General features: G+C 41.6%; 1 protein-coding gene across 1 annotated transcript; it reads right to left on the reverse strand.

Moving 5' to 3' along the window:
• Positions 1–9,323: 9,323 nt before the first annotated feature.
• LEMD2 (LEM domain nuclear envelope protein 2) lies at positions 9,324–34,522 on the reverse strand. The gene is made up of 9 exons (XM_075195729.1): positions 33,655–34,522; positions 26,057–26,097; positions 25,380–25,455; positions 24,507–24,583; positions 20,189–20,268; positions 19,651–19,796; positions 15,152–15,253; positions 14,885–14,987; positions 9,324–10,438 (listed from the first exon to the last, which is right to left on the reverse strand). The coding sequence occupies exons 1-9, from the start codon at positions 34,490–34,492 to the stop codon at positions 10,249–10,251; spliced, it is 1,653 nt and encodes a 550-aa protein (XP_075051830.1). The 5' UTR covers positions 34,493–34,522; the 3' UTR covers positions 9,324–10,248.
• Between the last annotated feature and the right edge of the window lie 37,567 nt (positions 34,523–72,089).

Consider the following 72,089-nt stretch of genomic DNA (forward strand, 5'->3'; position numbering starts at 1 on the left):
TAGTATTTGTTTTGCCCCTCAAAACACTGCGATGCAGCTTCCTTTGCCCCTCAAAACAGTGCGATGCAGCTTCCTTTGCCCTTCAAAACACTGCGATATGTAAAAAGGTGCTTTGGGCAATAGCGAATGCACTATTTTAACCATAAGGGGGAACACTAAAATCTAATTTTTAATAACTACAATGTGCCTTTAGCTATTTAGTTCTAACAATCTTTAGAACTGGCACTTGTATGAAATGTAGAAGATAATGCTCAGACCATTTAATAAATATTCATATCAGTTCTACCTAAACAAGGGGCTAGATTTACTAAGCTGCGGGTTTGAAAAAGTGGGGATGTTGCCTATAGCAACCAATCAGATTCTACCTGTCATTTTGTAGAAGGTACTAAATAAATGAAAGCTAGAATCTGATTGGTTGCTATAGGCAACATCCCCACTTTTTCAAACCCGCAGCTTAGTAAATCTAGCCCAAGGTGTTTGTTCTTTTGTCATTAATTTACAGAGGGGAGGAGGGCAATATTAGATCTCTCATAGCTATAAATATTGGATATGGGGAGAGAGGGAGAGAAAAAGAGAGAGGGAGAGGGGAAGAGGGATCAGCCTTTTACTTCCACAGTGAACGCATGTGCATTCCACTGACAGGAAGTTCGGCATTTGGAATACAAGTTTGCGTTCCAAATGCGGAACTTCCTCTTAGTGGAATGCACATGCGTTCACTGTGGAAGTAAAAGCCTGTAGATACAGAGCCGGGTAGCGGGCGGCTGCTGCACCCCCTTGTCGCCCTGGGCAACGGCACCGCCCGCACATGCCTAGTTACTGCTCTGATCATTGTATGTTATTTGTATCATGATCCCCTTGTTCTACAGCTCAAAGTAGTACGTTGAACCTTTATAAAGGAAGATCATAAGTTTTCATTGCCTTATATAGATGTGATATTTGTTATAATGGTGTTGAGGGCAAAAAGGGGCATCTCATAAATAAAAACATTTTAAAAACAAAACACATTAACATGTTTGGCATGCAGACTTTTTCCTTTATATCTTTTGTGCTTTATCTGTAGATTCCGCATGTAGCCACTAGTTTGGCAGTAGACCCAATAATATTTTCCTTGAGAAGTACTAACCTAGAACGTTTAGCAAATGAATGAATCAACTAAACATGAGTTACTTGACTTTTTAAAAAAAATGTATCTGAGCAGCTCGTGGTCGCAAATTGTGACATTTTCCTTTTAAAAAGACTGAATGTACAGTCAGACTAACAACAAAACAATGCATTTGGACACCATGCTTCATTCATGAAAATATAACATTTTAGGTTGATTCATAAGCTGCCACTCTCATCGAAACAATTCTCCAATTTGACCAAAATATTAGTCCATATGGATTGATTGCAATAATAAAAAAAAAGCTTTAGGGTCATCTTGGAAAATAATCCTTCTTCGACGTTACACTACAACTTCTTTTACAATATTTAGGCTTAGACAAAAAGTTAATTCAATATACATGTAAAATCTCTCTCTATCATTGCTAGACAATTATACAGTGTACACATGAGACTGTTACGGTGCAGAGTATTTGTGCATGGCCCACCATGTACTCAAAACTGTGTCAAAATAAATGACAATTACAAAAATTAATAATGAACATACTTCTCAACATTAGTGTTGATCCATACACTACTTATTGATATAAAGGAATAAACATAATGAGAACTACATTGAAGTTTATTTGTAGCAACAATAGCTGCCATGGGTAATTTGAATTTTTGTCCCCTCTCTGACCCTCATAAATACTCAGAAAAGCACATTTGCAGTGGTTCACCAATTCTGCCTTTAGAAGATATTTGCCTGGAGGATGTATCATATGGGGGGAAATGAAGCAAGCAGAGACGTACGCAAGGCTCTGATTTTATTCAACACTAACTTTGTTGCATAGATACCTGGCTTTTTTATGCAACACAGCACATTCATTTTAAATCTTTACTCATCACCAGTATAAGAGGAAAATGTTTATTATCAGAGCATTGGTTAACAGAACTGTTCTACATTTATACTGGCCTAATATTAATATATTATATATACACAAACACACATGTACTGCGAGAAAGGGAAATCTATTCCCTTTGAGCTAGGTGGCACGCAGATGCTGATAGCTGCCCTAACTCATTATTTAATCCTCTCTTCAGTATGTTCATACAAAAAAACACTTTAGCCAGAAAGTAACTATAGATGTGTAGTTTGATTACTATGTATTAATATATAGTCATATTAATACATAGTTTGATTACTACACCTATATAGTTACTTCGTGGCTTAAGTGATTATTTGTATGAACATACCGAAGAGAGGATTATTTTTAAAGCAGTACTCCCAACACAAAAAATATATATTTTGTTCCCTTTAAAACTGCTACTTAAGTACGTTTCACACAGGCATCTAATAATCATTATTTAGCTGTCCTTCTACAAATCATTATCTTCTTTCCAAAATCTATCTGGAGGGCACAAAGTATGGCTGCCAATCACAAACAGTCTCACAGCACATCAAATGAAGGTAGGAGGGGAGAGGAGAAGAGGGAGGATTTTACAGTACACTGAGATGAGAGGGGCCTTCCAAAGCTTCTTTGTTCACTGCATGGCATGCCAGGCGACTGTGGGTGCCAGGGTAGTAACATGATATGATGCAGAATTACACATAATTCATTTACAGCCCAAAGAAACAAACCAAGGAAAAATGGTAAATACCAAGATTCTTCTTATGGTCTGCAACAGTGAACAAAAACAGAAAAAACCACCTCATTGTTCATGAGATTTGCTGCTTTAAATGATTCCATTGCTTCAACAGACATCAATTACACCAATGTTTAAAAAAAACAAAAAACAACATTTTTGCACTTACCGTAAAATGTCTCTCTCTTAACACAGGTGGGGGACACTGCTCACCATGGGATAGAGAGGGCGCTGTGTGGAGTTAGGCACTAAAAAGACCTGTTTGTCCTGCTCCCATCCCCTCTATGCCCCCTCTCAGCAGAGATATCAATTATTTATCTTACAAAGCCACAAGAGAGAGGTGCAACACAATCAACAGAGCGCTCATGAACCATTAGAAACAACAGACAAGGGTGGAATCGCAGTGTCCCCGAATTGTGTTAAGAGAAAAACATTTTACGGTAAGTACAAAAATGTTTTCTCTTGCACATACAGTTGGGGAACACTGCTCACAATGGGGACGTTCCAAAGCTGCCCCTCATGGGTGGGAACACGCAACCTGAGCTGCGTGCAAAACTTTTTGCCCAAACTGTGCCTCCAAAAACACGAAAATGATAAATTTAGTGAATATGTGGACAAACGACCATGTGGCTGCCCGACACAACTGCTCGACTGAGGCCCCGTGCCCCGCTGAACAGGAAGTACCAAGTGGGCCATGAGGCCCTCAGGAACCGGAGACCCGTGAGAAACATAGGCCTGACTAACGGTAGCCATTATCCACCTGGCTATAGTTTGCTTCGTGCCACGTTTTTGAGCATCATACAGAACCAAGAGAAACGGTCTTGTGAACTGCAGACGAACGAACCACATAGGCCCGTAAGACTCTGACCACATCCAATTCCGTCAAAGAGCCCTGACTGTTGGATGCAGGCTCTCTAGACAACGTCTGGATCACTATATCCTGGTTTATATGAAATTTGCATACAACTTTTGGTTGAAAGAAAGGCAGAGTTCTGAAGACAGCCCTGTTTTCATGAAAAACCAAGAAGGGAGCTCTGCAGGAAAGTGCTGCCTACTCTAACACACGTATTGCCGAAGAAATTGCCCAAAAAAAAATCAACTTTCCAAATGAGAAGCTTGAAGGAAATAGATTCCAGCAGTTCAAATGGCGGTTTCTGTAATGCAGTTAGGACTTAGTTTAGGTCCCAAGGAACCACCGGAGGAACAAAGGGTGGCAGAACATGCAAGACCCCCTGGAGAAAAGTCTGTACCTCTGGCAGTAGAGCCAGACACCTCTGAAAATAAGTTGACAGGGCCGGCACCTGTACCTTAAGGGATACCAGCCACAAACCCTTATCCAAATCGTCCTGAAGGAATGCGAACACTGTGGCTAAATGGAAAGGAGGAGGTTGACACACACTTCTGCTCATACCAATCTATATGTCTTCAAGACACAATGATAATTTCTCTAAAATGTTGGTTTTCTAGCCTTTATCATTGTGTGAATGACCCTATCTGAGAGACCCTTACATCGGAGTATTAAGGTTTCAACCTCCAGGCCGTCAAAGCCACCGTGCTAGGTCCTGATGAAAAAACGGACCTTGGCTGAGCAGATCTTCCAAGGTGCGCCGTTTGTCATGGTGAAAAAAATCTGTGTAGCATGGTCTTATTAGCCAATCAGATGGCAGAAGAATGACCTTGACTCCTTTGTGTCTGATCTTATTCAATACCCAGGGTGACATTGGTATAGGGGGGGGATGTAAATCATCCCGAACCTCCAAGGACCCATCATGGCATCCACTAGGTACACTTGAGGATCCCGTGACCTGGCACAATACTTGGTGACCTTGCAATTCAACCGACAGGCCATCATGTCCACTTCCGGCTGACCCCACCTTTGCAAAATCAGTGAGAAAACCTCTGGGTGGAGGGACCACTCTCCCGAGTGAATGGCATGGTGACTCAGGTAATCTGCTTCCCAGTTGTCCACTCCTGGTATGAATACCACCAACCCACTGTTCCGCTCACACCATGAGCTTGGCCACCTTCTTCATGGCCAGAGGACTTCTGGTTCCCCCTTGGTGGCTGATATATGGCACGGCTGTGGCACTGTTGGATTGAATACAAATGGATCTGTTTTTCAATCGGGACTGTGCTTGGACCAACGCCTTGGAGACTGCCCTTAGCTCTCGTACATTGATGGGTTGAGGCCCTGCAGTCAGAGATTCAATGTCACCACCCCAGCCTGGCATCGGTTGTCACAATGGTCCAATCCCATACTGAAAATGGTCTTCCCTGATTGAGATTCCCTGCTTGCGTCCACCACAACAAAGGTCAGGTGGGTTCTCTGTGACAGGTGAAGGAACTGGACTTCTAAATGGGGAATCGACCTGTTCCATTTCGAAAGGAGCTCTTACTGGAAGAGGCGGAAATGGAATCGCCTCGAAGCATGGCACCATGGTCCTATCATCTTCATGCACTGAAAGATGGATACACGCTTTGGGGACAACAGAGCTTTTACCTGTTGTTGCATGTTCCGGATTTTTTCTGGAGGCAAAAAGACTCTTTGGCAACTGGTGTTGAACAAAAGGCTCAGGAAAACCATGTGTTGAGTGGGCACTAGACTTGATTTTTTTAGGTTTATAATCCAGCAGTGAGACTCTAATATCTGGGCAGTCAGATGCAGATGGGACCTCGTCCGAGACGCCGAATCTGCCTTTATCAGGAGATTGTCCAAATACGGAAGGACTGTTAATCCTTGCTGATGTAAGATTGCAGCAATCACTGCCATGACTTTCGTAAATACTCTTAGTACCGTTGCCAGACCAATGGGCAGAGCCTGGAATTAAAAGGGAGATTGGTCCACCGCAAACCTGAGGAGGATGTGATGTCCCTGCCATATTGGTATATGAAGGTAAGCATCCTTGATGTCGAAGGATGCTAAAAACTCGTTCAGTTCGGATTAATTCCATGCAGAAACTGGGAGCCCTCAAGTGAGCGTTGAGGGACTTTAAGTTTAGAATGGGACAGTATGACAGGTCTGGTTTTTGTATCAGGAAGAGATTCGAGTAAAACCCCAACCCCCGTTGTTCTTTTGGGACCGGTACAATCATCCCTGATCCGAACAGGGAGAGAATAGCTTTATGAAGGCTCACCCTCATGCCTCTTCTCGCGGAGGGGGAGTAACCATGAAACACTGCGGGGGCGGTCCCAAAAGATTTACGATATAACCCCTAAGAACTATTCCTTCTACAAAGGTGTCTGTGGCAGAACTGTATCATTCGTCCCAGAACATCAGGAGACGGCCCCCAACACCGTACTTCTGGAAGGGTAGTATGGTGGTGCTGCCGCCCTGTCCAAGCCTGCCTACCAACCTGTGTGACTCCCCGGGCTATTGAGGAATGTCCTCTGGTAGGGGTGCCTTTGGATCTGCCTGCAAAACGAAAACGCCTATCTTTTGTCTTGGGAGCAGCCACTGGCAGAAATGCACTTCTTTCCCCAGTGGCCTGAGAGATGAATTTCTCTAAAGGTTGACCGAATAATGCGGAGTCATCATATGGTAATGCCTCCAAAAGCATTTTAGATTTAGCATTGGTGTCCCATGATCTCAACCACAGTGTGTGTGTGTGTAGCAGCCACTTCCAGGGAGGTCCCAGATAATTCCTGACCTGTGTAAAGTATTGCATCTCATATTAGTCCGCCTCCTTAATGTGGTCGGCCAAGGAAGACAGTTCAGCTCTAGGAACTCCCGACTGAAGGCTATCACTGAGGGAAGAGGCCCACTTTTCCACCGCTATTACTACCCATGCTGCCGCCGTTACGGGATGTAGGGAAGCCTCTGAAACCAAAATATATGTATTTCATGATGCCCTCACATTTTCGATCAGTGACATCTTTTATGTTAGCAGCACTGGGTAGTGGAATAATAGTGACTTTTGCTAAATGCGCAATGGAAGCATCCACGCTGGAGTAATTTTCCCATGACTCCACTTCAGAGTCTGGAAATGGCTAAATTAGGCAAAATCTTCTGGGAATCGGATATCTACTATTAGGTTTCATTCTGGCCTCTTGCCAAATCTCTGTCAATTGTGGGGAGTATGGAAAATAAACTAAAAAAGAAACAATTTTTTCATGGATACCTGATAAGTCACCTGGCCGTCCTCAGAAATGTCTAGCACTTGTTTTACCGCTAGAATGAGATCCTCCACTCCTTGCCTGTTGGGGGAATCATCCTCCCAGGCAGATAACTCCTTAGTTTCTCAGTCTTCAACAAGTCACCAATAAGAGATGGGTTAGTGTCCGACTCTGGCAGTTCTTGGGCCTGGGTTTGAACTTGGCATTTGCACTGCCTACCTGAGGAAGAAGACTAATATTCTTTCCAGGGATGCAGAAACTCTGACCAGACCTTGTACAGATCTTTCCAGGTTTTGCATCCAGGTAGGTGCAATGGACATCGCTAACATCTCTTGGAGTTGCTGCAATGCCTGTCCAAAGGGAAGTGTCCTGGCCCAGGCTGGTACGCCGGAGGCCTCCCCAGATGAGTGCTAGTCCAGGTCCTCAGCCTCGCAAGTCGCGCACAGAGTATCCGGGTCTAACCATCTACAAGGCAATTTTGTTTGGTAAAATATTTTTCTTATTCAAGGTGACAAAGTGGTACCGGCAGTCATGGACATGGAACTAGTCCCTCTTTCTGACAAGATGGGGCATATTCAATTGTCCACGTTACCCGCAAAAGTAACGCGGCTTGCACACTATTACCGTTATTACGGTACTTTTAACGCTGGCTTTTAGCTCGCAGCTCAGGGAGCTGAGAGCTGAAATCCGGCTTAGAGTTACCGTAATACTGTTAACGCCGCGTTACTTTTGCGAATAACACGGACAATTGAATATGCCCCGGTGACTGAGTATTTCACACACAAATTGACTTTTGTGTTAGAAAAATCAGTAACACAGATTATTGTATATATATATATATATATATATATATACATATATATATATATACATATATATACATATATATATATATACATATATATACATATATATATATATACATATATATACATATACATATATATACATATATATACATATACATATATATACATATATATACATATACATACACACATATATATACATATACATACACACACACACACTATATGCGATTGTGTTTGAAGTAGTGCCCGCTATATATGAAAGGTGGAACGATACCTATATAGAAGAATAAAACATACAGGCAGCACGTGGCTAAGTGGTTAGCACTTCTACCTCACAGCGCTGGGGTCATGAGTTCAATTCCCGACCATGGCCTTATCTGTGTGGAGTTTGTATATTCTCCCCGTGTTTGCGTGGGTTTCCTCCAGGTGCTCCAGTTTCCTCCCACACTCCAAAAACATACTAGTAGGTTAATTGGCTGCTATCTAAATTGACCCTAGTCTCTGCCTGTCTGTATGTGCGTGTATGTTAGGGAATTTAGACTGTAAGCTCCAATGGGGCAGGGACTGATGTGAATGAGTTCTCTGTACAGTGCTGTGGAATCAGTGGCGCTATATAAATAAATGATGATGATGATGATGATACAATGACAGGCAAAAAGTAGGCGATAAAAATTCACTCAGCCTGAGAATTGAAGTTTTTCCCTCAGGACAACTGTGACAGGCACCGCAGAGGCTGTAAGCAGTGTGAAAAAGCTGCTGCTGTGAGCAAAGCCTGAGACGGAGTGTCTCTGCCCACTACAAGTACCACCTCCTGCTCACAAATTGGCACCTGTATCAGTCACAGAAAAACTGGTAGCAGCTGTGTGCCCAGAGCTCCCTGCCAGTGAACTGCCCCAGAACTTGGTACCTGGCATCCCTCGGCGTTTCCTCAACGGTGCCGTGGTGTGCAGGTGTGGGCAGAGACCTCCGACAGCTCAGGCTTGATCCAGTTGGAAATGGGAGACTGGAGCTGCTGTCCTAGTACAGCATTGTGTCCCCAGTCACTTTCTGAGTGACCGAGTGATCACTTCTGCCGGGGAGCCTATTGCAGTGTCCAGCCTAAGTTGGAGGGGAAAGTCAGCTTTAAGCACTGTACGGCTGTCCCACCCTGAATACAGCTAAACACGGCAGTCAGATATTTTTATCTTTTTCTAAGTGAAAGAAATACGTGCCTACTCCAATTAAAACGTATATCTCCGGTAAGAGGGGAGATAGAGGGGATGGGAACAGGCCAAACAAGTCTTTTTTTTTTTTTTTTTTAGTGCCTAACTCCAAACAGCGCCGTCTATACCCCATGGTGAGCAGTGTCCCCCAACTGTGCAAGAGAAATACTAATACATACCACCCAACCAACCAGATTTAGTCAGGACAGTCCCTATATGAGGGCTCTGTCCCGCCATCCTGATTGGGACAGATTTCTCTGCGGGTGGAAAGTATCTGCTGTTCAATGCTGCTCTACATAGCAGTGCTCACAGCAATGAAGGTGTTTGAAGGGGAGAATAGGGCAGCCTAGCGCTTCAAAAGCACCACATCCCTGTTCCGAGGCCACCAACCCAAATGTTGGGAGGAATACTAATAACCATTAGACAAATTGGAGTTGTAATTAATCAATGCACAGATATTTCAAACAGATACAAAACATGATACATTTAGTCAGAGTTATACAGTACTGTAATAATTAAGATGTCAATACTGCACTTTGTTCTGTGTTGTGTTAGTGTCACATAACGGAGTTTCAGCATTATTTTGCATATCAAGATTATTTAGCTAATTTACATGTATAAAAAAAATGAAGTGATGGCATTGCAAAGGTTAATTCTTGTAGTGCAGGTGTTGTGTTATTCTCCAATAATTGAATTTTCTGCTTCTCTGCTGCTGCTTATAAACAACATCTCTGCTGTGCAGGAATAACCACTGTCTAGAACGGGAGCAGTCATGCGAGGAGACAGCAAGTGTCTAGATCTCCCATGAGCCCCTGCAGGAACAAATTACAACATCTCATGCACCACCCTTTTACTCCCCCCTTTCTACATGTAAAGCAATTTCACGCAAAGAATAGCAGAGGGTCTTGTTAAGCGTTTGGAAAGGGGGGGTAATATGCTTTTATGTAGTCTATTACCTAAAGATATACAGGGAAATCTGGACAGTAATGAGTGTCAAAAAAAAGATGAATACAAAGTACAGAATCAGAGCTATATGATAGCCCACCAAATATGGATGGAAATTAATAGCAGTCAAGCTGCAGGAGTGAATTATTACACGTACTAAATCTTTTAATTTATCTTTTTTTTTTTTTTTTCATTTAATAGTTCACAAAATATTTTAAAAATACCAACTGTTCATTTTATTTACTCCCTACAGTAAAAAGGAAAATGCATGAAGACACAAATACAAATTAATTGTTTAATGCAGCAAGATTTACCGGCTCTTACATTAAAAGTCATCTATAGCCACGTATCACCTTGTGTCTCTTTTTTTACATTAACTGACTACCACAAAAAGCAATTCATTAAACAACCTGGCAGAGCATCACTACCCCTGACCAATGCCATATGCATTATTCATACATGGAAGAGGATAAAGGTGAAGCAGACATCATCCTTTCGTTGTAATATTCATTAGGGGAATGGGTCCAGCGCCACACCCTCAAATCTGCGCCAGCTACACGCTGCGACTCTGTGCGGAGGCGGGATTCGTTATCTTCAATAAACTGCAATGCACGATCCCAGACTTTCTTTAAACGTTTCCTACACAAATGCAAAAGTAAGTGGTTGATTTTCTCCTGTGTGTCAATGTGTAACTAGAAGTTGGCATAAGAAAAATTTCAACGTTAAAAGGCACTCTTAATTGTGTCTAAGAAACAGTACTGAATATGCACAATTTATGTTATGAGCCAGATTTGGGGTTTCAGACTGCTTTGACTTTACCTGCTCTATGTCACATGCTGATGGTCAATATGAGCCACATGGACCATCTAGTCCATATCAAGAGAGAAAATAAATAAAATAAATCTCTAGAAAAGCCAGGACTCAATTGCAAAGAACTTGCTTGTATATTTAGAACAACAATTATTTTAAAAAATACAATAAAACTAACATTACATATACAATATATATCTATATCTCTCTATCTATAGCTAAATAAACAAAACACAGGTGAATTAAGAGTTAGAGGAGGAAAAATATTTGTATTTGTAAATCAAGAGAGACCAAAATATCTCAAGCGCTATATATTGCATAGTCTGCATGTGTGTACGTACGAAAAGAAACGTCTGTTAGGTTTTTGGGCAATAAAAGATAAATGCACAGATCTCAATTAAATCACGAACCGGACTGCATGAATCCCTTGGTATTCTTTTGCTCCTGGATTCCAGTATGTATGCAGCAATAATACAGCTCCGATAATAGGAAATCACAACATAAGCGAGTGGCCAGCTCAACTCCTAAGTAGGAACAGTCGGTACCATCCAAAGTATGAAGGGATTATTCTCCATTGCAGCCACAATATATAATTCCAAGAGCTTGTTTAGATCTTTAGCACAATCGAATCGAATATGGCCTTGTTTTTTTTTTCTCCTCTACCAATTGTCCCACCTGACACATTTTGTCATGTGTTATGACTTGATCAAAGCTGAAAACAATATTGGGTCCAAGTACTTATAACATATGTCAGGTCTTAAACTTACAGACCTGTCACATATTAAATACACCCCACGTCTCAATCATTTCCAGCAACTGTATCTCAGAGACGCCTTCTGGATGTTTAAGCTTCATACTTTGCTCCCAGGTGGCATCACTGAGACATCAGAGTTCAGTGCATTTAGTATTAGTTTCTCCAGTTAAACATCCCACCCCCCTTATTTTTCCTTTTGTTAATTGGTATCCCTTTGAAGAGACACTGCTCCCTTTTATAGTGTTCATTTTGCTAACCATTTTTGTAAGCAAATTTTGATTATTATCAATACCTCACTGTATATTTCACATTTCTATTGGGTTTGGATGTGATTACAAAGCAGTGATGGATAATGAGGCACACCAGACGACTGGATACCATTACTATGGGGGATGGTATGAATCCATTATAGTTTGCCTCCTTGATAAAGTCATAATAATCTGATACAACGCTTCAGATGTTACACTCTAGAGGAGGAAAGAGACGAGACCAAATCCTATTTGATTGTGCTACAGATCTGTAGTGCTTGAGATATTTTGGTTCTATTTTGATTGCAAATATAAATACTTTTCCTTCAGCCGTTTCAGTTTCATTTGATATATATTATATTTGTTTACCTGGTTTTTTTCAAAAAACAAATGTTATTCTAAATATACAAGCTATTTAATTATTAAATCCCCCCATTTCTAATTATATTTATTTGTAGTTTTGGATATTAGTGGGCTAATTATTTTCCATTATTATCATAACATGTATCACTTATGGCACTGTATACAGGCACTGTTCTTTTCTTCTTCTTGTATCCATTAATGGGGTTTTCTAGGCACTATCCCAAAACTGCTGTCTGTACTATACTAGAATTTCTATAATTTTTTTTCAGATTTAGAATAGGCAAATGGCTATCCCAAACGTGTTACATTTGCCCAACTGTCTTATCCTGTAGCATCCACTGATGGAAGGTTATTTCACCTATCACCCCCTTTTGTAAAGTAATTTCCCCCTAAACATGTTATACTCCAATTTTTGTCCATGTCCTCTTGTTCTAATCTTTCTCTTCCTCTGCAGGATGCTTCCGCCCTGAAACTCATTAAAGCCCTTGATAGATTTGAAGGCTTCTATCGTATCCTCCCTCTTCCTTCACTGCTCCAAGCTATACATATGGAAATTATTTTGTCCTTCCTGCTAAATTTTGCAGTTTTATTTATTCATGCTCCGCTGGAGATCTGGGCTATAAGGTGACATCGCCACTTCCCTTTTTCTGCCAATTCCTCTTCCTATGTATTCTAGCATCAAACTGGCATTCTTCCTTCCTGTGCTACATTGTCTGACAACATTTAAGTGACTCCTTGATCCTTTATCTCATCAGTATGTGCCATTTTTTTAACCGTTTTTTTGTATATTCTGCATTTGGATTTGAGACCTAAGTGCATGATTTCACTTTTTTTGGCATTGAACTGCAGTTGCCGCACACTTGATAAATCATTTTGGTCACCCTTGCTGTATCTATATGGTTACATATCCTTGTATCATCTGCATAAAGCCAATGATTTATAAATACCAGTAGTAATGTCACTGTAATGTAAATATTTTAAAGAGGACTGGTCCATGTAAAGATTCTTAGGATACTCCACTGTTAACCTCTCCCCGAATGCAATCCATTTACTGCAACTCTGTCCTTCAAATCAATATCATATGCACTCGACAAGCTTTGAGCGACAAGGGGTGTCAAAAGACTTCCTAAAATGTAGATAAACTACATCTACAGCTCCATTTTGACCTCAGTCCCCCAGACAAAGAATAATAATAATAAAAAGAAGCAGATTTGTTTGACATCTCCCCCAGTAAATCCATGATGCCCAAATATTTTATGATGCAGTTTTTCAATTAATTTCCGGGCTTCTGACATCAGGCTCACTTGCCTATAGCTACCAGCCTCTATTCTCTAGTTGCAGTTTTGTGGAATACATACTTGCGCTATTCCAGTCTCCTGTTCATAGTGACTGGATAACTAATTCAGTTAGTGGCGTGACCAGATGTATCCTATCTAGCCCCATTGACTCACTTACTTTTTTTTCGTTTTGAGAATTCTGTCAGGACCCTCTCCTCTGTAAATTGTCTAATGTCTACCTTTTTTGCAACAATATTCCTGTTACTTAAGTTCCTTCACAAAACTTTCTCCCTCCATGTTTAATCCTACAATTCCTCCTTTAGTTTTGCTCCTTTCATTTCTTTATTTAACAAAGCTTTGTCCCTTTAACTTGGCGGCTGTGCCATTTTCTCCTCAGTCTGAGTCTTTACCCACCTGATTCTGCTCAACCAAATGTACCACTTTATCTTCATTCTCCTGTTTCCTTATATCTTTTTTTTGCTTTAACAATGCTCCTGCCTCATTTCAGAACCAGATTTTTTTTCCTAACCTGGATGACAAAATGGTCTGTTACATTTAGAATTGTACTCTAATTCTCTAAGTCTACACTTTATTTAAATGCCACTACAAAGCCAACTAATCACTTATGTATTTCCCTATCAATGTAAAGTCAACTCTCCTTAAAACTAAACACCTTTGTATAGTGTGTGTCATCCTCTATTATCTCCACTCCTTATCACTATGCCACAACATTGCATTGTGATTGAACTTCACACAAGAAGATTGACAGGATGGGTTTGGGAGGAGATAAAGGGATTATGGGACAGAAGCAAAGACAAAATCTATTCACTGAATACTAAAGCTGGGTACACACTACACAGTTTTCATCCAATAATCGGCTAAATCAGCCGACATACGACCGCTCGTTCAAAAGTCAGGTCAGTGTGTGCAGTGACACAATGGTCGAAAGTCTGCCCAAATGGACGATTGTCGCCTCATTTGGTTGGTCGTACTGTTTAATATTTTCGTTCCAATCTTGTTTACGCTGTGCAGGGTGTATAAACTTCCGACCGATCCACAACAGCGAGTATGAAATTACAGTCATTGCTCACGACAAGATGGCTGTAAAAAGTCGCTAAAGGGACGTCCGCTTTTCCCTTTATCCTCCTAAACAAGGCTAGTGTGTATGCAGTCCATGGACCGAGCGATCGGAACATCGATCGCATGTAAAATCGCTCGGCATAAAAAGTTGGTTGAAATTTCTGTAGTGTGTACCCAGCTTAAACCAAGCAAATTTATTAACAACTTAATAAACATACTATCATGTTTATAAATTCACCTATCATATTAGAGATGACACCAGTGTTGTATAGCCCATTCCTTTATTGTAATATATAACCACATTCTGATATTTGAAAAAAAAATATGTGTTCTGTACAAATTCTATGATCTATGTCCTAGCAAATGTCCTAGCCTAGTAGTACTTGTAAGGCACACAAGACTGAAGACTTACTGTACTTGTGTTGTATATGTATCTTGCAGTATTAATAGAGCATGTGCAAAGTTGACTAGTGTTGCCTTAGCTAAACATTGCTTAGATATGGTGTACTGAAGCACGCTTTGAGAATTCAGATTACTACATTTTGCTTCTTACCTGTCTTGAGGTATTATCAATGTATCTCTCACATGCAGGATACCAACATATGCATTCTGTTCTATTCCAAGAGTCCAATCTTTATAGTGACATTTTACAACATCTTAAAAATTAAGGGAATAAAAAGAGCGTTAATGTGGGCTCTGACCAACCCTCCATCCAGTTAATCTTTCCTAAATAGAGAACAGTCTGTTCATTCTTATTCCTTCCCACCCTCTCACAGTCATACAGATTTACTATAAAAGGGTCACTAAAATTCTTACATACCAATGATTTTCTCAATCATATCAAACATTTGCTTCTCCTCTTCCTCCAACCTTTGCCAATGATATCTCAGGAGGATCAACACTAACCAGAGAATGAAAATACCTGGAAGGGAAAAGGAACTGTTAAGATATTAAACCAATGTAGTTGGAACAGTTACAACAAAATGGGAACATGGGAAAGTCAACAGCTGCATATTCTACACTTGCTAACTGAGTAGATTATTTAGTTTTAAGTGAGAGCTCAGCAATAAAAGTGTCACATGGGCATGCTGGCTTGAAAAGTGACAATCAATAGGAAGCCTATTTTTTTTTGTTACAGGGAAGCTCTTTCGTTAGGACAATGCTATTGCATTCTCAGTGAAAAGCTTTTTGAAGGACTTTCTGTATTGGCCTGAATACCCCCCTCCCCCTTCCCACACACAAAATGATTCTTGTTCACTGGTAAGTGGCTCCACAAGGGTGTCAGAAGGCTGTGCTTTTCCATCTGGAAAGTGTTGCATTTTGATTTTTCCATGCAACGCAAGTTTATGGCTCATTGACCCAATTTTCAACACACAGCATGGTGAAATGCCGCATGTACGGTGCAAAAAGCCACACATTAGAAAAATATATTTTTTGTACTCACCATTAAATCCATTTGTCGGATGCAATTTGAGGGACATGGTTACAACAGGATTATAGAGAGCTCACTGGAGTGGGCACACTTAATATAAAATGATTTGAATGTGAAGCTCTTCCCCTTTTTAAACCCTCCACCCTTGGCCAGACAGTTTTTTTTTTGGGGGGGTGGGGGGGGGGGGGGGGGGGGTTCTTACAAAGTCCAAAAGGAAAGGTGCAACACCACCAAGACAAGAGTTACAACTTGCAAACAGAACACCCAACCTCAAAAATCGCATAAAAGGGTTGGAAATGCAACATCGCCCACATGGAAACAAAGAAGCACTGCTGTAAAGACATTCCAAAGTTTTTCCTAGGGTAGAGTACGCTCTGGCACAGCTGCGAGCAAGACACGTTTTCTGAAGCTTCCTTCTTTAAAGACATTTGACTTCCCTACAGAATCATAGGCCTGCCGAATCATAGCTTTAACCTATCTGGCTGCAAATTGTTCTATCGCTAGAAGACTAGTGGCCTTACGCAAAGATGACAGCCTATCTACATAAACCCTCTGAACACATCCAGCAGTTGGAGAGTCTTCACTCCCAAATCATCCTATAATTTAAGGATAACAATACCTTCATCTAGATTAAATTTTAATACCACCTTGGTGCACATGATAGTCCCATCCTTGTGAAAAACCACAAATGGTAAACTGTAAGATAGGGTTGTCAATCACTCTTCTTGTTAAAGCAATAGCCAGGCAGAATGGCAGACACTTTTCAAGTAAGGAATCAGTGGAATTGAAAAGCTCGAATGATAAGCAGTCTTGTACCAAGAGGACCCACAGAGTTACTGGCAGAACATAGAATAATTGAACATGTAGAACCCCCGGTAGAAAAGTCTAAATCTCAGGAAAAACAGCCAACTTTATATGAAAGAATACCTTGAGGGCCAAAACTTGGTCCTTAAAAGGAGCCAAAGTGTGTACTCATTTTCGCTCACACCAGGCTATTTAAGCTTTCCATACTCAGTGATCAAAGCCAGAAAACCAGTTTCTGCAAAAAGTTACCACAGTCCGAATGACCTTCTCAGATAGACCGTTAGCACTAAGGATCATGGCTCAACAGCCAGCCGAACAGTAGTCTTTGTGCTAGAAAGGGCTGTGACTTAGCAGATCTTTTGTTGTAGGAAGTCTCCAGGGTGGTACTGCTGTGATGCTAAGAATGTTGGCATACCATGATCTTCTCAACCAGTCTGGTGCTAGAAGGATTATTAGTGCACCCTCTCTGATCTTCTCGATTACCCAAGGCATTATTACTATAAGGGCAAAAAGATACACTAGTCGATATTTCCACAGGACCATCATAGTGCCCACGAGGAACGCTTACATATCCATGGTTCTCATACAGCAACAATCCACTTTGTGGTTTAGCCGAGACGCCATCATAATAGACATCCAGATGACTCCAATTCTCCACTATTCGGTGAAAGACCCTTCCCTGGGATGAAAGGTATGCCTGATCAGGAAGCTGGCTTCCCGACTTTCCACCCCCGGGATGAAAACTGCCAAAATTGCTGGGACATACTTTTCCACCCAGTCTCGGTAGTCTTACCCTTGACTATTCTTGTACCTCCCCTTAAGAGGGACTGAGCTTGCAACAGGCCATTTAACAGTACCCTGAGCTCAAGAATATTTATGGGTAGCCTTGTCTTGTCTTGTGAACAATGTTCCTGTAGTTAGAGGTTTAAAATTACTGCTCCCCTCCACAGTAAATTGGCATCTGGGTCACAATGGTGCATTCCCAAATGGAGAAGGGATGACCCTTATTGAAATTTTGCTTCTTCAGCTACCAAAAAAAGGGACCAACAGTCGGCTGCACCAGTTTGAAATACTGTGTTGCCAAAAGAAGTTTAGATCTCATCCACCTGGCCAGAATTTTAGCCCAGGAACATCTGTGAATGGAAGCATGCAAAATGCACTGGTTCGAAAGTAGACACCATTTATCCTCATTCGCTTCATGCAATGGAGAATAGATACCTGTTTGAGCATAAACAAAGCGTTCACCCATTTTTGAATGGCTCAGATCTTCTCTTTGACATTTGGTGTGGAAGAGGAGACCAGGACATATCATGCATTGTGCTGGATGGCCATGGGATTCCAACATATCCACTGTTATCTGAAATGGGTTCAGAAGGAGTGATGCATCGTTATCAGAAGGTTGTCAAGGTATGGTAGAATAGTTAGCCATTTTGACTGTAAAAGGGATGCAATGACTTCCCTAATATTATTGAATACCCTTGGTGCTGTAGCCAGACCATAGGGCAGAGCTTTGAACTGAAAATGGGAACCCACACTTGCAAGAAGAGAAGGCTGTGATGCCTCTCCACGGGATGAGAAATTAGTCTTGCTTCAAGTCGTTTATGACAGCTTTTAAAAACCTCATCTTGAATCTGTCAACTTACATGTGAGTGTTCAGATATATCAGATTCAGCACTCCTGATGACAACAAGAAGTAGATAGCCTCCAGAAGGGCCAACCTCCTTGTCCCATCTCTTAGTAGGGCTGTAGAGAAAAACCTTCAGGGTGGAAGACCGAAGCGGTCCAAGATATAACCGTTTCCTATGATGCCTCTGACCTACATGTACAAAATCTGATCCATTTGTCTGACCAAGCCGGTTCACTCTTGGCTGAAAGAAATGACCCCTGGAAGAAGATTCTCTTGTTTTTCAGGAAAAAACAAGAGGACTGAAATCTCTGGGCCATCAGTTGTGAAGCATTCAAAGGAAGGAAAGCGCTACTTTCCCATGTGGCCTGGGATGGAATCTAGTCCAATTTTGGACCAAAGAGAACACTCTCCTCAAAGGGTAAGTGTCCAGAGACTCTGGCTGCAACCAAGGCAGAGATTCCTGATAAGACCTGCATCAAGTTCCACATCCCCAAATACTCAGATGCTTTTCTCACATTATTCATCAAAGGCCGCAATTAGGATGTTGGTGTGTTAGAATGATTTGCTCAGTCCACATGTCTAACGCTTTGTTTACATAAGCGGCCACTAGAATGGGTGCAAGCGATACACCACCGCAACAAAAACAGACTTCAAAATCTCCAATCCTACAGTAGGGGGCCACCTGACTTCCTCTGGTCAGCAGAGCCCCTGTTTTAACCTACCTGAATGGGACCCAGTGACCAACCAACAACTACAAGCTCTGTCACAACTTCTGGATGAGTGAGACTGGAGTTGCCCGTCTCAGTTGCAGATGCTCCAGAGTGCGGTCAGTGGTATAACAATGTAATCTGGTGCCACTGTGCACTGCTAAACAGTTCAGTGACTGGTAAAGACCAGTAACCAGCTACATCTCCGGGGGCCATGGCGCAAAGAACCAGAGGAAGTGGCATCTACCACGGTGGAGTCTGCAAATTTTACACTGCTGCAAACTGTGGCGCCATAGAATAGCAGATGAAATACAAAAAAAAAAAAAAGTAGCTCAAAGTAGCTGATCATGGAAGGAAGGATTAAGATGGGAAGGAGCTTCAGATTCAATTAATTTTGAACTAAGTGCGTCTATTCCAGCAAGCTCTCAATAATTGTGTGCGTCAAATAGGAAAACATAGAAATATATGTTTAAAAATGTATTCCCATGTTATTTAAAATCATTCATACAGAGCTCTCCCCACTCCTTACAGCAAAAGGACTGGAGCCCTACGTCTTCGGTACAACTTATCACCAGCACCCCATAAATCTACCAGAGAGAGTACATGGTTATGGGACTTGTGAATCTGGAAGAGAAAGTGTCGATTTACCCCTGACCCTTTAACCAACCAAAATACTTGTTTAACCCACATGGGGAAGACTAATTCTAAGAGCACTAACATTATACTTTACAAAATTAAATCTCGCCTACCAAGAAGAGCCAGAAAGAGGTTAGAAATTGCTGTGTAGAGCGCATTCTTCATTCGACAAGTTACTCCTAGACGTGGCCGTGATGATTCAAAACAGAAGATTTTAGCCCTTGCAGTGACAGTCTCTTCAGTGTCCTCACCCTTTGCCCTAATCACAGAAAAAGCAGACAATACCATTTAACTACTTAATGACCAGAGAAAGTGCTCACGTTATGAACTAGTCAATTTTTAGTTAGAGGTTTGTCAGTTTCTTTGGGAATAACTTTTTTTTTTTTTTTAAACAGGGATCTAACAGAGCAGCTTTTATTTGACACTGGAATAAAGAGAATAAATAGGCTACCCAGCAGTTCATTTAAAACAGTGGGCAGTCAGCAAATATTTAAAAGAACGTTTTTTATTGAAAGTAAAAAAAAAAATAATTGTCACTTAAATGTGTCCTATGTCTTTTTGGAAGGGTTACTGTATATTGTCATAAGTAAGGTGAGAAAGTCAAGAGGTATACTTTTCTAAATATTAGTATCAGTATACAGTTCTACCCACCATATGCCAAGATGTCCATCACTGTTCAGCATCCAGTCTACAGCAGCATCAAATTTCTCTGGTGCATGGCCACCAACATTCTATAAACAAAAAAAAAGTAAAGCCTCAAAACACATGGGGAGTGGGGTGTTCAATCAGCCGCAAAGTGTCTCTGGAACGTCTGAGACACTGCACTGCGGAGATTTGACAGAAATCTCAGCTCATTTTTCCTCGCACCTCATAGAGGCACGAAATAAAACGACTAGAGAACTCTACCGAACTCTACTGAATCCCTGGCTTATCTGCATCAACTGATCTACTGTGTACCGACCCGGCTTGTCAATTAACCCTTCTCCTGCTGAATCCCTGGCTTATCTGCATCAACTGATCTACTGTGTACCGACCCGGCTTGTCAATTAACCCTTCTCCTGCTGAATCCCTGGCTTAACTGCATCAACTGCATTTAAAACATTATTTTATATGCCATTATTTTGTTTTTCCCGATTGTACATTTACAAGTAACTACTTTTTACCTGTTATTATTCTACTATTTATATGCCTTTATCTTGTTTTTCCTGATTTTATATTTACCAGCAACTACTTTTACCTATTATTCTTGCCTATTTCCATTGTCCTTATTACCTCTCCTATTATTCCTTGCCTTCCACGCCCTAATTGGTTATTGTCCTCCATCTTGCTATTGTCTCCCTGCTTATTCTTACCTGTTATCCGCTGTACTTATTATCTTACTGTACTATTGTTCCATGCCCTCCACGCCCTAATTCGTTATTATCTTCCACCTTTTCATTGTCTTCCTGCCATTGTTCTTACCCGTTTTTCACTGTCCCCACTATCTCACTGTTCTGTTACTCTCTCCCTACTATGCCTCCCCGCTCTCACGCCATACCCATACTCTCCCCCCGCCCTACCTCTCCCGTTCCTCCCCCGCGCACTGCTCATCTTGCTAACCTCATCCCCATTTCCCCCCTCTCCTCCTTTCTTCTGTGCCCTCTGGAATGCCAGATCCATCCGCAACAAGCTGACTGCTGTCCACGACCTTTTTCTATCCAACTCCTTTAACCTTCTTGCCGTTACTGAAACCTGGCTCTCCGATTCTGATACTACTTCCCCCGCTGCCCTCTCCTATGGTGGCCTCTCCTTCACCCACTCCGCCAGGCCTGGTGCCCGCCCAGGCGGTGGAGTTGGCCTCCTCCTCTCCTCCACCTGTACTTTTCGTGTCATTCCCCCTGAACCCTCCCTCTCCTTCTCCTCCTTTGAAGCTCACGCCATCCGCCTCTTCTACCCCATCCACCTCCGCGTCACTGTCATCTACCGCCCCCCTGGCCCCACCTCCCTCTTCCTTGACAACTTTGCTAGCTGGCTTCCTCACCACCTCTCCTCTGATCTCCCCTCGATCATTCTCGGTGACTTTAACATCCCCATCGACAACCCCACCTACCCTGCTTCCAGCAAACTGCTCACCCTCTCTTCCTCCCTTGGTCTCACCCAATGGACCTCCTCCTCTACCCACTGCCTTGGTCACGCCCTTGATCTTGTCTTCTACTACCTATGTAGTCTCTCCGACTTCTCCATCTCTCCCTTTCCTCTATCCGACCACCATCTCCTCTCCTTCTCTCTCTCCTCTTCTCCTGCTCCCCTCCCCCTGCCCAAACCTACTCTGTCCATACGCAACCTCGATGCTCTTGACCCTGCCTCTCTGTCCTCCTCTCTCGATACTCTCCTTTCTCCCCTTTCCTCCCAGGCCTGCCCCAACCAGGCTGTCTCCCTCTACAATCACACCCTCACCTTCGCTCTGGATGCGGTCGTCCCTGCCCACTCCATCCACCCCCGCTGCTCCAAACCCCAACCCTGGCACTCCAAATTTACCCGCTTTCTCCAAAAATGCTCCCGTACCGCCGAACGTCACTGGAGAAAATCCCGCTCCCTGGCTGACTTCCTCCACTTTAAATTCATCCTTTCATCCTACAGCTCTGCCCTCTCACTCGCTAAACAATCTTTCTTTAAATCCCTCATCTCTTCCCAGTCCTCTAACCCCCGCCGCCTCTTCGCCACCTTCAGCACTCTCCTGGCCACCTCCCCCTCCCTCCTCCCTGACTGCCTCCGATTTCGCCTCATTCTTCTCCTCTAAAATCGAAGCCATCCGACTTGAAATCTCCTCCTCCACCCCTCTCACTCTTCCGTCCTCCCTCCCCCAACCACCTTCCCCTCCACTCCTTCCGTCCCACCACCGGGGAGGAAGTCCACTCTCTCATTTCTTCCTCCCCCTCCACTACCTGTCCCCTGGATCCCATCCCCTCCCACCTTCTTCGCTCCCTTTCCCCCCACCACCTGCTCCCACCTCGCTCACCTCTTTAATCTCTCCCTCTCCACTGGCATCTTGCCCTCCTCCTTCAAACATGCTCTCGTATCCCCCATTCTTAAGAAACCTAATCTCGACCCCACTTCTCTCTCGAACTATCGCCCCATATCTCTTCTCCCTTTTGCCTCCAAAATTCTCGAGAGGCTCGTCTGCAGCCATCTCACCTCCTACCTTTTCTGAATACTCCCTCCTTGATGCTCTCCAGTCTCGTTTCCGCCTCCTCCACTCCACTGAAACTGCCCTGGCTAAAGTCACCAATGACCTCCTCTCTGCTAAAGCCAGGGGCCACTTCTCCCTTCTCATCCTCCTTGACCTCTCTGCAGCCTTCGACACCGTTGACCACCCCCTCCTCCTTCACACCCTCCAGTCTTTCGGCCTCTCCGGCCCAGTCATGTCCTGGTTCATCTCTTACCTTACTCACCGATCCTTCTCTGTCACCACCTCTGGGTCTCTTTCCCCCCCGTCCACCCTTCCAGTCGGGGTCCCTTAGGGCTCTGTTCTGGGACCCTTACTCTTCTCTCTATACACCTCCTCCCTGGGTGAACTCATCAGCTCCTTCGGCTTCAGCTACCACCTTTACGCTGACAACACTCAACTATACCTCTCCTCTTCTGATCTCTCTCCCTCCCTCCTCTCTAGGGTGTCCACCTGCCTCTCTGCCATCTCCTCCTGGATGTCCTCTCGATTCCTCAAACTTAACCTTGCCAAAACTGAGCTCATAGTTTTTCCTCCCTCTCATACCTCATCCCCTTCTGACCTCTCCATCACTGTCGACAACAACTCTATCTCCCCTGTCCCCCAACTTCGCTGCCTTGGTGTCATCCTCGACTCCTCTCCCCCCTTTGGCCCCCACATCCTCTCTCTTGCTAAATCCTGCCGCTTCCAGCTGCGTAACATCGCTCGCATCCGGCCCTTCCTCTCCCAAGATGCCACCAAATGCCTTATTCACTCTCTGATCATCTCCCGCCTGGATTACTGCAACCTCCTCCTCACTGGCCTCCCCCACTCTCATCTCGAACCCCTTCGACTCGCTCTTAACGCTGCCGCTAGGCTTATTTTCCTTTCTCGCCACTCCTCTTCTGTCTCCCCCCTCTACCTAGCCCTTCACTGGCTCCCATTCCCCTTCAGAATCCTCTTTAAGCTCCTCACACTCACCTACAAGGCCCTCGCCAACTCCACTGCGCCCTACATCTCCACCCTCCTCTCTATTCATGCTCCATCCCGCCCTCTCCGTTCTGCCTCTGACCGTCGCCTCTCTTCCCCCCTTATAACCTCCTCCCACACGCGCATCCAAGACTATGCCCGCGCTGCCCCCCTCCACTGGAACTTCCCCTAATCTGTCCAGTTTCAAACGGGCCCTAAAAACCCACCTTTTTCTTAAAGCCTTTCTGTCTCCCACTTAACTTCCTACCTTAGCTTCTGCCTCCGTCCCCCTACTCTCCCTCTCTCCCCTGCGACTCTCTGTCTGTCCACCCCTCCCCTTAGATTGTACGCTCCTCTGAGCAGGGCCATCTCTCCTCCTGTTTCCACCACTTCTAACTCTGCTCTCCAGCTACTTAGCCCTCCTCCTCGAAGGACCTCCACCCCACGTCCACTCTCGCTCCCTCCTCCACCCTTGGGGTCTCCCTGTCTTCCGCGCCCTCCTTCTTGGGCCCCGTCATTTGCGGATCCTCCCTCCCCCTTCCCCGCCCTCTCTAGCTGTGCATTGAGCTTACCGAGTTGCTGTGCTTACTGTTTACTGTACTGTGCTGTCTCCCATTGTATTGTAATTTGTTTGTCTCTGTACGGCGCTGCGGACGGCTTGTGGCGCCTTATAAATAAAAATTTATAATAATAATATTATTATTATTATTATTACCGTAATTGCCGGCAATGTGCGCAGCACGATGTCCACGTGCCGCATCTCCAGTATTTGAATACCCCCATAATATTGTAACAGCAGTTTATGCTGGTACTTACCAGCACATGTTCTTTTGCTGTGTTGAATGGGACACACTTACTGCTCAGACCATAAGGGTTTCCACACTCAAACCTGCCTAACGTGAGAATGTAAGAAAACAAATTCAGCACAGTATTTGACAGTTTAAATAGTAAAATTACCATTAAATATAAGAAATAAAAAATGTAATTAGACTTATTGACCTTCAACTTTTTGATGCTAAACATAATAGGGATTTACCCTAATCAATCTTTAGAATCAATGCAGGTTCCATGTAGGTGGAATTTGTGGGTAGGTCCTGCAACACCTCTAGACCAATGAGAAAGCAATATCAGGGAGCAGAGTGAGGCATTACAGGAGGGAAAGATTACTGCTCAGTAAAGTCAGCAGCATACACAGTGCGCTTCCTGGCAGCCCCATTGACGGACTAGCAGAGTTGGTATTGGAGTTTCTCTCTCCTTAGACTTTATGGGCCCGATTCATTAAGGAAAGCATGACAAAAAAAAAAAAAAAGGTTGTGACATTTACAGCATGTAAAAGCCTTTACGGAAGCCACAATCACCCACTTGGCTAGAATACAATAAGCAGGACACAATCAACAGAATGAAGGTGAACCTGCTATAAAGACAAAAGTGCAGAAAACAGAGTTACCTCCCCTAAACTACAATTAACAAAACTAGTAGTATAGAAGGGGAGAGATAGATCAGAATGGCTGCTACATTTGGCGTGAATCAACTATATATCTCAATGTCTCGGATGTCCCCCAATTGAATTCCTTGAGAAAATATTAATTTTAACCATTAAATTACACTGTAGGACAAGCAACGCTCACAAAAAGTGTGGTAGACTGCTATGTGTATTTGTGACATTGGAGCGTTAAACAAAAGACTTACCAGCCTCTATGGACAGAAAGTCATACAATTCTGACAGGATTTTGAGGGCTATTTGCTTTTCCTTGGCTTTACAAAACTGCAGTAAAAAGAAAAAAAAAATGTGACTGAGGAAACTTTTAAGCAGCATATAATTGGAAAATGGAAAGACAACTTGACGGCGTGCAATTCTGAAACATTCAGGGGCATATTCAACTAGCTGTGAACATCTCTGCTGCGCACTTTTTCCAGTACTATGGTACCTCAACGCTGCATATTTCTTCTCTGGGCGGGATCTGTGATGTTACATCATCATAAGAGTGCCTCCAGAACCGGTCGAAGGCACCTCCACGGCTAACTGAATGTGCAACCCATAAAGTCATGTGACAGAAGTCTAATGTATGTAAGAAATGGCTCCAGGTAAATGAAGTCAGATCTGCTTTAATAACAACTTCTTTGTAGAATACGGTGGCAAAACCCTAATTCTATTTACATAACAAACACACAGAACATAAAACATTTGCATAAAGTATAATATTAAAGCTTAATATAGAGAGGACAGTGAATACAAAATTGCTATAGTGTTTAGAGTTGGACAGGCAGTAATTTTCAGATCTGTGTGGATAGATAAAGATTACATACCACCTGCCATGAAAAAAAAAAGAAAAAAAAAAAGTCAATAAAAATAACAATAATCTTACCGAATCTTTTCTACCTTCGCAGTCAGAAGGAAGTAGTTTTACTGAAAAATAAAATATATAGTGAAAAATAGCTGCTGATTGGCAACTCATTGACTAAAGCAATGACTTTCTATATAGCCTTATATCAGCCAAGCAACACATTACTGTTTATACTTTTTATTACACTAAAATAAAGAGGAAAGTAAGAAAGAGAGGCAAAAAGACATCCTTTCATTTAACATACTTCACTGTGGTAATTCATAATCATGGACCTGTCTTGCAGTTTAGAAACATTTTGCCTAAACAGAGTAAAAACCCAATTGCAATGACCTTATACCACATAGTTTTCTTGAAATAATAGTTTATAAAGCTGTGCCCTGCCCTTTTTGTCTGGTACTGCCTGCTAAAATGCCTTCAGCATTCTTTAAATAAGCCATTTGGACCTAAAGATACTTTAGACCTAAAGAAACAGTCAGCAGGGAACATGATCAGTAAAACATAACGACCAAAACTTAAGAGTGTGTGCTCAATGCATTGGAGTTGCTAAAGGGGGCCAGCAGCCTGATAGTGAAGTAAAGAGGCAGGGTCTTATCTATATCCAAACAATACATCACTTGCAGTTCTAATCTAATGCTAGCAGTCATTCAGGTCCCTCCTCAGCCCTGATAGATACAACAACCCCGCACTGCCTCCCCAAAAAAAACTTTACCAAGTAAAATAAGTTCATAGAATCGTGGTAATATATTGTATATAAAGAAGTGATTTTCATAGAAAACCTGGTAGATTCATACACAACAAAATGCAAGGCCAGTAAGGCTAGTGCTAAAGTCATGCTTGCATATGTGGAGAGCATATCGAATTTAGCCAGGGGGGACAATATTGTGTAGAATTTAGGAGCCTAAGTTCAATCTGACAGTGAGCAGGATCATTTAAGGTGCCAGGAAACATGTGCATCCAGCAATTCCCATAATCTAGGTGCCAGCAGTATTTTTTTTTTAGATGCTCCGACTATCTGGCTCTTGTGCTCTGATCAGCCCTAGTTTTATCACCATCCATTTATAAAGCATCCCACAATAAAAATGAAGTCATGAGCAGATGTTAAAATGATGGAGGAGAACACTGCCTATGGATTTGGTGAATTAATGCAAAAACTTTCCTGCAATGAATGCAGCACAAAGGAAGCTTGAATGGAGCCAATAAATATCACAGATTCCACATAGAGACTCGATGAAAGCAGGAGGGAGCATGAATTGTGCCGACACTTCTATACATTTTCATGTTCTGTGTATGGACTCTATACTTCACAGGGATCATTTGTCATTGATTTGAAGCTCTTTTCAAACTATTTGTGCATTAGTGAACACAAACACTTATGATCAAAGTGAAGCAGTAAGAAACATCAATAGTTTTCAGACATGATTTTTATGGCTGGAAAAATGCAACTTTCAAAAGCATGTGTGGCTTTGACTAGTGGCACACAGGTACTTAGTGTTCCCAGTGTACATTAGCCACAGGAACTTGCCATATTTCTGCTCATTCTGCCTAGGCATTGTAGGTAAATGCCAGTTTTCTCACACTAGGCTACCACATTGATAAAGAATATCAACACCACTGTGTCACTGTCTGTACATGTACATGTGTTTAAGGAAATTATTAGCCATGTAGTGTGTAACAGACAAAGGCTGCAGAAGAAGTATTGTAGTGGAAGATTGACTACTAAATGGACCTAACTGACCCAAAATTGATGCATGTGAGGGGATCCGACTACTAAAGATTACCGTATATACTCGTGTATAAGCCGAGTTTTTCAGCACATTTTTGTATGCTGAAAAAAGCCCCTCGGCTTATACACGAGTGAACTTACCTGGTGTCCGGTCCCTGAGCTGTTAACTCTCTCTCTCAGCCCCGCAGTGGAACGCATGTGCGTTCCACTGACAGGAAGTTTTGCATTTGTAACAGAAATGCCGAACTTCCTGTATGTGGAACGCACATGCGTTCCACTGCGGGGCTAAGAGAGAGAGAGATGTCAGGACTAACGCGGGAATACAGCTGCTGCTGAACTGATTGAAGAATCAGAGCATACATGAAGGACCAGTAAGTTCATTCTTCTTCTTGAATCTCTGGGGATGTTGTTGTGGATCTGTGGGGTGACACCTCTGTCACAAAGGATTACGCATTAAAAAGGAATACCCCAGGGTTGGCTACCAGCGCATCTGAATGGTACTGTACTATGTGTTATGTTACATGTGTAACTTAATCCTTGCTTAAAATCTTTCTTGGTGCTTTGCATTAATAAACTTATGTATTCTTTACTTTCTTAAATGTGAAAATATTTTTACATTTCCATGGTACTGGAGGTGAATGATAGGCTGCAGTTAGCCTGGTAAGATGTGATCTGGTGCAGTGTGTGTTTGCTGGTTAACCCTGGTTACACACTCCAAAAGTTGGCCCAGATAAAGAGCCTGTGGGTTCCTTGTTATGGTGACAGCACCCTACATTGATTTTTGCTTTACCATTATCAGTAGCTGCTGCATTTCTCACCCTAGGCTTTTACTCGAGTCAATAAGTTTTCCCAGTTTTTGGTGGTAAAATTAGGTGCCTCGGCTTATATTCGGGTCGACTTATACTCGAGTATATACGGTACATTTATTCAGATGTAAAAAACATTTGCGTGTGGTCTTCAGCAGGCCACACTAATAGAGTCTCATGGGTGCCAGCTTTTGGCCTGCCGCACAATGACGGATCTGTGAATTTGGGGATTTCAACATGGGTTAGTAGTTTAGAGACACTAAAAGAAGATTATCCTGACAAATGTGGGTGCTGTTCTATAAAATACTGTCTGACATTAATCTGTAAAGCAAGTGTGGTGTTCATTATAATAAGCCCTGTTATCTGAAAATTAAAGTGTATTTTAATGCCATGCAGACACTGTCATTCTACACAAATTCTAATTATGAAGGTTTATTGTCCGATATCTTGCTACATACATATTAACTAATAGTTGGTAAATGTAAAAAGAAAAAGTGGCACCAAATTCCATTTGCGTTTTTCTTTTTGTGCATATTAATTTTTTTTATTTTTTTTATATATAGTGAACACCTGCCAAAAAATGGATTATTTTTTTTTTTTATAGAAGACAGATTAGGAATCAAGAATCTCTTAGACAAATGCATCTTTAAATGCTGTTCGAAAACAGCTAGGCCACAGTGAATGCACTGCAATCAACGCTTACAACTTAACTGATTTAATGTGGGGGTAATTATAAATGACTTGGGGCCAAGGAAGACTGGTTCCTGGCAAGGTGTGGGAAGAACTCATGTGACAATGTGGTATTGTTGTAAGGAGCCTGCACCAGGGGAAAGCTGGCAAAATTTTAGCCCGAGGGAAGAGAAGGGGGGGGGGGCTTGCTAGACTCAACTCAGCAGCCTGTTAGGTACATTTTAAAGGGAAAAAATGGAGGTGGCCCAGTGACTCAGCCCAAGGTAGCCCACTATGGAACCGGTCCAGGAGACATATGCCCCTTTGCCCTGCCAACCCCTGGGTAGCCAGTGTGCGAGAGAGAAAGTGATACATCATAATCATGCTAATTGTAAGCAGTGTTTCCTTTCCATGTTTGTGTAAAATTCATACAGCACATTACGTTGCTTTTGAAAATGCTACACTAATTTCTCCATTACTCTAGGTTATTATAAAAATTATGCAATTACATTAGTCAGTGATTTCATAAACGATGCTCAGTGTTGGGTATGCAAGCAGCAAAGAAATCTGAAGCATATTTATATGCATGCTGAATATTGGTTCCCAATGCCGGTGAACCAAAGCAATTGAACAACCACGATTCAGCTGGTAAGCTCTACCAGTAGAACAGATTCTAAGGGGCATATTCAATTAGCCTCCAAGTGCCTCCGGAATAGTTGCAAAGGCACTCCGTGGTGATGTAACATCGCTGATTATTCTTCACCACCCACCCCCCCCGCCCCCCCAAGAGTGCAAGGAGAAATCTGCAATGTTGAGGTAATGTGGTACCTGAAAATGTGCTCAGCAGCGATGGTTGGAGGAACACCGTGACTAAATGAATATACCCCTAACATTTATGTAAATACAATAGTTTAATTGCACTGTAGGTATAGTAGACGGAGTGTGCAATGTATAACCAAAAGAATTAAATGAAAAGGATGATGTCAAATTATATACACACAGAATAAATCACACATAATAAACAATGTATTGTACAAACTCTGGATAATTTGCAAAAAAACACAGATTTGTATACTTATGACACTCACATTTGACATTACTGTTAGTATAGAGTGATTACCTTGTAATATGTACAATGAACCATTATATCCTCTATCCAAATGTCTGATTGAAATCTTAAAAAATGGTATAATAGTATACTGATAATAGTGTAACAAAAAACACTTAGCTTAAATCAGCATGAATGTCATAGGCTGTTGGTTAAAAAAATTTAAAATGATGACCACAGTCTATTGAACTACATTAGGTAATTGTCGTGTTAACAGGATGGCTTTCTGCATTTGTTTAAAGGCAAACTGAATTTTCCTCTAATTAAGCAAACTTAGATGATAAGACTTTCCGAAATCAGGTATGTCTTTTTTTTTTTAAAGTCTTTAGGGGTATATTTACTAAACTGCGGATTTGAAAAAGTGGAGATGTTGCATACAGCAACCAATCAGATTCTAGGTATCATTTATTTAGTGTGTTCTACAAAATGACAGCTACAATATGAATGGTTGCTGTAGGCAACATCCCCACTTTTCAAACCCACAGTTTAGTAACTATACCCCCTAGTCCCTAATGTGTTAGTACCAGTTAAAGGTAGTCCTATTGTAAGCCACAGTGGTACGCCGTGGAGAATTTGGATAAGTCTTGGTGTGTACATTGGCGTGCCAGTCTAAATGCCAACAAAAGAAACCAGTTTGTCAGAATGTAAAACTTTGGGATACACAGGCACCAAACCAACGAAATATTTCGATCAGACATTTGGTGCAATGTACATATTACCAGGTAATCACTCTATACTAAAAACTGTAATGTCAAATGTGAGTGTCATAAGTATACAAATCTGTGTTTTTGGGCAAATACCAATCATTATCCAGAGTTTGTACAATACATATTTTAGTTATTCTGTTATTGCAGTATTTTTTTTATGATGTATATATGAACATACTTGTTTTATATTACCCTGTCATTCAATTCCTTTAGATATACATTGCACATTCCATATACTACACCCTAAAGTGCGCTTAGACTATTACTATTGTTTCCTTTACATTTTTTCTATGGCAAAGGGACAACTCATTTTCACTCGGAGCTACACTACCACCCTTACATTGAAGTAGGCAGTGTTAAGAGGATTGCAATCACTATATGATCAAACTTACGTAATAGCTCCAAGGGAAACTAAAGTAAATGGTTATCTTCCTAAATCATGACCCTAATATTGTTATGTTTCATATACATTTGTACAGGAACGCCTAGCCCTGCGGTTCCCAAAGTGTGCGCCGCGGCTCCCAGGGGTGCTGCGACGCTGTCACAGGAGTGCCGTGGCCAGGAAGAGAAGAAAAAAAATTACCAATTTGGCGGTACCCAGCATCCTCCTTCCTCATCACTGAATGTCGGGCGTGACGTCATCAAGACCGACATTCAGTGACAAGCGGCATGAAAGAGGATGCTGGGTCCCGGGCACCGCCGAATTGGTAAGAAAACAGAAGAAATGACAGAAGAAATAAAAGAAAGAAGGTCAAGTATGGTAGGTAAAGAAAAGGAGTGGAATGGTGATAGGAAACTGCAATGGAGGGGCAAAAGAATGAAGGAGGGCACAGAGTGCATGGAGATGGAAGAGGGCACAGAGTGCATGGAGATGGAGGAGGGCACAGTGTGAGTTAGCTGTAAAATATTCTTTGACAGAAGTATGATTGAAAAAAATATATAAAAATAATTTTCCCCTTGGATTTATGTGTATTATTTTTGCATACAACTAAATAAGTATTTCTGTCCTGACCTAAATACTTAAGTTTTTTTGACTACTTATAAAACGGAACTGCTCGGTAATTACAGGAGCTGCTAGATGAAATCCAGGCTAAAATTACTGTATTAACGGTAATACTGTTAACGCCACGTTATTCTCGGCGCAATTGAATTGGCCCCTAAGGGTGCCACGAACTGCAAAAATTTGGGAACCACTGGCCTAGCCTGTTTTATTGAATAGAAAATTATGTTTCTATGATGCTCTAAAGAAAGGGTAATTCATTTCTGAAAGGTTCTTGACTAAAGTGTTCAGAACAAAACGGATTGTTTGGTTAATTTAAGTTTTGATTGTAGTGGGAAAGGCAGGGAGAACGAAAGAACTTCCTCTAAATGTTGGCTTTGGAATTGAATGTTGGTGGTGCCAATTAATAGGAGGTATTATTAAAGCGGTATTTAATCATGTTCACAGAGACCAGGTTGTTCTGTCAAAATTAACATGTTGTCATACACATGTCAGTCTCAGGTGAGTGCTGTATCTGACAGCATTCATAAAATATATGCAAAAATTTCAGGAGTTTATCAGACTGAATATTCTGAGGTAAAGCTCTGATTGTGAGGGCACTTTTTAATACACATAGCAAACCTCCTATTTTAGCCCACGTTAGCCAACACCCATTGATAACAATAGTTTGCACTGCGCTACACTGCAAATATAAATATAATTTTAAATGTCAAATTCTTTTAAAGGGATTGTAACATTTACATTTAAGGAATTAGTAGGTAAATTGCATTGAGTTTAGTGGAAATTTAATTCATCGAAACATTAATCCTCAGGCACTGGTTGTCAAAATAATGTTATTTAGCACAAAATAGTTACCAGTAAGCTTTTTAGGTGTTATTGGGAGAAGATATATCAAACTAAGGAGTCTATTTATGCATTTCTCTACATTATAGTTTCTTATTGCAGTGACAAGAAATAAAACATATAAAGAACGTAGCTATTAAAATTCTTAAGCCGGGACAACAACTCCAATAAGAGCCTGTCCCGGCGATTAGTCTATAGTAAAGGGATCGCAATTGCGATCGCTTTACTTCACAGGTTCTAACCTGCCCTATGCACTGGGCATGTGAGGACATAAAAAAAAAAAAAAAAAAAAAAAAAAAAGGAAAAAGGAAAAAGAAAAAAAGTAGTGAAGGGGGAGCACGAAGCCTGTCGGAGAGGGATCCAAAGATACCTCTTCTGCAATGCTCTCCCAATATAATAGAATGGCTAACGTCATCTTGATAAATTAGTCCTGACCGCAATCGCCATTGAGAATAATGGGGGACTGTTGTATTATGTGGTAGTTTGCTTAAAGCATATCCTTTGTTAGGCTAATTGTTTAATTTTGCCTAAACCATTTGAAAAACTACATTTACGCATGATTTAAAGATTCATAAATAGGCCCCAAACTTTGATTATTTACAAGTAGCAACTAGCAAGGACAGGGGACAACAAAACTAACTAGAAGACAAAACACAAGTTATAATGCATGTATGTGGGAAAAAAAAGGTGTTTTTTGTTTTACACAACAACAAAAAACACCCAAAAAACAGCATTGCAGCTCTTCACTGAAAGTGAAACTTACAGCTATTGGTCTGTGTATTCAGGATTCCACTCTTCACAGCTAGGATACCAATGAAGACTATAACCAGCACTACACACAGTACCCACAAGAGTCTAGTCAAATAATATTCAAGACTTCTGGCCCAGTTAGGCTTCCAATTGCCAGTCTTGTCCCGTTTCAGGGATGGTAAAGTCTTGTGAGAAAGACTATCTATTGCCGCCCACTTATTGTGGGTGCCTTGCTCATCATATCTGTACCGATTTGTACACTGGTCCTTGTTTGCCGTCCAGATGTACGGACTGTTGCTGCTTTCACCTGTTGATCCTAACCTCAAATTCTCACTAGAGTATCCATTGTAGCGAGCAGAGCCTGTAACAAAACCTTCACCTGTCAAGTTCCTCCTGTCCCTCTTCCACAGCCCGCTGGCCTCGGTGTGGAGAGCAGGAGTAGCACTTCTCCTGGGATACAAGCTATCATCTACTCTCCTATCTGCTCTCCAGTTGCTATCTGCCTGTGAGGTATCCCTACCCCAGGAGAACCTTTCCTCGGGGGGCTCGTGTTGTCTATGAAGTTTGGGCAACAAGTTGGACCTTTGTGTTTCCCAGGGCTCCTTGTCTTCTTTTTCTTCTTCTTCGCTGTCATCGCTTTGTTGCTGGTGCCGCCGTCTCACGCCTTCACTGCGCCTGAGATTCTCGCTATTCCCGGTTTTGTTTCGGTGCTTCTTAGCCTCTGTGCGCAACTTTTCAAGCTTCTTCTCCAGGATACCGCGTGTACTATCAGTGATCGGTCCCGGCGTGAAGCCAAGAGATATTAGCTCCCGTTTGAGCCTGTCGTCCGACATGTTTCCGTATCCTACCATTACGTCACTGGAAGTGGAGACGAGTAATCTTATGAACTCACGCTGATGAAGCCTACAGCAGCCATATTTGTGTAGGAGAGTCGGAAGTAATATGGGACTTGCACAGAGTAATACGGTAGCTGTTCCTCATTGTACGTAACGTTCGAAGCTCTAGGCTCAAACATGGACACAGACACCAGCAAAATATTGAAGTGTGGGGTTTAAACACAAAAGTTCACTCTTTATGGCCGACTAGGCGTCTGTTAATGTTCCCTTTAATTTAAGGTGTGAGCAGACATTTTTTGGTGAGCTCAAGGGTGAACTTGTGGGTAGAAAACTGGTACCATAGCTCCTGAATCAAAACAAAATCGTTTAAATTCTTTCAAAGTACTTTTTAAAGTTTAAAGAGACCCACCACTTAGCCAAAATTCCTTGGCCAACATTCTCTTTCCCAGCAAATAACGAGGCTGAAGTTAGCTTCTTATTTGGCCAGCTTAATATTCATGCTCCAGCTTCCGATTGCCCTGATCGCCCCCCCCCCCCCCTTATACAAATTGCAATAGTATTTAGCCTGACCCAACAAGGTTTTGGGCATGAAATCGGGGCAAAGTCATTTTGAATAAGTAGCTGTAGTTTTGCAAGGGTTAAATTCAGTTGGGCCACAAATTTGATGGTGGGAATCAACACAGGGTGGTCAGTTACATATAAAACACTTCTCTTTTGCTTGGCCCAATACTGTTTTGGGCTTAAAATCAGGTGGCAAAATGGAAACAGGTAGCATTTTGAGCATATTGAATAAGTAGCTGTAGTTTTGCAAGGGTTAAATGCCGTGGGGCCACTAATTGGATAGTGGGAATCAACACAGAGTGGTCAGTTACATATAAAAAGCTTGTCTTTTACCTGGCCCAACACTCTTTTGGGCACAGATAGCTTTTTCATTATTTTGAATAAGTAGCTGTAGTTTTTTATTAAATAAATGCCATATCACTTTGTCCAAAATAACATAGACTATATGCAACATCAAAGGTTAAAATGGACTAATAGGAACGAAACTTCACATTATCATAAAACCCAATTCTCCTACAATGACAATCCCTCCACAAAAACTATTGCATCACTTCACAAATGAGAATAATTATATACATCAAAGAAACATGACATCCTCTAACACAATACTCTGCATTACAACAACCCTGTCACCAATCTATAATACATACATGCCAACTTTTAAGATTTCTCCACCGGGGGAGAAGTCATGTGACATGGGGTAGGAGGAGGGTGTGGTTACATTGTCGCGTCAGCATAACCCGCCCCCACTGTAAAAAGCCAAAATTCACGGCATTGAATGGAGGTGCGGAGCTTAATGACACGATTAAACCCCACACCTTCCATTCACTGCCGTGAATTTTGCCAAATGCGGGAGCTTTGCCTACTCTTCTGGAGTCCGTAAGAGCCTCCGGGAATTCCGGGAGAGTAGGCAAGTATGCTATAATACCACCCACCCAAATTTTACAGTCAGGGAATGAAAACTAACTATAAATGTATGTAAACCTTACTAAAAAAAAAAGGAATTTCCTCTAATAGTGAAAAAACAGGATAGATAGCCAAGAATCGAGAGACTGCCAGATGTTTGTACTGTTGATTCCCACTATCAAATAATATATGGTGACTGTGCCTCCTTATTTCATGCCCAAAACCTTCTTGGGTCAGGCATATATAAGGGACCCCTTTTAGTGTTAATCTGATGTGAAATCAGTGATCCAACTTGATTTAATCCTTTAAAAATAAGCTTTTCTAAATAAGAAGCTGGAGCATGAATAAGAAGTGAATAAGAAGCTGGCCGAATAAGAAGCTAACATGAGCCTGGTCAGCAAACATTCCTTGTTTTTAGGGGTGGATCTAGACTTTTCTCCAGTCGTGACTCTTTCCCGTCTCCAGTTCCAATTCCTGTAGGCCCTGTGCCCTACAACACCATGGGGCATATTCAATTAGCTGCGATGTTAAGATGGACATAACAGCTGCCCTTTTTCTATGGTAATATGGTACCACAATATTGCAGACTTCCCTTCACAACCCTATGGGATAAAGGGAAATCCACGATGTTGCGGTAATGCAGAGTGGCTTTGCGCCCATCCCAGAGGCACTCCACACATTACTGTGTCACACAACTTAATGTATTTTAGGATACAAGTCAGTCAGATTCATTATCTGCTTTATTTTAAGTAAAAAAACACTAATAGCTATAAAATCACAACAGCAAGAGCAATATTTAACAGATATGTCTGCCCCATCATCAGACTGTTCCTCCTTCATCATGCTGCTGTCCCCCTTCATCATACTGCACCCCATTGATCACCATGCAATGGCGTGTTGTGTACAACACAGCTATCTTTGGTGTAAAAGCCCCAGGGTGCACCGCACAGCTTCTACTTTGGCGCATACTACAGATTATGTTGAGGAAGTGGTAGGATTGACACCACTGGAATGAGAAATGCCAGTGAAAAGGCCAAGTTAAACAGAGGAGTATTAGCAATATTATAAGGGTGCCATGCCATGGCCGAATGATATGTTTGAATGTATGTAATTTGAGATTCTATGTTATATGGAAGTACTCATTTTTACCAATATGTAAATAAATGTTTTAAGCATTCATGCTTGTTGTTTACTATTTACTTACTCTGCCACTTGTTGGTATGTCTTTGGTTTTCCGAGATACAGATGATGAGCTGGACTGCCCGTGGGGCAAGTTGCCAGTGGTTGGTCTTGCAATTTCTTGATCACCTGTGAACTTTAGAAGTATGAAGTACCACAACTTTGGTACTTGGATATCTTCAGCCCCTACCCCAGGGGTAGCCTCCAACTAATTGAATTATTTGTGGAATACAGTCCACATGTTCTGTATCTTTCTTTTCACCCATTCTGCAGTTGCCTCTGGATAATGAGGAAGACAAACTCTGACCATACCCACATACGCCTTCATTATCTTCTGCATGTTGGAGTAGTCCTTGTGATCTGTAAGCCTCAATAAAATCCTTCATGTTGAAATTCCTGAAAATAGATAAAACATGTAATATTTCCATACACACAGAACTCATATATAAACAAAGTCAGATGTAATAAAGTACTTACCTTGCTATAATAGTAAAGAAATGAGGTAGAGAATTTGTGTAATCCGTTCAGAAAGTTTCAAAACTGTAATCAAGTCTCTGTGCTCAGCAAAAAACAGTCACCATGGATGAACACTAATGGTGAATGAACACGAATGATCCATACCAGTTTGTTAATGCCTACATATGCACGAGAATCTTCTAGATAAACAGAGAAGTAAGATTGTTGCCAGCAGTATGTGACAACATGGAGCAAGATAAAGTGAACACCTAAGCTGACTTTTAGCTACAATTTAAAGTTACATGAAGCCAACGAGACTTTTAACAGGAAATATTTAACTAGTAAATTGCATTGTATTGTAAACCGAACACACAGAGTGCATTGGAACAAAGCAACAAGGGATGAATACATAAAATTAGAATATGTTCCAATATTAAAAGTAAAATATAATGTAGTTATAAAGAACATCATATTTTTTTTTTATTAATAATGTAAAAATTCCATTCAAATAGATTGCCAACAGTAATACAAAGTAAGGATGTGCACCGGCCACTTTTGGTGTTTCGGGTTTTAGGTTCTGATTAGCTTGAGGTTTTGGGTTCTGATTTGTTTTGCCAAAACACCCCACGAAAGGTTTTGGTTCTGATTTTGGGTTTTGGGTTCTGATTTTTTTTTAAAAAAAGCATAAAAAGGTGCTAAAATCCATATTTTTGGTTATTTTTCACTCCTACACTATTATTAACCTCAATAACATTAATTTCCACTAATTTCCAGTCTATTCTGAACACCTCACAATATTGTTTTTAGGCCAAAAGGTTGCACCGAGGTAGCTGGATTACTAAGCTAAGCGACACAAGTGGGCGGCACAAACACGTGGCCCATCTAGGAGTGACACTGCAGTGGCAGACAGGATGGCAGTTTGAAAAACTAGGCCCCAAAGAGCACATAATGCCAAAAAAAGAGTTGCAAGATGGAATTGTCCTTGGGCCCTCCCACCCACCCTTATGTTGTTGAAATAGGACATGCGCACTTTAACAAACCAATCATTTCAGCGAAAGGGCCTACCAAACTGTGGCTGAAATGATTGGTTTGTTTGGACCCCCCCAAAACGAGCTGGCAAAGAAAAAAAAGAGGTGCAAGATGTAATTGTCCTTGGGCCCTCCCACCCACCCTTATGTTGTTGAAATAGGACATGCACACTTTAACAAACCAATCATTTCAGCGACAGGGCCTACAAAACTGTGGCTGAAATGATTGGTTTGTTTGGGCCCCCACACCAAAAAAGCTATTCATCTCTCCCTGTACAAACTAAACTGGCTCTACTGAGGCAAGATGTCGTCCTCATCCTCATCCTCTGATTCCTCGCCCCCTTCAGTATGTACTTCCTCATCCTCACACATTATCAATTCGTCCCCGCTGGACTCCACAACCACAGGTCCCTCTGTAGTCTCTGGAGGCCAGTGCTGTTCTTGATTGAGGAATTGATAATTCATTTTTATGAACATCATTTTTTCAACGTTTTGCGGAAGCAACCTCCTACACCGCTCACTGACCAGGTTCCCCGCTGCACTAAAAACTCTTTCCGAGTACACACTGGAGGGGGGACAACTTAGGTAAAATATAGCCAGTTTGTACAGGGGCTTTTAAACTGCCTTTTTTTCCTGACAGTAAAAATAAGGACTGTCTGACATGTCTACTTGGATGGTGTCAGCATAGTAATCCTCCACCATTTTTTCAATTGTGACAGCATCCAATCCGCTGTAGACTTGTGTCCGCCGGAAACAGAGACACAACATACGCTTTAAACCGAGGATCCAGCACGGTGGCCAGAATGTATTCCTCTGACTTTAAAAGAGTGACCACCATCGGATCCTGGCAAAGCGTTCGAAGGGCTTCATCCACAAGAGCAACATGCTTGGTGGAATCGCAATGCTTTAACAGCTCCTCCCTCACTTTCTCCAGCTGCTTCTGCAACAGCCTGATCAGGGGAATGACCTGACTCAAGCTGTCAGTGTCGGCAAGTTCAAACGGCTGGAGAACCTTGCACAACACGGAAATCAGTCTCCACTGCGCTTGACTCAGGCGCATCCCCACTCCTTTTCCTATGTCGTAGGTGTGCTGTGTAGGCTTGAATGGCCTTTTGCTGCTCCTCCATCCTCTGCAGCATATAGAGGGTGGAGTTCCAGCGCGTCACAACCTCTTGTTTGAGGTGATGGCAGGGCAGGTTCAGCCTTTTTTGATGTTGCTCGAGTCTGCGGTAGGCACTGGCAGAATGCCGAAAGTGTCCAGCAATTTTGCGGTCCACCGCAAGCATCTCCTGCACACCCCTGTCACTCTTCAGGTAATGCTGCACCACCAAATTAACGGTGTGGGCAAAACATGGGACGTGCTGGAAATTGCCCATATGTAATGCCCGCACAATGTTACTGGCGTTGTCTGACACCACAAATCCCCAGCAGAGTCTAAGTGTGGTAAGCCACTGCGAGATTATTTCCCTCAGTTTCTCTAAGAGGTTGTCAGCGTTGTGCCTCTTATTAAAACCGGTGATACACAACGTTGCCTGCCTTGGAACGAGCAGCCGTTGTGGAGATGCTGCTACTGATGCAGCGCTGCTGTTGCTGCGGAAGGCGATGCATCTACCCAGTGGGCTGTCACAGTCATATAGTCCTTCGTTTGCCCTGAACCACTTGTTCACATGTCCGTGGTTAAGTGGACAGTGGGTACAACCGCATTTTTCAGAGCACTGAGGACACTTTTTCTTACTTCTCTGTACATTCCGGGTATCGCCTGCCTAGTGAAGTGGAATCTAGATGGGATTTGGTACCGGGGATTCAATACCTCCATCAACCGTCTAAATCCCACTCCACTGATGGCGGACACCGGACGCACTTCTAACACCAACATAGCTGTTACAGCCGCAGTTATCCGCTTTGCAATAGGGTGACTACTGTCGTACTTTGTGCTCATGGCAAACAACTGTTGGACGGTCAACTGTTTGGTGAAAGACGTAGCGTTCTTACGACTTCCCCTCTGGGAAGATGACCGACTACCAGCAGCAGCAGCGGCAGTAGTAGGCGTACCGCTGCAGGATTCCTCGGATAAATCCCGGATTGAAGAGGACTCAGTCTGTCTGGTGACATGGCCTGCAGGACTATATCTGATGGAGATCGTGGAGGAAGTTGACGAGGAGGGTGTTGGTGGTGTGTATCCAACAGGACCAAGGGATTTGGGTATCCCTGGACTGCTGACGGTCCTAGCCACAGGTCCTGAACTAAACACTGAATTATGAAGGTACTTCAGGTGACGTATAAGGGAGGATGTCCCTAGGTGGCCAAGATCCTTAGCCCTGCTTATTTGAGCTTTACATAAGCTACATATGGCCATACATTTGTTGTCCGGATTGGGATAAAAATAACTCCAGACCGAAGAGGTGGATTTTTTGGTCTTCTGACCAGGCATGACGATGGGCTTTTTCATCCCATGGACAACAACTGTTTCTCCCCCTGGTGCCTCATTTAAGATAACCACATCAGCATCCTCCTCGTCAAGTTCCTCCTCAGCGCCAGCTACATCAATATCCTCCTCCCGGTGTACAACATTCACACCTTCATTAGCCAAATCTGTAACTGGACTGTGGGTGATCCTTCCAGCATATGCAGAGGGCGTGCTGCAAATGCTGGATGGAGTCACCTCTTCCCGTACAGTGATGGGAAGGTCAGGGTTCACAACCAACAACACCCTTGGACTCGCCTTGGGGATTTGTGATGTCATCTGTTTAGAAGGCAGAGTTCTTTGCTGTTTTGTTGTTGTTGCTGACAGCATAACTCTCTTAAATTTTTTGTAGGGGGAGGAGGAGGAGGGCTTAGATCCTTGGGTGAAGCTGGACCACTAGTCATGAACACGGGCCAGGGCCTAAGCCGTTCCTTGCCACTACGTGTCGTAAATGGCATATTGCCAACTTTACATTTCTCCTCAGATGATTTTAAGTTTCTCTTTTTGCTATTTTTTGAGAACTTGGGCTTTTTGGATTTTACATGCCCTGTACTAGGAGATTGGGCATCGGGCTTGCCAGACGACGTTGATGGCATTTCATTGTCTATGTCATGACTAGTGGCAGCAGCTTCAGCATTAGGAGGAAGTGGGTCTTGATCTTTCCCTACTTTATCCTCCAAATTTTGGTTTTCCATTATATGTAGCACAAGAGAGCGTACCCCTAAGCCACACACACTCGGCAAAGCCTTTAAAAATTATATGCGGCACAGGAGAGTAGCACTGGACTTATACTGCTGAATCAGTGAACTTTGTAATAGCAGTACCACTGGACTTATACTGCTGAATCAGTGAACTTTGTAATAGCAGTACCACTGGACTTATACACTGCTGAATCAGTGAACTTTGTAATAGCAGTACCACTGGACTTATACTGCTGAATCAGTGAACTTTGTAATAGCAGTACCACTGGACTTATACACTGCTGAATCAGTGAACTTTGTAATAGCAGTACCACTGGACTTATACACTGCTGAATCAGTGAACTTTGTAATAGCAGTGCCACTGGACTTTTACTGCTGAATGTGTGAACTTGGTAATATTGCAGTACCAATGGGCTTATATACTGCTGGATTGGTTTTGCAAATTTGGTTAAAATTATTTTTTTTAAAAAATTTTTATTTAGCTTTTTTTTATAACTTTTTTTTTATTTTTTAAAAACTTGGGAATAATGGGGAAATAACTATGCCCTTAGAAGCACAGAGCACAGGACACAGCACCACTGGACTGAACAGGACACAGCACAGGACCCAGCAGCACTACTGAACTCAGCAGGACAGAGCACAGGACACAGCACCACTGGACTGATACTGCAGAATGTGTGAACTTTGTAATATTGCAGAACCACTGGACTTTTACTGCTGAATGTGTGAACTTTGTAATATTGCAGTACCAATGGGCTTATACTGCAGGATTGGTTGTGCAAATTTTGTTGTAATTAAAAAAAAAAAAATTACTTTTTTGTATTTTTTTTAAATAACTTTTTTTTATTTTTTTAAACACTTGGTAATATTGGGGAAATAACTATGCCCTTAGAAGCACAGAGCACAGGACACAGCACCACTGGACTGAACAGGGCACAGCACAGGACCCAGCAGCACCACTGACCTCAGAAGGACAGAGCACAGGACACAGCACCACTGGACTGAGCACAGCACAGCACAGAACTTAACTGAACAGCACAGAACTTAACTGAACAGCACGAGATATAGCAGGACAGAGGACCACCTAACACACCCTCCCTCTACCCTGATCAATGCCCGAGTGAAGATGGCGGCGACTAGCGGGGAATTTATAGGATCCGAGTATCGCGAGATCCGACAACGGGATTATGAGTCAGAGCCTCAGTTTCAGATTTGAATTTGGCGCCAATACCCGGATCTGTCTCGGATCCGACTCGGATCGGCAACGTTCGGGTGGGCTCGGATTTCATAAATCCGAGTGCGCTCATCTCTAATACAAAGTATGTTAAACTAGTGTAATGAGTGCTCAAATCAGCATATACAGATAGACAATGATATTATAAATTCTCAGAGAAAATTTAGGCACCAAATTAGTCCCTCTGGTGAAAATGAAAGGTTCTCAATAGGACAAGGTCTTATAGAAAAATTAAGTAGCCAGTTTATTAACTGGTACTGGTGGTCAAACTTGAGTTAAGCACTAGTAAATACTAAATTGTCAATATGGGGCCAAATCACTGTACATTCACAAACCAGGCTCCAGTATGTAGCACCAAATTTTTATACACGCTTAAATGAATTACCATCCATAATTCAGGACTGAGTGGGATGGTTATGGGGATTATCTTTTGTGCTACATAGCTGCTCAGAGTTCAGTTGCACAGACTGCATGTTTGTATTCTTTTGAATTAGCAGCTCCACCATTTTATGAGTCCCAGCAATCTCACTCCATGATAGTGCTGAATCTGCAGCTAACCGCAGGATGTGATGACATACTATGTACCATGTCTGTATTACACAAGAACACGTCCATTAAGGCATCTGCCTTAATTATTGTAATATCATTGCTTATTGGAGTTTGAGTGGAAGATTCTCAATAGTTTTTTTACATTGTAGATGGTGTGTAACAAGCTTTAATCGGACATGTTAAAATGTAAGGGTTTTTGTCTTTGGAATATATAATAAGCCTCTAGCATAGGCAATTTATACATACAAGTAAATAAGACAACAATAAAAATTTTACAAATAGCACACCATTAAATAAATGACAATTTATAGAGATGTTTTACCTATATGTACATGTGTACATTTCAAGATCAATACACATTTGTCCACCTAACATTTTGTGGTACAGATGCAGGGTCTTTACAGATGTACTAAACCGCTGGACTTGTCCATGTGTTTTATACTCGCCATAATAGTTTATATTATTTAACTTTAGAGTGGAAATCTATGGTGTGTGTGTGTGTAGGTATGTATATATATATATATATATATATTATACATATTCTACTGAGAATATGTATTTGTACATGTGTTTACAATTTATGTTGTATACACTTGCATACAGGAGCACATAGATGACATATAGAGCATGTAAAGAATGTTTATTATTGAGTTGCTGTGAAATGATCACTGCATTTCCATGTGATTCTGTTGTACTTTTACACAACAGAGCATGTAGGAGACAACATTGTAGATTTAAATAAGCACACCCACAAAGGCATCGCTGTTGGAGGAACTATCGTCAGAATTGTTGGACAGACGGTTGTGACTGCATACACACTTCCAAATTTGCACAACATTGTTCCATCGTTGATCATGATTTTTCTAACCTTTATAAAGCGGAATCAAACAATGTGATGTCCTTTCTAAAACCCGGTTATGGGAGTGTACACACTCTTGCACTATCTGACCAGACGGTCATTTATCGTGCGATATGCACGATAATTGGACCAGTGTGTACTGAACTTAATGCTTCTCATTGCCAGATATACACTGCGCACAGATTGCTCCGTTAGCAGCCATGCATTGCACAGAGATAACTCCCCTATTTGTCAGCCATATATTGCACAGACAATCCCCATTGTTGGTTATATATTGCACAGATAATCCAGTCATATATCACCAACAGATAACCTCCCATAGTCTGACACATATGGCACAAAGTTAACCTGTCCTCTAGACACATATTGCAGAGATAGTCCTTCACTGCAGGCCATATATTGCACAGAAGTAACCCTTCTTTGGCAGCAATGTGCTGCTCAGAATTCCTCTTTATTGCCAGCCATATATTGCCCTGAGATCCCTCCTTCCTTTCCTAGCAACATATCGCACAATGAACTTTGACTGTTGATACTTACCCTTACTTTTAGTCAAGGGCGGATTGGCCATAGGCTATACCTGGAATTTTCCCTGTAGGCTGGTGCCCCAATGAGGCTGCCTGATGTGTTTATCTTTTATTTATTCCAGGTTGTTCTTTTTGTTTTCTGCGATCCGCCTCTGCCACCAGCACAGCGAATCACAAAGCTGTCAATAGCACAGATTCGCCAGTGACATCAGTCACGCTGGGTGTTGCTTTAGTCTCTTCCATTTGTAGGGGCTGTGCAGCTGACAGCTCTGTGATTCGCAGTGCTGGCGGCAGAGGCTGATCGCTGAAAACTAGTGGCCCCTCCTTCAAGCATGCTGCGGCAGGATCACCATTCCTGTGTCAGGAGCAAGGAGAAACATCAGGTGAGCAGGGGTAGAGGGAGAAAAAGGAACAGAAATAAAATTGTGGGTAGATATTGATTTATTGTACTGAAAATCTTTGATCATAAAAATAATCCTTTGGGACTGGAACAAAATTATCTAGAATTCAAAAAGTATCTGTATAATGCCACTCAGTTTATGCACTCCGTGTAATTTATCAAAATGTATCATTATTGTTTACAATTATATAGTTAATGGTTATTAAGCTATGATTGTTTCAGTGGATATAAAATATATGTGTACATTAACCACATAGTGCTTATAGTGTAGTCTTAGATTTCCTTGTATATCACATAATAATCCACATCACACGTTTATATCATAAATACGTTCAAAATATAGGATTTTCTTCTGATCATAATACCAGTAACTTTTTACTTACCGTATATACTCGTGTATAAGCCGAGTTTTTCAGCATACTTTTGTATGCTGAAAAAGGGCACTCGGCTTATACACGGGTGAACTTACCTGGTGTCCGGTCCCTGGCTGTCAACTTCTGCATATGCGTTCCAACAACAGGAAGTTCGGCATTTGGAACGCAAACTTGCGTTCCAAATGCCGAACTTCCTGTTGTTGGAACGCATATGCGTTCCACTGCCGGGTAGGTAACAAAAAATCTCACCCTATGTCCGCTTCCACCTGTAGTCAGGAATAACGGCTGACAGACAGGCAGAGAATCCTGTCCGGCCGCTCTGATTGTTTTAACACAATCAGCGCAGCCGCACTGCATTATCTGCTTACCTGTCAGCCGCCGGGAACATCAGTATAGTGAGCTGCCGCTGCTGAGATCAAGACAGATGTATGGAGAAGGCAGTGTCCAAAAGATGCCGCTATGCCGTTGTTCCTGACTACAGGTGGAAGCGGACATAGGTTTGGAGACACTAGATATTGCTATCATAGAACAACTGTATGCTGCTAAGATATTCTATAAAAACGCATCATATGCACAGTATGCATTGAAAGCTTCTTTATTTATGCGATCAATATCTCTCTCTCTCTCTCTCTCTCTCTCTCTCTCTCTCTCGTGCAATTACATAGTGAACAAACAATACAGCCACCATGTTCATACATTTATATCCCTACCCCTTTATTTAAGTTAGTTTGTACCCAATGATTTTATAATCATTTATGAATGTTCCTTGTCATCTAGCTAGAAATGATTTCATAGATTGAACCTATCATTTTCATTTAGGTTTTTAAATTAGTGCTCTTTTCCACCCTAGGCTTATACTCGAGTCAAAAAGTTTTCCCAGTTTTATGTAGTAAAATTAGGTGCCTCGGCTTATATTCGGGTCGACTTATACTCGAGTATATACGGTATTTATTTTTTCAAATCAGAATATTTTTTTATTATGTTTTTTTTTTCCCTCTCAACATGAGAGCCCACAGCACTGGGCTATAAAATAAAACTAAACCCACGCAGGGGTAATAACAGGGTCACAAGGTCATGTATACATTGTCAAAATACATCATACATCAGAGAATATTAGAAGGTTAAGATGTAACTTCAGACATATTTAAAGAACATAAAAACATAGCAATAATTGACATGCAAAACAGGAATAGTCTTCCCGTGCGACCTGCCTACATAGTAATAATAGTGGCTGGGTGCCTGCCCCGGGAATAATACTCTTAAGAGAGGTCCACCTCCTTCAATCCCTCTAACATAAGGAGATATTCTCCATCGATACCAGATCTTCTCATATTTATTAAGCAAATTCCTGCTAGTGTACATGAATCGCTCATGGCCTGCTGTGTCATTAACAAGATCAATCCAGTCTTTCAAGAACGGACCCTCCGGAGCCATCCACTTCCTTGCAATGACCATCTTTGCCAACATAAGTATAGCAGTAATGAGTAGTCTGATAAGTTTATGAGTACTCTTAGTCAGGCCCAGACCGAATATGCATAGTCTTGGTGCAATGGCTGATACTCCCAATCGTATTATACTGGCACCCACCTCCCTCCAGAAGGAAGACACCAATGGGCATTTCCAGAGCATGTGCCAAAAGTCCCCAATCACACTCCTAAACTTGGGACACAGGACCAATTGTCCCCCACTAAATTTAGAAAGCCAAACAGGGGGGTAGCAGCAGCCCCTTCCAACAGACTTGAATATATGGACGAAATTTGGTGCCTCGAGCCCAACCGCGACAGTTGCACCCGTAGAGGGTCTGCACTGAGATTCGGGACGGCCCCCCGAAACTGCGAGGCCAAAGCATGCCTTAATTGCAAGTACCTGAAGAAATGACTCCTAGGCAGTCCATATAGTCCCCGTAGCTGTTCAAAGGAGCATAATATCCCATCCACATACAACTGCCCAATATGCAAAACATTACAGGTACGCCAGGCCCCAGCTGCCCCCATCTTTACAAGTTTACCAAAGTCCATATTGTCCCAGAGAGGGGTGCACAGGTCATAACCTGACTCATCCACAATCTGAAGCGAGGCCCGCCACACTTTCAGGGCCTGTGTCATCAGGGGGGGGATCACTCCTCGACTTCCTACCAGCCAAAAAGAACTGCGTCCGTGAATGTCTAGACCCTGTCATAGAAACTAGGAGATCATGAAGGTCCGAGCCCGCCCAGGTCCGCAGCCATGCCCCAATATGTGCCAACTGGGAGGCAAAATAATAGAGCTGCAGACTCAGTAGAGCCAGACCCCCCCCCCCCCGCCCCCGACCTCCAGGAGCGACACAGAGTAGTGAACTTGACACGGGCTCTGCTGTCTGCTCATACCAATAAGGATATGAGACAATCAATAGAACGGAATATACTATGAGGGATGTAGATTCTACCCGTGACCGTCAACGGTAACTGTTTCCGCGTCTGAACCCGGCTTTTAAGATAATCGATCTGAGCTTGGAGATTGCGCTGAATATATTGACTCATGTCATTAGAAATCCAAATACCCAGGTATTTGTAGGGGTCCATCTAAGAGGGGTCTGTAGGACTTGGCCTGTCGCACAAAGTCCCCTTACAGGAGACATATTAGACTTGTCCCAATTGATCAAAAGTCCAGAATAAAAGCCAAGAACCCCCGAAGAAGTACAGGTAAAGATCTACTGGCACAAGACAAACATCATTTGCTTAAAGGGCAATTGTGTCCGTCCAGCAGCCCACTGTCAGTCCACTGATATCCGACTGCGCTCTGATAACACAAGCCAGCAGTTCTATGGGCAAGGCAAAGAGGGTGGGAGATGGGACAACCCTGTCTCGTGCCTCTGTCCAGGGCAAACTGGCGAGACACAAAATCATTAACACAGACTCTGGTGTGGGGCAATACTACAACAGTCGCACCCACTGAACAAAAAACGTTCCGAAAACGAATTTCAATAATGCCGCCCACAAGTACCTCCACTCCATGGAATCAAAGGTCCTAGCTGCATCTACCACACCGCCTCCTCCTCCGCTGGGTGGGGCAACTGCAGATGGCAAAAAGTCTGCGCAAATTGATATCCGTAGATTTTCCCGGGATACAACCAGTCTGGTCAGAATGCACAATTTCACTGAATAAGACGCAACGCCAAAATTTTCGCCAATATTTTAATATCCGTTGTTAATAGGGATATAGGTCTGTATGAGTCTGGGAACGGGGTGGTCTTTTCCCGTTTTAGGAATAAGAACTATGAGAGCTTCCGACATGGACGGGGACACAGAGCTCGAATCTCTAAAGCTCGTAAATATTTCTTGCAAGTGAGGAGCAAAGAACCCCATATATTTTTATATAATTTGATAGGGACCCCGTCCACGCCTGGAGCCCTGCCATTAGGGAAGGAAGAGATCGCAGCAGTAATCTCCTCATCAGTGATCGATGAGTCCAACCTCTCCCTGCCAGCCACACTCAATTCAGGCAAGGAAACAGTCACCAAGTACGAGTCTAGGTCAGAATCAGAATATTCAGCCCTAGATGAATACGCATCTTTAAAATAAGCATAAAAAAACCTCATTAATCTCTACGTGATCTCTGCCACTACAGTCGCCGCCCTCTCCGATCTAGCCAAATATGCCAGGAATCTACCACATTTGTCTGCCTCAAAATATTGAGTGTGCCTAGAGAACAGCAGTTTATGTCTTGATTTGTCTAGGAGATAATCTGACCACTCCCACTGCAAAACCAGCCAGGCCTGCCTATCAATTGCCATACGAGAAGAGAGATACATCTCATCCAACCATGAGACCTCCTTTTCTAGTCTATCCCCCCATAATCTGGACTTTTTTTTAAATGAGGTAATACTAGTGACCAGGGATCCCCTCAGAAAGGCCTTAAAGGCATCCCAGATGAGAGGTGGGGCAGCTGTATGTACATTTGTGGCAAAATAACCCTCCCACTGAGACTCCAAAGTGTCACCATCCCTCAACAAAGTCAGCCAAAAGGGGTTAAGCTTCCAAAATATTTGGCCTCGAGGAGCGTAAAATTTTAGAGTTAGTAGTAAAGGAGTGTGATCTGAGATCCCTCTAGCTAGATAAGTAGCATCTACGGCAGCCGGCAACATCTTCTTAGAGATAAGTCCCAAGACAATTCGGGAGAAGGCGTAATGAGAGGTAGAAAACAGGAGAAACAAACTTCTGCCGGGTGCCTCAGCCGCCACACATCCACCAAACCCATGTCATCCACCAGGCCAGCAAATTTCGACTTCCCAACATGAGAAGAATCTTCCGACTCCCTCCACCTATCAAGGGCGGGATCATGTACAGCATTAAAGTCTCTGCAGCAAATCACAGGAGTATCAGGGGACAGGGAGATAAAATCGCTACACTTCCTCAAGACTTCACTATTTTAGGGGGGCGGGACATATACAGCCATGAGATTTATATGGGTAGAATCAAAAATGCCCCTCAAAAAAACGAATCTACCCAGTGGGTCAGGTTCCACCGCCTCCAGGACAAAATTATCTCTTTTTTGTATAAGGAGAGACACCCCCCTGGAGTGGCAGGTGTGAGTAGCATGGTAAGCCCATCCAACCCATGGTTCTTAAGAGCCAACAGTCTGCCTCACACTAGATGGGTCTCAGTGAGGCAGATAACATCCGCTTCATATTTCTTTAATTGAGACATGACCAGAGACTGTTTAATTTTATCATTTAGGCCACGAACATTCCAGTTCAGAAACTTTATAGAACCCTTATTCAGCTTCCCAGTCGCCATAACATTAGGGAATACACATGATGTAAAACAACATAAGAACCACCCCTCCAGACCCAGGCAGACACCCAACCATCAGACATCCACAATAATGCATGCAAAAGCAATGTACCTTGACATTTGAAAATACTTACATATAAAAACAACGTGACAATGCATTGAACAATAGTAAACCTAGCCCTCCCTACCCTACCCAATCCGCCCCCTCCCCGTATATCCACCCCCATCTTAGACATACCTGGAGTCCACTACAACTAAAACCCATCTCCTCAAACAACCTATACAGCTATCCATTTGAAAGCGCTAATATGTGCTATAAGAGGTGGAGAGGCCATGACCCTTTAAGCAAGGGGGCCCCCAGCCAAGATATCCACAAAACTACTCCTCCAACACCTGTTAAGTTCGTCTAGTTGCTATTCAATGAAATTTGTCCAATTGGAGTAGTATGGTTCCAAGTCACAAAGTGATTTAATAGCAAGAAGTAAAAGAGTAACAATTAATAAAATAAGTACAGCCGATTACATAAGCAGGCGCTCTGGATCCAGCATACACTCATTCAATCCTGAAGTCTGTTGTCAAGAAGACTGTATGATAGTCCCAGAACTCAGTTTATATACAGTTGGTGTTACATTGAAAACAGTAGACATGACTTGGCATGTTTCCATTGTTTCAGGCTTCAGAACAGTCTGGTATAATGCAGAGACATAGGTCAGTTCAAACGATGCCCTCCAAGGGTGGGGGTCAGCTCTCCAACAGCTGCATACATATCTTCCAGCCAAAAAGCTGGTTCAAACTGGTCTATTTGCATTACACACACAATTCCATTCTGATCATTAATTCTCTATCATCCATAACTTGCATACGCAAGGTGCGATCTCTTGGCCGATAGGAACGGATGTCTGAGGATAAATAGGGGATTAGAATGATACCAAACATGATATGTTCTCTGTATCCTGAACCTTAGATCTCACTAAAGTGCATTTAACATTATTATATTTAACTATAAACTCTAATAAATTTGTTTATAAACGACTGTGTGTTGGAACTATTTTAAGGGGAACTATTTACAAGTGAATGTGTAAGTGTACATGAGTGTAGAAGTGTTTGCATGTGTTGTGGTTAAATACGCCCTTCCACACCGTAGCGTGCTACTCGCATATTTTCAGACAAAAACAACCAGATTGATGGATATTAATTTGAAACGACTACATCCAATTATTTGACTTCGAGACACCCCATAACCATCCGGTCAGTAAATACAAAATATCGGGGAAAATTAAACATACCACCCTAGAATTTTCACCATTCATGGATAGCTTAGTAGTGTTTGTGTGGTTAGAAAAAACAAAAAGTGTCTCAACTTGTATAAACAAGAAACAGTATAATATGAACTAAAGAGAGTCATCGTAAACATTCTTAATGCCAGAGTCGTTCAGTGGTCAAAAAGCCAATAAACATTTAAGACAGTTCACTCTGAAAAGCCAATACATCACCAGAAACGTCTTCAGTCTAGGCGAAGGCCTATAGGAGCTCTCCTATCCAGCCAGGAAGTTGCCTCAGTCGGTGATTCAAAGAAGACGGTAGTTCCATCAGCAATCACCTGCAATCTGGCCAGTAAAAGAATAGCATATGGCAGCTGCATCTAACGAAGGCGCCGCTTCACCTGTATGAACTGAGCTCTGCTTTTCTGTACATCCACCGAAAAAAAATCTGGAAACACCGCCACTCTTTGGTTTTAAGGGGACCTTAAGCCAAGCCAGTCGAAGAATAGTATCTCAATCTTTATAATGAAGCACTTTGTCAATGAATGTGCGCACTGTTGCACCAGGAGGCGGCCTCTGAGCTGGAATGCGATGTGCCATCTCCACCGCAAACTGGGTCGTTAACTCCTCTCTGCCAAATGTCTGGATCATCCAGTTCTCCAAGAAGGTTTCAGGAGCATCCCCCTCTGCCCTTTCAGGAAGACCCACCATCCGAACATTGCTGCGTCTGAGGTGGCCCTGGAGTCAGAGAGTTTCTGTTTAACCGACACCATCCGAGCCTCCAAACCAGCAATCTTTTGAGGTAAAGGAGTTGTGGTTTCCTCAAGAATGGAGGCACGAGCCTCCGTCTCTGTGACCCGCTCCCAGATCTTTTGAAAATACTGTCGCATCAATGAAAAGTCAGCCTGCACCTCCGATTTTGTCCGTTACCTTTTTTTCAGAGGCATCAATAGATTTCAAGACCTCCTGCAGAGTAGCAGCCAGTGGCGGATCCGCGGAGAAAGATTGCCCCCCCTAGCAGGGGCTTGCTGCCAGCAGCTGCACACTTTGTGCAGGTCCGTTCGGCAGAGACAGGCAGGGAGAGTGTGCTGCCCAGCTGCTCTGATTGTGTTTTAAACATAATCAGAGCAGCCGGGCAGCACACTCTCCCTGCCTGTCTCTGCCGAACAGACCTGCACAAAGTGTGCAGCCGCCGGCAGCCTTAGCTGTCAAAAAGGGGGCGGGGACTAAACCCCCCTCCCTGGTAGCAGCAGTGTCTGTAGGCAGATCTGAGTCCTTGGAAGACTGAAACGCCTGTGGCTCTCTTACAGGAGTTCCTCCCGAGGCTGTAGAGGAATTGGAGCGTGCATATTTCTCCAGCCTGCTAGCAGCAGTAGTAGTTGCAGAGTGCTTACCCATGGTGACACCCTCTATATAAAGATATCAATAGATACAATATTTGGTGGTATACAGGTAGCTCATGATACAAAAGAAAGCCACAGATAGGTCACCCAGGCCGCAGCTGGATACAGGTCACAGGTCACAGAGGAGGATACAGCTGATGCCAGGAGAGATGTGTGCAGGAGACAGCACCTGCATACAGTGGATTCAGAGAGAGAGAAGGCCCTCGAATAAAGTTTAATGAGACAATAGACTCTCTCCACTGTGCCAGAGAAGGGAACTTATATGGTATCAATAGCGGATCCAGACAGTCAGAAAGGCTAAGGGAGCTGTACCTCTAGCTATAGATATACAGGCCTGTCCTCCGCAATCACTCAACCCCAAAACGGCGTGCAGTTCACTCCATGGTGGTAATAATCAGATGTAAATGTTCTGCGTGCAGCTAACAGCCAGATGCCCGTTCTCCACACACCCAGAAAAAGCTAAGAGGGGCAGGTAAGTAGGTGTCCGCAACGGCCCAGAGGCGCCCAACTCCAACAGAGATAAGAATCGCTACTTCTTCGTCACATCGAGTGTAGGCTCAGTCCAGCTCCGGACATAAACGTCAGCAGCAAACGCCCTGACCCGCCAGCAATATCTCAACTCTGACCAGAGAGAGCAGGGGCAACTTCACCACAGAACCAGACCAGGTTTGAGAGATTAGCAGTGCAGCAGGATATTTTTATCAGATAATTGGGCTGGGGAGCTCAGGAACACACGTCCTACTCCGTGCTCCACCAGGCAAGGCCCCCCCGACTTTTTACTTATTTTAAATGAATTGCAAAAGTGAATAGTACATACTTTATAATCTGTTGTATATATCTCTTATTGGGTGCCCCTAAAATATAGAGCCTCCTACTGAATTGTATCCATTCAAATGTCCATGGTCTTATCTGTGTGGAGCTTGTATGTTCTCTTTGTGTTTGCGTGGGTTTCCTCCGGGTGCTCCGGTTTCCCCCCACACTCCAAAAACATACTAGTAGGTTAATTGGCTGTTATCAAACGGACCCTAGTCTCTCTCTCTTTGTGTGTATGTAAGGGAATTTAGACTCCAAAGGGGCAGGGCCTGAGTGAGTTCTCTGTACAGCGCTGCGGAATTAGTGGCGGTATATAAATAGATGATGATGATGAAATGTATTCACAGTTGCCAATTTATCTTTATTAGAATGCCCAGCATAATATTATTGCTTATAAATACAATAATCTATACATTGATAGATCGTCCAGTTCATATTGCAATCTGATATGTGTGTAAACAACTCATTCTAATATCTCTCAGTACATATGTTATGATGATGCTGAAGGAGTTAATGATTTTGAGAAGAGGGTAATTAATGAGAGGGATGATATTGGGTGGCAGTCACAAAATGCCCTTTGTTTTACATGGTGGTCACTGTGATGCTCTCTGTATTGTATGGTGGTCAGTATAATGCTCCTTGTATTACATAATGGTCACTAGGATGCTCTCTGTGATGTATTGTGGTCAATAGGTGCTCTATGTATTGTGGTCAATGGGTTGCACTCTGTATTGTATGGCGGTCACTAGGTTGCTCTCTGTATTGTATGGCGGTCACAAGGTTGCTCTCTGTAATGTATGGCGGTCACTAGGTTGCTCTCTGTATTGTTTGGTGGTCACTAGGTTGCTCTCTGTATGGTATGGTGGCAGGGGTGGATCCAGACTTTTACTATACCCCGGGCGATTTTAGTGGGGGCGATTTAGGCCCCGCCCCCTTTCTAATTTCTAAGGCTGCCGGTGGCTGCACAGTATGTGCAGGTCTGCTCGGCAGTGACAGTGTGCTGCCCCGCTGCTCTGATTGTGTTTAAAACACAATCAGAGCAGCCGGGCAGCACACTGTCACTGCTGAACGGACCTGCACAGTGTGCAGCCGCAGGCAGCAAGCCACTGCTAGGGGGGGCGATCGCCCCCCCCTGGATCCGCCACTGTATGGTGGTCACTAGGTTGCTCTCTGTATTGTATGGTGTTCACTAGGTTGCCATCTGTATTGTATGGTGTTCATAAAGATGCTCTCTGTACTGATTATCAGCTACTAGGATGCCATCTGTATTGTATACCGGTCACTAAGGTGCTGTCTCTATAGTATGGCAAGCACAGTATGCTCTTTGCAATGTATATCTATCACTAATAATGGCCATATTAGCATGCAGTATAATACTGCTTTGTCTTGCAATATATTTTGCCTGTTAGGTCCGCCTACCATTGCATGTTGCATTAGCCTCACCTACCACTGACGTGACTAAGGATAACAGTGTGCTATTATCACCTACTTTTGTGTTGGCACTGCATACAGTTGAATTGGTCCCGCCTACATGAGGCCACTTTCAGAATTCTTTCCAGGGCCACTTTAAGTTGTCAATCCAACCCTGCTTTTAGTCACTATGGGCTTTGAGTTCTTCTCTGCTTTATTTAGGATAGAATGATTCCAGAACTTCCAGACAGCATGCAAGTAATATCGAGGCGCCATCTGGGTGATGCTCTGTGTAAGTTTTAGCTTTAATAGCGCTGAATGACCCAAGTGTGACATCGGAGGTGACAGCAAGAGCGTATGTCAACTGCTATTATCAGTAAGCAGCCAGTGTAAGGTTGTTTAGTTCTGTGCACCAGACCCAAAACTAAGGCGTACTGCTGCTCTTCTGAGCATCTTACAGGGAACTTTGGTGCATGCCCAGTTGTAAATTCAACAGTGGTATTTACCTGCAATCTCCTTTTATGAATACACTACCCTCATACCTTCAACAGGGCACTTCTGAGATATCACCAGGATCAGGGATGCAAACCATTGCAAATATTTATCAGATTATTTACTGCTTGTATGCTTACTGACATTTGTTATGCTTTAACAGAACTGTAGCATCCACAATAAAAGGATTGCAAGTAAACAGTTCAAAACATTACATAATCTCCAAATCATTAGTGCAACATTTCTGTGTATGCATAATTAATGTCAGGAGAAATGTAATACCTCAGTTTTGTGCTTAACTTTTTTTACTGACACAATAATCTGCTCCTGTCTTTTTCCTCTTGTGTGAAGGAATTTCTCTATGCATTAAGATTAAATACTTCATTCTCTGGTTGATTGAGGGTGGTTGTTAATTACATGCTTATGAAAAGAAGAATATATTTTTTGTGAAAGCTCTGTGTGATATCAGATTGTTTCCAATTGCAGGACATGAGCTTCAGAATGCCTTGTTTTGTTGGCAGGAAAAACATGGTGTTCACAAGCATAACATGTGACACTAGTATAAAGATGATTTTTACATTGTTGCTCACTTTTTTTCAATTCCAGTAACATTGGCTGAATTAATGAATTGTCATCTTCCCTTTGTATGCCTCTTATTCACATATTAGAAGATGAATGCGTAATAATTGCTCTATTGGATTCTGGATTTAAATGACCAGCTAGCAACACTAAAATCAATAGACAACATGCAGAGCAGTTTGCTGCAAACTGCACAGATTCTGTTTGGGAGGGCAGGACAAATAGGTATGCAGAAGGGTAACAGGAAGGGATAGAGGGAAGAGTGTCAGGGAAGGGGCCTGGGGTTAGTAGATGAGATAATGAGGTGTTTAAGCACAAAAATGATCAAATATATGGAACAAATACTATGGGGTAAATGTATCCTGTTGCAAGTTTCCAGCAGGTTTGAATAGTGGAGATGTTGCCTATACAACCAATCAGATTCTAGTTAGTTATTTAGTACATTCTGCAAAACAAAAGCTAGAATTTGATTAGTTGCTATAGGCAACATCTCATCTTGTTAAACCCGCCGATAAATTGCAGCTTGATACATTAACCCCTAGGAGTCTTCCAATCTTAAAAACAAAGTAAAGGAACTTGAACTAATAATATTGAGGGGCATTATGATATAGTAGTTATAACTGAAACATGGCTGGAAGAGACTCATGGTGGGCAGTGAATATGGAAGGCAATGGCATGTTTAGAAATATAGGAGAGGAGTTTGTCTATGTAAAAAAAATGTTTTGAATCTTCTTGTGGTAAGATATTGCTCAGGAAAGTTACATTATATTACACTACACTAGTACACTACAAATATTGTACTACACTAGTACACTACAAATATTACTCTACAATGCTGTATATGTTTGTGCTTTATATATATATTTTTTAAAGAATAACACTTTGATTGCAGTACCCAGAGATAAGCATCATATCTGTTGTAATTATGAGGAACCCCACTACACCTGGAGACCCTCGTAACATCAGCCATATGAATAGTGGCTAAAAGCAAAACATAATGCAAGACACAAAGTAGCTGAAATTGTTTTTCGTATTCTTCAATTTTTACAGAAATGTTTTACAAATACTTTCCTTTAAAATAACTTTACACTCATAGAATCAGTGCCATTTTAAATAAAATTATCATAATATGTTCTTGGTATGCAAATGCAGGCTAGCTAATGTGTATTGTTTCATTATAAGACATTACCTAGTACTTTATGTGGCAGCAATGCTAAATAAAATGACAGAGGTTCAGTAGCTTTTATATCTGAAAATAAGAATATTTTATACTCTTCTAATTATTTTTGTTGCTGATTTGTAAGACAGGGCATACATAAAGATTGCAATAGTCAACCCATATATCATTGCAAAGCACTTACAGTACTTAAAGTTGTATCTCAGGGGTAAAATTATTTCAGTATTTATAATCATTCCTTACATTTCAACTAGTACACATTTATGGGTACTTACGTTTCTAGTATTAGGGAAGGAAAAATTAAGTCTTTGTTAAGGTTCCGAATAGTATTACACACAAGTAGGACCTGCAACACAATGCACATGGCATTCTTGCAACATTTTAACATTTTAAAATTATGAGATTTGTTTTAGAGCTTAAGCTAGATTTTATGTTTAGGTTTTAAGTGTAGACGGATCTTAGGTCTAGGGTTAAATCTTAACATGCATTCAGAACTTTAGACCTATATTAGGACTATGGAAGTGTTAGGATTAGGATTTTAGTTTTTTCATTTAACCCTGAAGTCTAACAATTCATTTACTCACCATCTCACTTGGGCCTTTCCCTAAGATACCACAGGACTGAAATAGGAGCTTTCAAATCATTGGTGGGCCAAATACAAAAGCTCATTTATTAAAACAACCCTGAAAGTAAATACTGTGTGACCAGCAACATAGTGAGATAGGGATATTAAACTTAAATGAACTATAGGTTAAAAATATTTGTCATTTTGTAATGCAGGGTATGCTTGCATTGTAAAAACAGCTCTCCATTTTCTCCAAGGAAATCATTTATTTTGTTTACCTTCCATACCACTGAAATGAGAGTAAAGCTTTGCCATTGTCATGGAAACAACATTGGTCTCTTCAGTATAATGCTATGAACTTTAAGACAGATCATCAAATATCAACAGATCAGTTGATTTTAATTTTACACTACAAAAGACTTCATGCTGTGAATTATTTGACATTCTCTGTAAAAGTGTTGTATAATATGTTGATGCTATATAAATACAATTAGTAATAATAATACATGCATGGACATTTCATAAGTATATTAATTTTCCATAGACAAAGTAAGGATTTAATTTATTTTAAAGAAAATACAGGTAACCAAATAACTAGTTTGTGGAATGGAAAGATTCATAGTATTTTAAGGCTTTTGATCTTGATCACCAAACAGGTCCTTAACAATGTTTTGATAGTTCTCGATCTGTTGTGAGTCCAGTCTAAGATCAATCTCCATGGGACCATTTAGCTGATGTTGAATGGGAAAAAAGGAACATTGTATCAAATTATGCATGAGAATTTGCATGAGAGAATATTTAAGCCCTCCATCTTATATGCTTATATTATTACACTACCATATTATTATGCAACAGCATGGGGTAAAAGTATGAAGCAGCGGATCTGTCAAATTGTGACGGCCATATTTAAAATGACAATTTTATTAAAGGCAAAACCCAGCGAGTTTTGCCTTTAATAGCTTGCTGTTTTGAATATGGCTATCACAATCACTGAATATCAACGATTTGACAGATCCACTGTTTAATACATTTACTCCAAAGACATATATGTGACATGAGGTATTCATAGTGTATTGTTATTAAACATATTATTCCAAAAAATTCTTTCTTACTAGGGTAATCAGACATGAATTCTTTCAAAATTAGTTAAAAGAAATATTTTGTAGTGAGATATTTTTATTTTTAAACCAGTGTGTTTTTTGTTTTCAAAATGAGTATTTACACAAAAAACAGTGGTGGAAGTTTGTACACAGATTAGTAGACTTTCTGGCATATTTAAAGCAGAGTCTCGTTATTTCATGCAGCAAAAACAGCAATGTGTTTGAGCACTGAGTACTTTCAATGTTAATACTTCACAGCAATATTTAAAGCTTAAAATGAGCGCTTTTGGATAGAAACTAATTTTAAAATTTTTTGGTAAAGAACGTTTTCCTTTTAGGATGCTGATTACCCCAAAATGAAGCATGCTAGCCAGATTTTATCAGCCAGTTAGACAGTTTAATTTTTTCCCCATTGCAAGTGCTAATTGTGTTTTTAGTAAAGACGAAGGAAAATAAGGTGCAAAATAAAATTGCATAACTTACTTTTAAAATATCTTCTTCCTCAAGATCTCCCATACCTCGTAAATCACCTCCTTCTGATCTTTGCTGCACAAACTTTTTGCATGGTCCCCCCTTCTCAAGTACGACAGAGTGTACAAAATAATGTTAAATTATCAGCTATAAACAATAATACAATATTTGAACACTGATTTGAGTAAATGTTGAAAGAATAATGAAATAAAGTAAGCAATTCAGAGGAATGCTATACTGAGGAGTGGTTCTGCCTAAAATGCCCTTGAGTCAATTATATTTGTTACATAGGAAGCAATGACCGTACTGACTGATAGATGTTATAGTCACCAAAATGAGAGTGAAATGAAATAAATTACAGATGATTGATTCCTTTGACAAATAAATAGTCTATATCCAAAGTTGGTAAATGAAAAGCATAGGCATTGAAATAGTGTATAGGCCATTTGAGCTGTGTCTACGCTCAGTCAGGGATTTCCTCTACCAAATGCTAGTACAGAACTGTTATTTTTTCCTTAGGGATCAATGTTCAGTCTCAGTTCATGTTCACATGTCAAACAAGCACCTATGTGTACTAGTCCTTACAAATACTGCAACATGTGCTAACAGTCATTCACATTTTAAATGTTTGCGCTTAAATTCCTGAAAGGTTTAAGCCATTTTACCAAATGAGATTGCATGAACAGAATATAACTTTTTCATGCACAATGCAATAAATTCTGCGTGTTGTCCAACTTTCAGCATACATTCAATGTCATATTTGTACTGCAGCATACTTTCATTTAGGTGAATGTAAGGTCCATAATACATTTGTAAGAGGTTCACTGTCCTTTCATACGTATAGTAATAATAAAAGCAAATGTAGTAATTGCGAAAGTGGGCAAATTACCACTTGGAACCCAATTCAGATTTTTGCAGAAGAAAACATGGTTATAAGTAAATATTAATAATAATAATGGTTATTTTTAAGATCTGATTGAATTAATGAGTGGCTAGAATCATTGGGGAGGCACTAGGGTTGATAATTTAAAAAATAAATTCCAAATGTTTTGTATTACATAGCAATTTCTAGGTTCCTGAATACTTACATGAAATGACAGTTATATGAACAATAGGATAAGTATTTTCAACTTCGAAATCAAGACAGTTTAACATTAGTACCACATTTTAGCATTAGTCACAACTCATTTGTCTCTGTTGATTTACTAGGGGAAGCAATTTTGTATTGGTCAAAGGTAGTACGAGTATATATTTGGAAATAAAACCACTGTATATCATGTTGTCAGTCCGTATTGGAACAGTATCAGTCAGTATTGGAACTTTATCAGGCTCACAAGAGTTCCCTTTGGAGCACAGGTGTATTCATTACTAATACATTGTAACAGATCCACAGGTGATACTAATTATTTCACTTGTGAACCCGAAAACCTGCACTGTTAGGGGAACCTGAGGACTGGGTTTGAGAAAAACTGATTTTGCATATAGTTTGAACTTCAGCAGTCCCACCTAGGTTTTAAAAGCTTGCAAAGTACCTTTTAAGCATGCATCTGATAGTAACTTTTCTTAGCTATCCTCCTACAAATCATGATCTCCTGATGGTAGAGAGAGGATAATGAGGGGTCCTTTCTGAACAGGGCCCTATCTGTGTAGAGTTTGCATGGGTTTCCTCCAGGTACTCCAGTTTCTACCCACTGTCCAAAAACATACTGGTAGGTTAAATGGTCGCTGACAAAAATGGACTCTAGTTGTGTGTGTGTGCATGGTAGTGAATTTAGACTGTAAGTTCCAATGTGTGATGGACTGAAGTGGATGATTAAATATTCTGTGTACAGAGCTGCATAATTTGACTTCTCTATATAGATAATAATAAATATGGAATGGGTTAGGCCTAAGCGTCACACATTCAAGACTGGGACCATGGGACTGTGGCAACTCGCTTTCATGTTTTTGGGAAATCACAGGGCAGACATCCTAGCTGGTGAATATCCTCCCATGCATAGGCCTTGTATTTTCACTGGATGGGGATGAGTGTGCATGTAATACAAACACAAACATATACATGTGAAAAACCCATAAGAACTTTACAGTTTTTCTTAAAATATATTACAACTACAAGTGTACAGAAATGCTCTGGAAGGATAGTTTGTCCTTGTGTCATCACCATCACACTACAAGAGCTATTGCAGCAGCTGTTTATCTTTTTTAAAAAAAAAAAAAAAAATTCCAATTACCCAAGCAATATTTCTTATCTTTGGGGTATTCTAGACAGCCGTAATCACCCCCTAAAATCATGTATGCGAAGCTGTGTATGTACGACTGAATTTCAAATATGCAAGGCTTTGCTTAGCAGTTAGAGATCTGTTAAATATTTTTGGCTGTATTACCTGCATATTGCAAGCATCACTGTGTGAGAAAAAATGAAGGAAACTTCCATGTGTCTTCTCAGCCAACATGCAGATACAATATACGAGAAGCAAAACTGACACCACTTTGTGAGAGTCCATAGCTAGAATAGGAAAAATTAAAATGATGTACAGTAAGTGAGGATGTTAATGAAGTATGTTTTCTGGAACAAAAATACTACAAATGTTTTCAGAGCAACACTATCATCTTCTATGAAAACATGATACACTGTATATTAACATATTACAAAACATTCTAATTCATTTTCCTCCAGTTCCTTAGTTTTAAAATGAATAGAATGCATGCTATTGTAAGATTCTAACAATAGTGGGAAAAACCTAAAGTATATTTTCATCTCTCATTTTCCACTCATTGTTTCCTTATGTTTTGTATTTCAACATTTATTAAATTATTTTGCATATTTCATATTTAAAGTTGTTTTCTTCATTAACTGAACTGCATTTTTCACTGTTATTGATATTATTATATCATCTTTACTTATGGTACATTTATTTAACCCATAGGTATACTGTACCCTTTTAATTATATATAAAATATATATGTACCTAAAATTTCTGGTAGATGATTAAACTGTGATGGCGTGGAGCAGATAATGTAAACATAGCTCTAGAGGGAGTAAATATGTTGAACAGTCAGGGGCAACTTAAACAGAGCAGGAGATTTAAGCCAATCATTTAAAAGTTAAAACTCAGTGCACTAAAAGGTTGTCAATGTCGCTAATTGGACAAGCTGCGGGTACCGTCCAATCAACTAAGTTGAAAATCATTAAATGTCAACCTGGGAAAGATTTACTTTGCCAGCCTTGGTATTTCCCAAACGCAATGGCCCTTATGCATGGGCTTATTAAAGTTCTGCTACATGTGGGGAGATGGGGTTATTATGAAGAAAATATAGTTATTTTTAAATCAAGCAACTGCATCTGCTTTTCATTTTATTATTTTTTTGCTTGTGTTTTGTTGGAATCCCACATAATTGGAGTCATGTAGAGTCGGACGTAAGTCAGATTCCTAAATGCAAAAAAAATTATACAACTGCTCATCCGCAGTAGAAAAACTTATGTCTCAGCCTGCTCTCAGATCGAGATGTATCTCCCACTTTCGCCTCTCTAGGCTTCGAGAGGCAGAACAGGGGAGGTATGTGTAGCTTGAAATACAAAGCGAAGTATGGGACACAATTTACACTTACGCTGTAAGTGGAAATTGTCTCTAGCTCTACATGACACATTATGTTAAATATTGTTGTATTATATAATATCTACATATTTGGATATGTACATATTATATAATACAACAGTATTTAACATAATAATAATAATTACAGATCTGTTTGTATTTAATTGATCACATTTTGATACTCTAGAATGTGCTGTAACCATGTAAACCCGTAAGAACAGTACCATATTTAGAGTTTGTACTGCAGTAGGACACACTGAGCACAGACAATATTCATAGGACAACCTGCATATTTATACTCCTATCTCAACCTTTACTCTCTAGTTTTCACTGGATCAGTGCAAAGAAAATAGGACAAATGGAAGAAAAAGAACATTAACATAAAACTATTAACAATATTACCTCTGAACAATATTTCCTTAATGTAGCAGATTCAGTTTTGTGTAAGATAAATATAAAGAATTGTAAATATAGAAAACAATATTTTACTCACCTGTGTTTTTGTTTGTCTTTAAAGCACAGGATGGGATTAACACCATATCTCAGTATATAGTGTCATTGCTATCTTTTATATACTAGTGTTGGAGGCGTAGGACTGACCTCAAATACAAATTTCTTTGTCCCCTAGAAACAAATACTTTTATTGCTCTCATGATGTCACACTGTAGTACAAAAATTCTTTGCTGCCCTGATACTGCCTTTGCTATAGTTCAGTGTCACTGTGTTCCATCCTGATATGAAAGCATATTTTTAAAGAAGAATTTATACATTAACAATACGTTATCATTACTGGAGCTATAAACACACACAATTCTCGATCATACAATGTTATATGACCACCCCACAAATAGCTTGCTTTTTTCCTAATGCCTGTTTATATCTTACTGCTGTAGTAAATCACATTGGGTTTTTCTTTGTATGCTTGTCAACTGTCAGTAGCTTTATTGACAGTTTGTAAAACATTAAAATGTTTGCCCTCCAGCAAGAAAAAATAGACATTAGTAAAAATACAATACCGTTTAATACTGCTAATTTCCACATGTAATTCGTCACATCAGTGGTTTTGGGCAAAGACGTAACAAGAAATTTTACTGCCTGGGGCAAGAAGGAAAATTGATGCCCTCTAGCCCTAAACTATAAATAAATTAGCATAAAATATTCATCGCCCTGCCTTCCCCTTCAGCTTTGCACACTGGGCAGTTGCCCCACTTGCTAGTTGTGGCACCTAGTTACGGCCCTGGTTTTGGGTCTTGGTATTTAATTCACCGAACCTTATTTTAGAACTACATAGGTATTATTTATTTAAAAAGATTTATGCACATGTTTATGATGTGTCTGTAACAAACATTTTCAAGAGTTGCCAGCCCAGCTTCCTTGCATATTTTTGTTAGGCTCCGTCAATTAATTGGTGCAAATTGTACTGTAGGTATAAATTTGCTTCTATTATCCCTCATGTTAATTGCCCATGAGCGTTGAAGGGCATTTTTTTTTTTTAAATAAAGGGTTTCATATATTTTGTAGTGTGTGTTTCTTATTTGTGCAGTTGTATAGCCAGAATAAAAAACCCAAAGCTGCCACATCTGTGAAACTACTGCTCCCTATGCGAGGCTTGTAAGTATGTCCAAATCAACAATGAAGGTTTTAACAAAAGCACAAATAATCTATGTGATAAATAGAATTATAGTATTTCAAATCATATGGAAGCAAATCTTATTGATTAATATGTGAAAAAAATCAAAGTGGGTAACTAGGTAAAACAGAATATATAATTATTCCCTGTTTAGCAGATACACATTTCTTCGGATGTCAGCAGTTTGATAAGGAAAAGAGACAGCTTTTCAAGCAGCTTGGAGCAATGTATGAGGTGATTTCCACTTAATTATTCCCTAGGGTTACCCTGAATATTTTTAAACAATATAATAAAATCACAGCTTATGATTAAAACAACTGTTTTTCATAGAAACTAATTCCTAATAAATAAATCAAGCCTAAGACCAGGGTTGTTTTAGATTTGGACATACAGAAGCATTAGTCCAGGGCCTTAACAGAATAGGGAGCCAATCATTAGGCATGTCCAATATGTTTTAAAATCAAAATAGGACGCTGCTGTTAAAGGGGTTGGACAAACCGTTTGTGACATAAGCCGATCACAGTATCTTGCAGATCAGGCAGGGAGACACTTCATTAAAATATACTGGGTGAAAGCAGGTGGCACATGTTTAGATGTAAGCTAATTGCGTGATGCATATTTTGGTTCATATGCAACCACCTGTTGCCTGCCCTTTCTCACCTGTCAGACTATGCTTCTCTCTGCCGAGTCTCTACAGCCAGAGAGAAGCATGTTACATCCATCTTTACTGTATAGTGACCTAATTTTATTGAAAAGCCAATAGTTTAGTCAATAAAAGCATGAAAAACTGGACTTTTGAGTGATATGCTTTACCTGGGCGGTTGCATGATTAGCGGTGACAGTTAAAGAAGGTACCAATTTTGGCTACTGTCCAAAGGAATAAATAAACATTTAAGGATATAAGCAATTGACATATAAGGTCTGTAACACTTGAAAAGTTATAGTCTTAATAATACTTTAATTTCTCTTATTAATATTATTCCTACGCTTTTAACATAACTACTTTGTCCATTAACCCAAGGCCTTACACACACCCTTACTGTCATGGAACACTAAAATAATAGCATGTTCAAACCTATTTAAATAATATTTAGTAAAAATAAATTCAAAAGAAGCAAAGGATTGTTAAAACAAAATATTAGATAATAAACCAATAGTAATTTGGTTAGTAACAGTCATGAGATCCGAAATCAGTGTGTGAGATTACTTATAAGAAAATAATAATTTTGGTGAAGCAATCTCCCTCCATATCTAATACAACAGAGGAATTATTTGTGCCTTTGACATTGTTTCTGACCTCAGCTGTGATTGCAATGGAAGTTTAATTATATACTGCATTTTATAAATTTTTTTAACTTCAAGTTTCCCACTTTCATTAACATGACAATTTTAGGGGATATTCGTTTTGTTGGGTATAATGTTATTGTTTTTTAGTGTCCATCATCATCATTTATATAGCGGCAACATATTCCGTAGCGCTTTACAAACATAGTAAACGAATAAACAAACTGGGTAAAACAGACAAAGAGGTGAGAAGGCCCAGCTCGCAAGCTTACAATCTATGTCCATCTATACATATTGCCCTGGCCATCTTATTCACTTCTTTAGTTTTCAGTAACTACCTGTCTGACATTCCACTCTCTCCAGCTCCATTTTTGACTCTTTTCTAACCTCATGCCATTCTTGCAACTTACTGCCACCTTTGTCTTTCGTGCCTTATTTCACACAAGACACAACTAAATTACATGTTATTTTTCTTGTTATATCCATTTTAGGCTAAAACTCTCAAATGTGATATTTCCTGTAACTGACTTTTCCTTTCCTCAAGTGAAAACCTAGCTTTATGAGGCATATAGCTACAGCTAGAAGTCAACAAAATGTTAATATGAACAATTTTCATTATCACTATCATCATGTCATGTTCAAACTTCCTCTGTACAGCACCTGCCTGTGCACAAAGATATCTTACTACAAGGATAGAAATTATTTATAAATGAATGTCCTCTCTCCCCCTCTAAGGAAAATTCTTTACATGCTCAATTTAATTTGTTGATCTGGTGATAACTGCTAGCAGGACAGCTCATAGTAACAAATGGCAAAAAAAACTAATAATGTATGTAAAAATGATGTTAGAATGCCGTAGCACGCATCCATATAACTGGAGATGAAATTGTATAACAGAGGAAATTTACTTTACTTTGAGCAGATGAACGCAATTTAAACCAAAATGGGTAGCACAGTGGCTTAGTGCTGCCTCTCTCCACTGGGGTCATAAGTTCGATTCCCGACCATGGCCTTACCTGTGTGGAGTTTGTATGTTCTCCTTGTGTTTGCGTGGGTTTCCTCGGGGTGTTCCGGTTTCCTCCCACACTCCAAAAACATACTGGTAGGTTAATTGGCTGCTATCAAATTGACCCTAGTCTCTCCTCCTGTGTGTGCGTGTTTGTGTATGTTAGGTAATTTAGACTGTAAGCCCCAAAGGGGCAGGGACTGATATGAGTGAGTTCTCTGTACAGCGCTGTGGAATTAGTGGCGCTATACAAATAGCTGCTGCTGATGATGATGATGAAAATGTTATGGATTTTTAGACAGGTAAAGTTAACAGCTTTTTCATTATTCTAGTTCCTTACAGGACCAGTTTTTAAAACATGACAGTGGAACTAACATATCAGTTGTTTGGTGTGCACATCAACTGCAAAGGGGTTAAGGGGTTGTCAAGCTACTAATCAAAATTTTAATTTGGTTGTTATGGATTAGTAATTTTGAGTAATTGTGCTTCAGTTCTTACTGCATTAATCCTTTATATAGAATTATGTACCTTAACAAGAGGATATATAGAATTATGTACCTTAACAAGAGGATTTGTTTCACTTAAAAGGTAATTTTTTTTTCAATTTTGTATGGCATCTTAGCTACTGCAGTACTGTCACCCTTTTACACAGAGAATATCACTGACTGGTATTAGCGCTACTAACCTGAGAGGCGCGGAGTCCAACACACCACCGGTGTTCACCAGGGACCACCGCAAGGAGGTTTGGGCTTTGCTGCATGCGATGTGCAGGTCGCGGTTCTCCCAGGAAGTCACCAGTGCAGCGAATAGAGGGTAGTCAGACAGGCCGAGTCGAAACCAAGGAAGCGAGGTACCACGGAGAGTAGGCAAGAGTAGTCAGGGACGGGCCAAAGGTCAATACCAGTGCGGGCAGCGAAGTACAAAGGGAATCCGGAAGAGAGGTCAAACATGCCAAGGAGTCTTTACACAGGAGGTCAGGAACAGGAATGCAACTAAATGCTGGAGCAGGGTAGAACCAATACTCTGGCACTAGACCTGTGTCAGAGGCTGCCTATATACCCTAATGTGCCTCCTGATTGGGTTAGGGAGATTTAGGCGGTTTAGACATGCTGGCTGCAGACAGGTGAGTAGAGATAGAGTTCTGCTGCTAGGCAACAGGACGTGGATTACGGAGAGAAGGTGTCCATCTACGGTGCCTGTGGAGAGCGCGGAGACGGCACCTGACAGTATCCTCCCTTCTTTCTTTCGGGTGGTGCAGGAATCCCGCAGAAATCTTGCCAACAGACGTGGAGCGTGAATATCCTCTTCATAGACCCAAGATCTCTCCTCTGGGCTGTAGCCCTTCCAATGGATGAGAAATTGGCGTCTTCCTCTAGAGATACGAGATTCCAGAATGCGTTCTACCAGAAATTCTTCACCATGAATGGTCTTGACAGGAGGAGGTGGAGAGGTTTTGCTGGAGAATTCGTTGAGAATGAGTGGTTTAAGCAGAGATATATGGAAGGTATTATAAATCCGAAGAGAAGCTGGTAGATGAAGTCTGTAGGTGAAGTCTGTAGGTGACAGGGTTGATCACATGAGAGATGGAAAAGGGTCCAATATAGCGTGGAGCTAATTTCATAGTGGGGACCTTGAGTCTAAGGTTGCGGGTAGCTAACCAGACTTTGTCTCCTACCCGAAGTACAGGAAGATTCCTTCTATGCCGATCTGAAAAGTGTTTGTAACGGTCAGAAGCTTGTAATAATCTGGAACGTACTTGGGACCAAATTTGAGAAAGATGGTGTACCATATTCTGCGCAGCAGGTACCGAGGAATCAGAAAGATCAGAGAAGGTGGGGAGAATGGGATGTCTCCCATAGATGGTAAAGAAGGGAGAGTTACCCGTGGACTCGTGTTGGTGGTTATTATGGGTAAACTCTGCCCAGGGTAAAAGTTCACTCCAGGGCGACTGTTGATCTGAACAGTAGCACCTCAGAAATGCCTCCAGGTCCCGATTGGTCCGTTCAGTCTGCCCATTAATTTGCGGGTGGTACCCGGAGGAGAATTTTAGGCTAATCCCAAGCTGTTTGCAAAAGGATCTTCAGAATTGGGAGACAAATTGGACTCCACGATCAGAAATGATGTCCCTCGGGCATCCATGAAGGCGAAAAATCTCTCGGATGAACAGGAGAGCCAGCTGGGAGGCAGAAGGTAATCCCTTGAGGGGAATGTAGTGGGCTAATTTCAAAATGCGGTCCACCACCACCCAGATGGTGTTAAAGCCATGACTGGCAGGAAGGTCTGTAATGAAATCCATGCTGATACTGAGCCATGGAAGGTCCGCAATGGGAAGAGGATGGAGGAGACCGGCAGGGGGTCTCCTAGGAATCTTATGTCGGGCGTAGACCTCACAAGAACGGATGTATTTCTGGACGTCCGAGGACAAAGAGGGCCACCAGTATAAACGAGATAGAAGGGCAACAGTCTTCTTAACCCCGGCATGACCAGCGAACTTGGCGTTATGAGCCCATCTCAGGAGTTTGGTGCGCAGATGTTCCTGTACAAACAAGCGACCAGGAGGAGGAGTCTTGAAAGACGAATTGGTCAAGGCTACAATCGTGGAGGAGTTGAGGATAGGTTTGGCTACCATAGGTAACGAGGCATCAGAGGAGTCAAATGCTCTGGACAGTGCGTCAGCACGCAGATTCTTGGTGCCAGGGCGGAAGGTTAGAATCAAGTGGAATCTGTTAAAGAATAGCGACCAGCGGGCCTGGCGAGGATTCAAGCATTGAGCAGACTGCAAGTAGGTAAGATTCTTATGATCAGTAATCACTGTAATGGGAAATCGTGCCCCTTCCAACAGGTAGCGCCATTCCTCTAATGCGGTCTTGATGGCGAGGAGCTCTTTATCGCCAATCCCGTAGTTAGCCTCACTGGCCGATAACTTTTGGAAGAGGAAACCACAAGGAACGGGAACACCTGCAGCATTCTTCTGAGACAACACCGCTCCAATCCCAACAGAGGATGCGTCGACCTCCAAGAAGAATGGTTTACTTTGGTCGGGTTGAGATAGGACCGGAGCAAGCATAAAGGCCTCCTTAATGGCCAGGAATGCTTGAACTGCCACTGGAGGCCAGGATTTAGATTGGCCACCCTTCCGAGTAAGCAGAGTAATAGGAGAGATTAGTGTGGAAAATCCCTTGATGAATTGGCGATAGTAATTTGTAAAGCCAATAAAACGCTGGGTAGCTTTGAGGCCGGAAGGCTGAGGCCAATTATGAATAGCCTCTAATTTACTGGGATCCATCTGAAGGCCAGAACCCGAAACAATATACCCCAGGAAGGGTACTTGAGAGCAATTGAAGAGACATTTCTCTAATTTGCAGTATAGCTGGTTGGAACGTAAACGAGAAATTACTTCTTTGACATGCAGAATATGAGTAGACAAATCTTGTGAAAAAATTAGGATGTCATCCAAATAGATCACCACCGACTGATAGAGTAGATCCCTGAATATTTCGTTAATAAAGTCCTGAAAGAGAGCTGGGGCGTTACAGAGCCCAAAAGGCATCACCAGGTATTCATAGTGGCCGTCTCTGGTATTGAACGCGGTTTTCCATTCGTCTCCTTTAAGGATTCTAATCAGATTGTAGGCACCTCTGAGGTCCAAATTGGTAAAAATTTGTGCACCTCGGATGCGATCGAAGAGTTCCGAAATTAGGGGAAGAGGGTAGCGATTTTTAATCGTGATGGTGTCAAGTCTCCTGTAATCAATGCATGGTCTGAGAGCGACGTCCTTCTTAACAAAAAAGAAGCCTGCCTCTGCTGGAGAAGAGGACTTCCTAATGAATCCCCTCTCGAGGTTCTCGGGAACATACTCGGACATGGCTTGAGTCTCAGGTAAGGACAGAGGATATACCCTGCCTCTAGGAATGTCTTTTCCAGGGATGAGGTCGATAGGGCAATCCCAAGGCCGATGCGGAGGAAGGATTTCAGAAGCGGTTTTAGAGAAGACATCAGAAAAACCAGAATAAGCTTCAGGAAGACCCACCAGGGAAGATGTACAGAGGCAGGCCAACTTGGATTTCGAGGGAGAAACGGATCTCAGGCATCTCTTGTTACAGGAGGAACTCCAGCGGATGACTTGTGCTCGTTGCCAATCAAATTGTGGAGAATGTGGTTAATGGATTGCGGTAGAACAAAAAAAAACTTATGAGCTCGGAATGAAGCGCTCCTACTTCCATCTGGAGGAGTAGAGAGAGAGATTGAGCCATTGGAGACTCTATTCCCATCAACTGCCGTGAGCATCAAATGTTGGGTCAACGGTATTGTATCGAGATGGAGTTCAGTCACTTACTTGGATGAAATAAAGTTCCCTGTGGACCCCGAGTCCACAAAGGCCCAGGTGGGAAATGGGCCATTGGGGGAAACCAAGGTGACAGGCATCAAAAACTCTGACTCCTTCCGAGAGTAGGGAGAAAGGGACTGAGGTCCTAGGTTGACCTCCCTATTATCACCTAGGAGGTGGCGTTTTCCCGGCCTCTTGGGACAAACGGAGAGGAGATGACCTGGTTCACCACAATATAAACAGAGGCGGTTCCTCATTCGTCTTTCACGTTCCTCTGGAGAGAGACGGGAACGACCGATCTGCATGGACTCCTCCAAGGGTCGGCGAGTACGATCCCGTTCGAGAGCCCGTTCCCTGTGGCGAATGTCCACTTTGATACAGAGGGATATGAGGTCGTCCAGGTTGGGAGGGAAGTCACGAGAGGCTAAATCGTCCTTTATGCGACCATTAAGGCCTTGCCAGAAGGTAGCGATGAGAGCCTCATCGTTCCA

This window comes from Mixophyes fleayi, chromosome 2, assembly GCF_038048845.1.
Source record: "Mixophyes fleayi isolate aMixFle1 chromosome 2, aMixFle1.hap1, whole genome shotgun sequence".
Taxonomy (NCBI): domain Eukaryota; kingdom Metazoa; phylum Chordata; class Amphibia; order Anura; family Limnodynastidae; genus Mixophyes; species Mixophyes fleayi.

Coding starts and splice junctions, on each gene's coding strand:
- LEMD2 (XM_075195729.1), bottom strand. CDS start 34,492: ATGGTAGGATACGGAAACATGTCGGACGACAGGCTCAAACGGGAGCTA. Junction 25,456..26,056: donor GCGAAGGTAGAAAAGATTCG/GTAAGATTATTG, acceptor TTTTTACTGCAG/TTTTGTAAAGCCAAGGAAAA. Junction 19,797..20,188: donor GATGGACATCTTGGCATATG/GTGGGTAGAACT, acceptor TTCTGTGATTAG/GGCAAAGGGTGAGGACACTG.